The sequence below is a fragment of the Echiichthys vipera genome, assembly GCF_963691815.1.
Source record: "Echiichthys vipera genome assembly, chromosome: 2".
NCBI classification, from domain to species: domain Eukaryota; kingdom Metazoa; phylum Chordata; class Actinopteri; order Perciformes; family Trachinidae; genus Echiichthys; species Echiichthys vipera.
Window position 1 is genome coordinate 5,833,901 of NC_139827.1, and position 72,089 is coordinate 5,905,989.

The following is a 72,089-nucleotide window of genomic DNA, read 5'->3' on the forward strand; positions in this document are numbered from 1 at the left end:
TGGAGGGGCACTATAAGGCAAATCTTGTCCCGGATACAGGGAAGACACACGGCGGGCCTGGCTGTAACTAATCATGCAGTTGTCCCTACTAAGAAATACTAAGAAATGTGTCTGCGTATAGTCTGTTGGCAGTATTTTACCACTGTAACCTGGTGTTCTCTTTATTTATTCTAATGGGAATGGTAGCCTACTCTCCGTGTGACCTATGAATCACTTTTACAGGGTGGATGCATTGTTCAAATAAAACATATGAGCTTTAAATGACAACCGAAAAAACACCTCATTCGATCCCTTGCATAGTATTGCGATAAATCACCGACTCATCGCGATGACTGAGTGATGAGTAATCATGACCCACAGTGACTCTTAGATTTCTGTGGTTTTATGTTTTTAAATAATGGTCATTTACTTTCCTTGTGCATTTTAAAGAATCATCCGCGGGAAAGTGTAAGATGGTTAATTCAAATACTGTGTAATCATGTCTGTGGTTCTGGCTTTGCTGCACATTTGTTAAATAGCTCAGTATCACCGCTCTCATCGGCCTCAGGTCCAGCTGCGGAGGGCAGAAGTTTCCAGCACAAAAGCTCTGATAAACCTGCTGAACACTTCCCTTTCTCCTCAAGTATGAGAAGTAAACATGTTCACTGTAATGTGTGGCTACTCTTCCACTGTGCAGTCAGACCCAATTTCAACGTTTTGGTCTGCGGCATTGATTGAACACCCCTTCCAGACTAAATGTGTATTAGGTGGCGCTGAGGGAGATCGATAAAGCCTCATCTTATCACCTTATGTTATCTTATATTAATGAATGAATGAGGGACTTATTATAAGGGAATATATTCTAAATACCCCCCCCCCCCCTCAATAATTGATATACCACACACAAGATACTTTGAATTCCTTGCGGGTGAAAAAATATTATTTCACTCCCAGGACTACAATAAATCTAAACCCATTTCAATGTTGGACATTTCCTTGCTATCGATACGTTTTCTCAAATTCAGACGCATCTAGGTCGAATGTAATGTCCCTTTGTAAACAGTAGTGAGGAAAAAGAGGGGTGTTTTTCAGTTCTGAGGGATGAAAAGGCTCTAACCAAAACCTAATACAGCTTTATTTTTACTTTACTACTACTTACTGTGCACCACTCAGCTGCATTAAGACGTGCAAAACACGAATTATCACATGGAGCCTGGCTGCTGAGCTCGCCGCCTGTGATAGCAAATGCAAATTAAATGAAAAAATTGTAATTGTAAAGTAGAATTTCTCACACATACAGTACACACACAGAAACACACGTACTGATATCAAAACACAGTCAAATAATGTTTTTTTGGCGTGTGTTTATTGACATTGAGTCATTGTCATGATCGTGACAATGTGACGTCCTTGAAAAGTGTTGCAGTGGCCCCGATGTGCAAATCACATCTGTTGTCAAGTCATTCGATTTCAGTTTTCTAAAATGTAATGAAAAGTACATTTATACACTTTACATTCGTGTAAATATTCTCCATATATTGCGTGATATATTTTGGATGAAACACAAGGCACTTGGACACCTTTGAAATACTGAACAGGAATAATCAATGTGCAAACAAGAATACAGGATAAATCAACACGGATACTGGCCACAAGTGGCCATTGTCATACCCCCCCACCCTCCCCCTCCCCTTGTACCTTAAAGCAAACGTGTACTTCGTATTGCCTCATACACATCTTTGTCTACCTTGTTCCTATTTGAACGCTTTCCTCAGTCGGTCTCGGATAAAGGCAGGGCAGATCCGGTCCAGATCGTTGTCTTGGAATGATTAATAGAGTAAGGTATGAGCTTAAAAAACTGCAAGCCAAGGAGTTAACCTCCAACCTACATTCAGTTGCGTCAACACAGTTTATTTCCTTCGTCTTGCGACTCGTAAAAATGACATGGTCAAACAGATATCGTTGTGTTTATTCACGCATCGTGGTGTCGTAATTGTAATTGTCAAGGTCTCTCCGTGTTAAAACAAAACCCCAGAGCAGCTGACAGCCACGCTGGGATCCTTTTACGAGGAAATCAGTGAGATTAGAGCGTCTGGGAGGCTGCACTTCCTCCGGCGGGGGTGATTTACTTTGTTTGCTGTGGAGTTGAAAATGACGCAGGTAGAGAGTTGACTCCGGCGCGCGTGTTGCTCGTGAAGGCTAACCGCCAGTGCGAGATCAAATCCACAGAAACATTCTTTAAAAGACAAGACTGTGAGTTGGATAGCACATTTTAAATCGATTTTGTCACCAGACTACCACGTAAAAACACACCTTTGACACGTAAATATTTTGTAAACAGTCGTGTAAAATTAACCTCGAACGTGTTTTGAATGTCAGTCGTTTCATGCGAGCCCATGTTGAATTTTTCCAACGATTGGTTTCATTTTAAATCTATAAATTGTACAAACTCTTGACTACGGTGAATATAGATGGAGGTAACATTATTGAAGTCCACGACACGTATTCATTAATGTTATTAAATTATTGTGTATGGACCGTGTTTCTCTTTGCTCCCCACAATCCTGCTTTCCTCGTAGTTATGCGTTAGTGAAATAGGTCTGCAGTCAGTGAGGGTTGTCGGACATAACAAAAAACTACAAAATGGTTAGTGCATCTGCTTTTTCATGACCTGCTTTAGTGGATCTAAAACAGGCGATTGTCCACTGTAAACTGTTTTTTGACCGTGAAGTCAAGGTGTAGACCAGGGGTGTCAAACTGATCCAGTAAAGGGTCGTGTGGCTGCAGGTTTTAGTCCAACCAATCAAAAACACACACTGTCTTCACACAAATCAACTGAGTGAAGACAGTTCAGGTGATTGAATGAGTCGAGTCAGGTGTGTTCTTGCTTGGTTGGAATGAAAACCTGCAGCCACACGGCCCTTTACTGGATCAGTTTGACACCCCTGGTGTAGATGAACAGGAAGTGATGTGGAATCAAGGTCAGTTCACCTAAATCGTTTTCTCATGTATGTGGTATCAAGCCATATAGAAAGGTGGAGTTGTAGTAGTGTCCCGAGTTTTTGAAATATCCACCTCCAAAACATTTGATATACACAGAATTTGATTTGCAGGGTTCATAAGATTGCAACAAGACATTTCAATGTAGGCAAATATGTTCAGCTTTTCAACCATCTCAGTTTAGAAGGTGAGCATTTTAACTAAACACAAAGAATCGCTGAGGTTGATGTGATTTAGTTGCAGCTACGTGGTAATTTGCCAAAGTGTTGGACAAATTTAACTGTTGACCCAATGATGGCGCTTAACGAAAAGTCAAAGGATCGCAAAGGTCGGCAGGTTTCCTCTGGGGACCGTGAACGTCCGTGCAACATTTCATGTCGATCCATCAAACAGTTGTTGAAATACTTCAGTCTGTGAAGAGGTTTCAATTTCCCCTAACCAATCACAAGACGTCTCCGGTCTGAGCCGGCTAACTAACGTTTTAGCGCTAAGCTAACTTGAATGGGGGTAAAATAATTCACTTTCCAAAATAAAGGGTCATTTCACGTCAGGGTTGTGACGCTCTAAACTATTTTCCCACCGTTTTACAGCTTTCTCATTGGCTTGCATGGGAAAAGAGACGTCTGTAAACCCATGGATGCGTTTTTTTGAGCATCACATTTCCCATTAAAAAGAGTTGAGAATTTGATCTATTTGGTCAAAACATTTAAACATTAAAACAAGTATTGAAGGGCCGCATGATTAAATCATTAATCCCCATTCAAGTAAGCCGTAACGATAAACTGTAACGTCTCTAGCGCGCTTGCTCTATGAGCCACACAACGCGGAGGCAGAGCAGAAAGAGTGCCGATCATCTGGGTGTTTTTAGACACAGCAGTTGAACTTTTTCGGCTTCGTGTGCCACTGAGCAACTTTAACAGGAATGATCGGGGCTCAACCTCCGATGTCGAATCTGACGAATGAGTCACCTCTGTGGACTGGGCGGATTCTAAGGACTGGACCCAGACAACAGAGATCTGATAACATGTCAGCAAATGAAAATGGATCTGCATGACCTGATGACATGATACCATTAGCAGTACTTTGTTATTTGGGTGAACTGACCCTGTAAGAGTAAGACTTTTGCAACCCAACGTTCTCAGGTCTTGTTTAGGCTTCGTACAGTCAACACAAAGACTTTTGTCCTTTTCAGTCTTTCTGTCTATCTTTAGTTGTTTCTGGGCTGGAATGGCTGAAGTGCTTTTTATGGCTCCGCAGGTGACAGCTACCTTTGATCCCTCCAACACACACACACACACACACACACACACACTCTCACAATAATCATGCATGTATGCCTGTGGACACATACACCCAGACGTACATGCGTGCAAACATTGGCGCAGAAACAAACACACACTCCCTGGTTCTATGCATGGCTGTGTGCACATCCTAGCTGACAACAGCTGGTTTGAGGAGGAGTGCCCTCGGGGGAACAACCACCCAGGACAAAGGGTCACTTCGTCTGTGTCCCACCCCTGCAGACAGGTTCAACACCTCCCCCTCATCTCCTTCCTCCTCTTCCTCTTCCACTTCCGTCGCCTTTTCTGGCATCCGTCCCAGACCTCCGAGAGCTCCCAGCCCCAACATTGATGCAGCTGAGAGTCCGAAGTGTAACAGAGGAGAGTCCGAGAGGCAGAGGGGCCCCATTCCGCTTCCTCCACCCAGGGAGAAGAGTGGTGCCCCGTGGTGGCCCAGGGCTCTGGCGTGGCAGAAAGCAGACAGAGGCAAAGAGGTCTCTAGGCCCCCAAGAAGGGCTGCAGCAACCCCAGGGATGATGATGTGGGCCCCACCTATAGCGGGCAGTTCAGCGGCACTCTGGTGCCCGGGGAGGCCCAGCCCTGCCCCGACCCTGCTCGGAGCGCCTTGCTCCTGGGCCACAAAGTGCCCGTGGGCCTTGATGTGCTTGCGTAGCGAGCTGGGATCTGTGTAGCGCTTCAGGCAGCCTGTCATCTTGCAGTAGTAAGGCTTGTCGACATAGTGGGTGCGGGTGTGTTTGAAGCGGTCGCTGGAGTTGGAGTAACGTTTGCTGCAGCCTTCATAAGGGCAAATGTAGGGTTTTTCTCCTAGAGCATAAAAAAAGGGAGAGAGTAAATTACTTGGATGTAACGCAAAATACAATGCAAATACATTAATATAAATGCAGGCACAAGAGTCTATAAAGCAATATTTAGTTTTGTTGTTATAGCCGGGGCTACATGGTGGTGTAGTGGTTAGCACTGTCGCCTGCGAGGTTACAGGTTCGTATTGGCCTGGGCCTTTCTGTGTGGAGCTTGCATGTTCTCCCCGTGTCTGCGTGGGTTTTCTCCGGGTTCTCCGGCTTCCTCCCACAGTCCAAAGACGTGCAGGTGTTCGGTTCATTGATGACTCTAAAAATTGCCCTTAGGTGTGAATGGTTGTCTGTCTCTGTTCGTCTCTATGTGTCCTGTGATAGACTGGCGTCCTGTCCAGGGTGTACCCCGCCTCACGCCCGATGTCAGCTGGAATCGGCTCCAGCCCCCCCGCGACCCCGACCCCGGAATAAGCGGTTGAAGATGAATGAATGAATGAATGAATGAATGTTATAGCCGGGCATCATGAGAAATGAGAAATGATAAAAATGGTTGTGATTGGCCGGGAAATCTGTCAGTATGGGAGAGGGGCACGACCTAAACAAGCTTATGTTTCATTTGTTCTGGCAGATTCATCCGCACTAATGTCGTCATAAAACACTATGAAATTGTTGTGTGCGTGAATGCTTTGTTACTGTAATTGAGCTCTGTTCACACTGTGGTCAATAGCTCTGTTTGTTTTTCTTTTACTGAGACAAAGCGGATCTTACTAAAGTGTAACTATCAGTTTGTCAGTTTAAACCTTTATCATTGAGTTAGTTACTGATTCCTGAAGATGTGTCCTGTATCATTTATATACAGGGACAGCAATTTGGTATCGCACATCCAGAAAGTGAGTAAGATTTCTATTCTTTATGTTTTTAAACGGTCAAAATCGGTCGAGCAGAGGCTGAGAAGTGTTAGTGCCCATTGTGGGTCAGGCTCCTTTATCAACAACTGTGTGTGAAAAGTATATTTGCCTAAGCGTCTTCATGCATGGGTGTGGAAAGACTCTTATCAGGATCTTTGAATTGCATCAAGACTAGCAGATCCTGTTCAAGTTGCGACACAAGCCTCATTTAAGTCATTCTTATACAAACTGAATACACATACTGAACACGAAGAGTCAGAGAGTCCTGTTTTTTTCGGACACTATCTTCTGTTAATAACCTTTCCGTTGGTATCCAATGACACTCCCCGAAGGCTTGACATATGCTGTGACGTAAATAATCACCCAGTTCTGCTTTTCATTCTCTCTTTTTTCAAAGGAGACAAAACCAGCTCTAATTTCTCTGCTGTTGGTGAGAATCCCCCTACTCCACCCATGCAGGATGAAACCTCTTCTTCTGTGTGTTTGGTTTTAAAGCAGACGGTATCTGACTGACAGGGAGTGATTTAAAGCCATTTAAAGCTGAATCCTATTGAAAGATAATTATTATTAGTATTATTAAATAGGAAGTCAATATGGCAGAGATGGCCACTAATCACTTTTTGCAAGTCCGAGGCTAAAGTCCTCGAGGGAAGCATCGATCCTAGCCTTCTTACAGGCTAGAAGAAGAAGAAGAAGAATTCCTTTATTAGTCCCAACGGGGAAATTAAATTTTTTTTCACTCTATTATTGTTATTCATGTTACACAGGCCGGGCTACACGGTGGTGTATTGATTAGCCTTGTGAAGGTTCCAGGTTCGCATCCCAACTGGGGCCCTTCTGTGTGGAGTTTGCATGTTCTCCCCGTGTCTGCGTGGGTTTTCTCCGGGTTCTCCGGTTTCCTCCCACAGTCCAAAGACGTGCAGGTGTTCGGTTCATTGATGACTCTAAAATCACCCGTAGGTGTGAATGGTTGTCTGTCTCTGTTTGTCTCTATGTGCCCTGTGATAGACTGGCGTCCTGTCACGGGTGTACCCCGACAGGGACAAGCTGTTGAAGATGAATGAATGTTGCACAGGCCCGAAACACATGCACAGACAGGACCTATATACATGCAATTGATGGAGAGATGTCAGAGCGAGGGGGCTGTTAGTGACCGGCGCCCTGAGCAGTTAGGGGTTCGGTTCCTTGCTCAACAGCACCTTGGCAGTGCCCAGGGGATGAGCTGGCACCTCTCCAGCCACCAGTCCACGCTCCATTCATGGTCCACACAGGGACTCGAACTGGCGACCTGTCAGATCTGTTTTTTTTAAAGGGTCTTTCAGACCGGTTCCGAGACAAGTCACCTATGGACTGAGCTACTGCCGCCTCGGTAGACACTCAACCCGGTCCAAACATTGTTTTTTTTTTTTTGTGGTGTTTGTCACAGTTTAATATACACAAACTTCTGAAACTGTGGCTTTCTGTAGACACTAAATTTGTCTGAAAGACCCTTTAAAAAAAAACAGATCTGACAGGTTCACCAGAGCAGGATACCTCCCTGTTTAGCCTATAGTGATGACATTTAACAGCAACTTAAACAAGACACCACTGTCTCTGAAGAACACCTTTAACTGCTCCCAACACTAGCAGACATTTACAAAACAACCCTAAAGCTACGGTTAGGGTTGGAGCCATTATAGGTTAATGAGAACAGGATACACACACACATGCACACACACACGGACGTATATACAGTATGTATGTGAGAACTAGTGGTGATAACACTAATAACTTTTTGCAATAAACTAGACTACAGCCCATTTCACACATACACCACAAAACTGAAATGATCTAGACATTACCCAGGGTGGCTGTATGTGAGAACGTAAATGTCTGATTCATTCGGAGCGGGCACCAAACAGAGTTTATCCTCCCAAAGACCAGGTAATCTCAGAGTGGGCTTATGTGGGAATAAACCTAAACCAAACAGAGGATTTCCAATAAATGTGAACATATCTTACACACACAGTCTACGGCCTTTCTTCTCCTGACACTGTCTGAGGCTTATATGTAAAATGCCTTAACAGACTTTGGTTGGTCTGAAACACAGCCATCATGCTAACATGCTAATGTTTAAAGGTTGCAAGTTAGATGCTCTTAGTTTAGCGTTAACATTTACGAGTAGGGCTGACCGAAATGTCGATTTCGTATTCGGTGTTGGACGAAAATGAACTTTGACCTGACTCAATGGACGAAAGGTTGGATGATCAAAGTGAAAACAATTCATCACCGGGCCACCGTGAATGGCTGAACCGAATGTCTTTGTAACCCATCCAATAGTTGTGGGGATATTTCAGCGTGGGCCGAAGAGGGTGGACGGACCAACAGACAGGCCGACGTTGCCACGCATTGAACCATTCAGATAGTGTGGTTAAAAAAGCAGCGGTTCATTTGTGGAACTGAAAACTCCTACAACACTTCGACTCACCACAGAACAGTAATAACTTCAACTCCACGATCATAGGTTATTCTGCAGAGGACTTTAAACCGAATGTAGTAAAAGTGCTGAATCGAGTAAAAAGGTGATAAGCAGGAAGAGGGCAGGAAACTGTGAAGTGACCCCCTGGCAGCACCGGGGGGGAATTTAACACAAAACACAATATCCACTCAGCCTGCAGAATAGTCGGCTGTTCCCACTTCCAGGTTCAAGTCTCAGTCAAGACACGGCCTTTATTGTTACAGCAGCTTTCAGCGATGAGGCAATTCAAACTAAGTGCTCTACAAAAGACAGACGGGCATTATGTCTCATCTCTAACTGCTTATCCCGGGTTGGGTCGCATTGAGTAAATATGTAATGCATGTGTTTGACCTTAAAAAATAAAAGTTGTGTGTCGATGGAAGGCTGATGTACATTTAAAAGGGCAGTTTACCGACTTTACACCACTCGCCCTGTGGAAATATTTGTCTTGGGGCCTGAAACAAAGTAAATGTCAGGATATCTCTACCTCTTCTGCTTCAATTGAGACCATTTCTTTCTCTGTCCCTTAGAAGCCCCCGAGTTTGTGAAAGTGAAATAGTTATGGCTCAATCCTTTTGTCAAACAGAGCGGGTAAGAAATGAAGAGCTCTTTTCCAAAACCAGATAAAAGCCAAATTAAAAAAAAACGAGTTTGAGCCACTTTGCTGTGTACAGAACCTTTTCACTGCTTCATCAGTGTTTCTGCCAAATCTCTTTATTTCCTTGTTTAAAATGGTCTCAAGATGCAGTTCCTTTCCAAACCGCGACCAGCGCCAAACTTATTTTTAGCCTAAATGCGATACGTCCTCTGGACCAATCAGAATTCAGCGAGCGTTCTATGCGATCCAACATGGCGGCGCTCTGAAGCGGGAGAGTTCTTTGTTTCGTCCGTCCGTTCAACATGTTCAGACTGAACCATAAAAAACATTTTGACAAGATACATTAAATATTAACCAAATGTGTGGGTCTAGGTAAAAAATGTAATGGATTTATAGCGTTTTGGAAAAGATCTCCTCAAATACTACTCAAACATATTTAATAATCATTCATTCATCTTCAACCGCTTGTCCCTGTCGGGGTCGCGGGGGGCTGGAGCCGATCCCGGCTGACATCGGGCGTGAGGCATGAGACACCTGCACGTCTTTGGACTGTGGGAGGAAACCGGAGAACCCGGAGAAAACCCACGCAGACACGGGGAGAACATGCAAACTCCACACAGAAAGGCCAGGAACCCTCTCGCTGTAAGGCGACAGTGCAAACCACTACACCACCGTGTCGCCATATCTAATAATCTACACAGACAACAGGCAACTCTAAGAACATCTCACCAGCTTGAATGCATTTTGCCAGTGTAGTCTGTTTTCATTCATCATGAACTCACCTGTGTGTGAGCGGGTGTGTATCTTCAAGTTCTCCAGACGTGAGAAGCTCTTGTTACAGGTGGGACAATGGTGCGGCTTCTCATTGGTGTGTGTGCGGATGTGGATCAGCATCTTATACCTGTGAAACATCAAACACATTCTGTTCAAATAACGCACTTACACTACTTTGCTTATGAAATGTTCCTGCTGAACATGTGTGTTACCATACAAGGCTGCTGGAACTGCAATATCACATATACGGTGATGATGCAGTCCTGTCTACCTGAAGTCCGCTGCCTGGCTTAACACTGTGACTCATAAATCACAGGAACCAGGAAACTACTGTACATTTATTTTGCATTTCCATAGTTTGCATGCAGCCTGGGATGATTTACATGGGCTGGGTAAAAAACACGTTTGGTGTACGGTGGCCCTGAGAGCTCACAGCGCTGCAAGAAAGCATCTTCATCAATTTGACAACATGAGGAACCAAAAAGGGCTTTTGCTCAACACTGGAACGACAAACTCTCACCTGCAAAATCTGTAACCTCCTCTAAATCGTTTAAATGAAGCATTTATTTCATCACTTTTTTTAAACCTTATTAAATTTAACATCACACTGTGTGCATGAGTGTGTTTTCCTTTGCTGAGTTCAGTGTGTATACGGCAGGAGGAAGTTCCTTGAGGCCAGTATGAACATATACCTAGCATTGAAGCCCCTGCCGTTTCGAGCACAGCCCTCCCATTGGCAGCAGTACCCAGAGTCCTTTTCAGGCTTGACGTGGAAGTCGTTGATGTGATCCACCAAATCCTGCAGCGAGTCGAACAGCAGGTGGCACTGGAGGATAGAGAACAGGAGAGAGAGATTGAATTCAGGTGCTGCCGCAGCTTAAGTTGCTTAAATTCCACACGTCAAACATGTTTAATGTCACTTCACGTCCGACTTTTATGGGTTTTCTTTTGATTTTTCTGAGGTTCGATTCTGTTATGGCTGGAACTTTTCTGCTTTTCTCTCGACAGTTTAGTTTTAATCAAATCAAATGAATAACAGATTAGTCGTCATCACTTTAAGTTAGTTTCTTTTAAGTTTAAATGGTTTATTTCGAATATGTGAACAAACAAAATGATCATACATTAATGGGCAGTCATAAAGAAAAGGAAAAAAAACAGAGAGAAAAAACAAATGTACAATAACAAAGTTTAACAAAGTAAAAAATATATAAATTGTGTTTACATATCCGAACAGGAGTGGGAAGAAGTATAAACTTATTTTATTCCACCCCATCATTGAGTTTTATTACTAAAGATCACAAATGTACTGACCTGACTGTATGATTATGTGTTTTTTAATCTATTACAAACATGAGAATTTTTATCTTAAAGCACCTTTAATTAAGACCCTCGTTCAATGTTTCAGTTACTTTTTTTGTTCACTTAGTAATTTACATATTTGCAATTTATTTCAACTTTACTTACATATCATTCAATTACATAAGCATTTTGTACGAACGCATTGAGTCTTTGAAATTGGAGAATAAAACATAATATCACAAGTTCCCAGAGGCTGAGGCAACATAGAGTTTTAAAGGGTTTTTTATACAATAAACAATCCAAAACTCCCAAAGGTTACTCAGGTGTATCATTCAGGCACCATTATTTTTAAAGTTTTCATTCTCAATTTCTCTTTTTCTGTGACTGCCACTCATAATTACATTTTGTTCTTGGCGCCATCTAGTGGTCAAAGTAATAATTGCAGTACTTTCTCTCAGATATTCTTACTATAGAACAGGGGTGTCAGACTCCAATTCACAGTGGGCCAAATTTAAAAACTTGAACAAAGTTAAGGGCCAAAAAAAAAAAGGCTGCAAATGTGCATGTGTTCCCTTCTCTCCAGAAGTTTAACGTTGAACCTTTTCAGTGCAGGTCCTTGTTCTTGTCGTGGTCTTGTCCTGTTTTATTCTTTGGTTACAGCCACGGTGGCTCTGCACACGAGACAAACAGCTCTTTACCTTCAGACACAGATCATCTGCCTCCCACCGCTGCAGAAAGATCCTGTTCTCCATCTTTCTTTTGGTCGTTTTTGGGGAGGGGTGGATTAAATGTGTCTGCAGACACTGGTAGCATGGATGCTCATGATTGTCAACAGAAAAGTAGACGTGTATGTGCTTTATAGAACCTCATAGAACCTTGATATGATCTTGTGGGCCAGATTTGGCCCAGGGGCCTGAGTTTGACACCCCTGAAATTCAGAGCATGTGGTTGATGTGTTACTGTTATTGACTGATGAAGGTTGGACGCTCAACTGAGACTATTTATTGTATGTTGCATGAGATCATTGTAAATATCTGTGTGAATGGATGAATGTGTGAACACTGTGAACGCGCCTTGAGTAGTCAGAAGACTAGAAAGGCGCTATATAAGCACAAGTCCATTTACCATTTAGTGAAACAGGCCCAGATATAATTATATTCACCTTCATCCAACGGCAGGCCAGCTGACCATCCAATGAAGGCTCTGGAGATAGTTGCTTCTCTCTGTTCTGACCAATGAACATGGAGGAGGGGAAGCTGTATGCCCTCGGCGGGCTTCCTATTGGCAGATAAAACGGATAACCCTGCGGTGAAGCTCCGCCCTCCAGACCTCGATGACGAGCGGGCTCCTGAAAGAGAGGAGGATAGAGAGAAAGGTTACATCCAACGAGGAAGACAAACTTGTTTAAGCAGTGTACTGCTTGGCTGTATACCACCATCTTCGGTTGTGTATCTAGGGGGGGATCAAATCAAGGTGTATCTTTACAGATGCATCCGTACAATTTAATGGGAATTCATGCTGATCTGAAAAGTGACTTATTCCGGACGAAAAGCTGCTGACAACAGTTTGGTAGACTAAAGGTAGACTTGGTAGACTTCTTCTCACAGTCCACTTTTAATGACTTAGGTCGCACTCACGCTGTCCATCCGTACCGTGCCCAAACACGTTTTACGGGTAAAGTCTAGTTTGTTTGACCAGTGTGAGTGCAACCGTACCACGCCTAGCTGTGGCCACGGTCTGTTTGGGAGAGGTGGGCTTTTGTAAAGCACGTCTGCACATGTACGAGCACGAGCGTGCGCACGTGTTCGAGCACGAGGCCTACGGCGGCTCTGACGTTATTTTATGTACACCTGTTGGGACATAGAAAAAAGAAGGACGGACCATGCGCAGACAACAACAACAACAATGGCGGCGAAAGGTTCACGTCGGTGTGATGTGGAGGTGGAGTGTTTACTGCAGATTTGGTCGATGAAAAGATTCAAAAACAGTCGACAAGACGCACAAAAACTCAGAGGTCTATGGAAAGATTTGTAAACAAAGCCACGCATCGCGATGACGTCAATCAATGCGTGTGACGTGTTACGGCGTGATGACGTATGGGCAGCAAGGCGCAAACGGGCCTGGCCCGCGGGGGGAGAGGGAGGGGGCGACAAGTACCCTAAAGCCCGGGCACTGTACAGACGGACAGTGTGAGTGCGCCCTTAGACCATTTAAAATCAGTGCTTTCTGAGGAGAGATGAATCTGGGCCATGTGCGGAGATTGGACGCTCTAATAAAGAAGCGGTGTGTTTCATGTTTTACCACTCAAGCGCTGCTAGAATTGGATTACGGCAGAGTCACTGGGCGACTGTGTGCTGTGTGCAGACACTGCACCAGCAAATTAGATTCACTCCCAGGGTCCCAATTCAATTCAATTCTGTTAAAGAAGAGTGGAGCACATTCAGCCCCAATCAGAGGGCTGGATTATTCCGAGGAGACTGTGGTCATGCCTGTTAACTGCTGACATGCAGACACACACACACACCTTCACACTTGAAGTGAGGTTCGGCTCACTGTTTAACCCTGTGGCTGCATCTTTACACTTTAATCTGGACTTTTGTTCAATGAAACAGTGCTTTTATATTTACTTTTATATATATACATCAATTCAATTTTATTTACAGTGCCAAATCATAACAAAAGTTACCTCAAGACACTTTACATATAGAGTAGGTCTAGACCACACTCTATATGCAACGCTCAAATGTTAATATCTACCCATCTTCATTTCATTATCATTGTTTTTGAGCTGTATTTCTATTTTTGCGTATGCATATTGTGAGCAACGTCAGTACTCACCCGTGAGAAGAGATGCGGCTGAGGGCTGCTGCTGCTGTGAGGGGACTCCAGGGGTGAGGAAGGGAACGGGGAGGAGGGGGAGGAAGGAGACGGGGAGAGGGAGGAGGCATGGCGGGAGGATGGTGACAGGCTGAGGTCCATGGCTGGAGGACTGAAGCAGGACCCGGGTCGTTCATGGGGGGAAGACTGGGACTCTAGATTGGAGATTGAATGGGATGATATTACATTTGCCCCACTGAAGTAAAAAAATAGGTGCAGCATGACTAAAAGTAGACTATTGGAGAGTCTTTGGGTTTGAGTGACTTGTTTCCTGGTAGACAAGAAGAGAGTGGGCGGGGCCTCTTACATGTTTGTGCCCATTGTCTCATAATCTGTCCATGGAGAAACCAGACAATTGGGTGAAAAACTTGGTCAAGTCTACATCATTCTAGTCTAATCTTGCTGTTGGGAATCTCAAACGTTCTTGAAGGACCGATGGAGTCCTTGAGCCTCCATTTGGGAAGATTTAGCAACTCAGAACCAAAGAGGACACGCAAATATGAGGGAAAATGTCATTAATAAACAAGTATAAAGAGCAGACGATAACAGTCATCAATTCTGCACTTTATTGGGCTGTAACGTATGACGTTATACGACCCTTCCTGACTGTCACAGGGGCCATGTTGTGGTTATCTTTGTGGTGACTTTGTCAGTGTCACACTCTTCTTGTTAAGAGCCACACTGACAAATCTGGGGACAATGTACGTCTATTTGAGGACAGCTGCCATTCATTACAATATTAAGTTAGTGGGAAAGTGAGAACACAGAATCTACTTACTGTTCAATTGCATTATCACAGTCTTAATCACTGCAACATGTGGCATCGGCAAAAGCATGAGGTGTGTGCGTGTGTGTGTGCATGCGTGAGTGTGTTGTGCTTCAGTTTACCTGGGGAGGAGGGTGGAGACGGAAAGGTTGTGCACAGCAGGCGTGGCCGTGTGGTGTTGAGAGGGGCGCAGATGGAGGAAGAATAAGCCCTCTTTCCTAACCGGACCGGACCATCTGCGCGTCCTGAGGGAAGCTTCAAGTCCAGCGGCTCGTCCAATGACAGCATGGCTGCTGGTCGCTCTGCCGTCAACTGTACAGAAATAACACCTACGTTCAGTTTGATGTTCACCGTATCACCAATGAAATGCGTTGATTAGTTTCTGTTTCGTAAGACATTTTGTTTTCCCATTTATGCACGATTTTATACGCATAAATCGACATTCATTCGTCTTTGATCCTCAACCATTGACATACTGTGGCCTTATAACGTTGATATGGAGAATGTGTTGCCTTCAACAGACAATAAGCAACATAAGTAATTCATTTGAGGTCACTATTCACTTTTTTCACTCTGTCTTTGGTCTCAGACGACGTAAGTTGAAGGATACCAGTCGAGTGATAGTTGTCTGTGGGTTATCACTCCAAATGGCACCTTTCATATTACATTTCTTTGAAACAGGAGTAAAACAAAGGTTGCTGATATTAAAAAATGTCTCTTTGAAGACTGACATGTAGGCCTGTCAACTTCCCAAATTGTTAATATACAAAAAATGTTAATTAAAACAAACTTTGTGCTTCAAAATATCTCATCATATGTTTTTTTAAGCCTATAGTGTTTAACCTAGAACATGCTTCGTTCCCCTTTTACTATTTTTAAAGCACACATCTAGTTATATGCAAAAAGCCCATGCTAAGCTAATGTTTGTTAACTTTGATAATTACACTAGTTGGTTATATACAGTGGAATATGATCAAATAAAACATATATTTAGGACAAAAGTTCTTAGTCACTTGGGATTTCTAGCTCCAAAAACCTCCAAAATTCACAAATATGACATTTAATCATTCAGCGATTCAATCTATTTTTATAGACTTTACATCTTGATTCACGTTTTTGCTCCATGCCTTCCATCACCTTCAGACGCTCCGTCTCTGACACAGATCCACAGGTGTGGTGTGAGTGATAACTGTGACAGGAAGTCCCTCCCTGCCCTCACAGCGAAGTGAGACCAGCGTGATCAACCAGTCAAAAAACATGCCTACATTAAGTGCAATCAGTGACTGTGTGAGGACACTGACTAACTTACAGCTGCATTTAAATCTTCTCTCTACAACAAATCTCTCTGTCTTCCTTTTGTAGACAGCTGGATCATTTGAGTTGTTTTGCTGTTCTGAAAAATCAATTTGTCTTTTGACTTGTTGTGAACTAATTCCAGCAACATGAGTCACAGCTACAGACCGATCATATTAAATCAGTGATGTGGCTGATGGACTAAATGAGCACAGGAAGTTGTAGTTGCAGTGTAGTTTCTGTGGTAAACGCAGCATAAGTGACTACAGGGACAGTTCGACACACACATTTAAAATGATCTTGCTACAGCAGGTAGGAACTCAAATGACCTTGAGGCAAGGGGGCACGGATAAGCAATTGTTAACCAACGCTGTTTGATGGTAATGTAATGGCAGTGTGCAGATGAGCGGTGTTTGGCTTCCATCCATGATCAGCACACAGAGCATCGGCGGTCCGCTGAGATCCATCGCTGCTACGCTCTTGAAGGGGAGCCAAACCGCCACCACCGTTCATCTGCACACACTGCCCACGTTGCCATGACACAGAGCTGGTTTAAAATCAGAAAAAATATCCTTTTAAACTCTGACTTATTTTGAATGTTTATGACGTTTTATCCATAATTTGTTCTACATGTCTTAAGCCATTGGCCTGCTGTCTGTCTTGGCCAGGAGACTCTTGAAAAGTATATATTTTATCTCAGTAGCCTTCTTTCCACTACTGCGCCAACAGCAGGTGAGGTCCTGTGAGCCAAGCCTAGTCGATTTTCAACTGACACTTCTGGTTTAAAATTGCGCCACGGTGAGGCCGTGTTGGGGCAGTTTCACGGTGAACATGACCCACCGTCTGCCCATGGGCCAAGCAGGTTCACCGTGGCCTGAGGAGGAGATGATAAGGCGAGCCATGTGCAACAGCTTTCTTATTAACGCTGAAGAACCCGAAGAAACCAAAAATGGATAGCAACCAACAGTAACGGTCAAACAAGTGCATGACGGCTCTGCTCACTATCTGCAGAGGAATAATAAATCAGCAGCGATTAAAAATGTGCAAACTACATGAAGGTAGACACGCATTAGAGCCATCACATTTATTCACATGGACATAGGGTTAAAAATAACACCGAATTACGTTAAATCACGTTAAATACAAGTATCAGCTGCGTAACAGTAGGCTTATATGTTAACGGAGAATTCCCGACAACCCCAGTGTGATATTTGGAGCGCCTCTGAGGTCTTGTCTTTCTTTCTGGACTATCTGTGGTTCATATCTATGCCATCAGAGAGACCGCCCCGACTGGGACACCACTGGGCCACCGGGGCTGGTTAGTAGCTCAGTCCATAGGTGACTTGGCTTGAAACTGTAGGGTCGATGGTTCAAGTCCCTGTGTGCACCATGAATGGAGCGTGGATTGGTGGCTGGAGAGGTGCCAGTCATCTCCTGGGCACTGCTGAGGTGCTTTTGGGCAAGGCACTGAACCCCCAACTGCTCGGGGCGCCGGTCACTGGCAGCCCCATCGCTCTAACATCTCTCCTTAATTGCATGTATATAGGTCCTGTCTGTGCATGTGTGTATTTCGGGCCTGTGTGTGTGTAACATGATTAATAATAAGAGTGAAAAAATTAAATTTCCCCGTTGCGGGATAAATAAAGTAATTCTACTTCTAGTTTTATTTATTTTGTTAGCTAAATAGTAAAAAGTAATTCACCTCAACACATCCTAATATTAGCCTAACTTTACCTGTGTTGTGGGTCGCTGGATGGCGTTAACTATATACAGGAGGTTGAGTCTGTTTGTGTGTCACGTTTACACGCTGGCTGCATGTTACGGGCTCGTTTGAGAGAAACACTGCGTGGCTCTTGGCTCGATAATCGAAAGGCAAATGTTTTTCGTTCTCCCAGCTGCCGACCCAAGGCCATCGATACCTGCTGGGTCCAAGACACGTCTCACTTATGAGGCGATAGTGGAAAGATGGCTAATGAGTCTTTACACTGGCGTTATAGGCCTGTTTAACTCCTGATATCATATTTAGCTGTTGTCCCGTCCTGGTCCACGTATTCTGAGGCATTCAGTTAATTCAAGAATGATAGCAGGGTCCAATTCTGTGTTGTGAGTTTTAGTTGGTGCTCAGTTCCTGATTGGAAAAAACCTCGGGGAAGCATTATGATGTGGGTTTGTTACTGCGATCCTCTACATTTCTGCGGTCGAGCTTCACTGAGGGGCTTAACAAGATTCTGCAGTAGTTTTCCACCCATCGTGGTTTCATACTCTGGGTGAAGCATGAGACAAAAAGCCACCCCGGTCCATGACTCAACTCGTAAGTTCTTGTTAGACCGAATGACTCAAGACCCAAATATCTGCTTCAAAGGAATTAAGTCTCACAGGAGGAAACCAAAGGGGGGGGGGGGGGGGGGGGGGGACTGTGCACTGAAGTGGACCAAACCTGCGAACAATTGCTTGACAGCTGCTGTGAAAGTTGACACAACACACACACACACTGAGACACTGCCTCTCACTCACGCTGTTACACAACATTCACACCTGGGAGCAGCCTGGAACTTCCTCCATCATCTGTTTGTTTTAAGATAATCCCTGCCAGTCTGATATCACCACCACTCTCCATCTTTATCTGTGTCTGAGTTCAATTCCAGCTCATGAAGTCAGTCGACTGATGAGTAACAAGAAACAAAGGGTACAGAAATGTGAAAAATATATGTTTGTTGCTGTAGGTATTGTACCGTAGTCTGAGAACGGTACTGTACTGTACTGAACGCTATGCTTTGGAGGAGACAATTAAAGAATTAGTTTGACATTTTCTGTTTGTATACACATTAAACAAATATGATCGCTCAGCTTTGCACCGAAAACTCTAAATGTGCCATGCATTTACGGGAAACTGCTGCAGCCGTTTGATTCTGCATCAAAGTGGAGCCAAACTAAAAGTTGTGGATAGTTTAACTATTGGTGGAAAAGTGTGGCCAGAGAATACGTGCAGCATAACAGTCAGTAAACAGAGTCCTGTGACGTGTTGGCCCATGTTACAAAGAAACACATGAACACAGCTCCCGGCTGTATAAACCAGGACTTCCAGGAAGTGCGCCGGACCATCATGGACCATCGTGGACCATCTGAAATCGTGGCCAAACGGTGGAATTACAACTTCTGTCTCGGTCACATGATGTCATGGGACCTAAAAGGGCTTTTTCCCATTCCCGCAGAATTACTAGTGTGAATATCTGAATTTGAAGTCCGTCCAATAACATTTAGCAAACGTAGAAGAGCTACACAATTACGCCATTTAATCCCCATCCAAGCTAGCAAAGGTGCTAAAGAAGGTGACAAGAACGGTTGTAATGCACCTGCTCTATGGGTCCCATAATGCGTAAGTAGTGCTGATCATCTGTATTTTTAGCCATAGATGTTTAACTGTATGTCTTCATGTACCCCTGCTTTCACAGATATCAATGGGGCTCCACCTTTAACACTGTATCCAGTTTTCTTTATTCATCCGTGGTAGAAACCTGTAATTATTTGCTGCTTGTTTTTGTTTTTTCAGTGTTGGTATTAGGTGTATTTAAAAGAAACTTTGGACGGAGCTAATTTTTACCAGTCTTTATGCTAAGCTAAGCTAAGCTAATCACCTCTTCTTGGCTGTAGCTCTGTACGCCAACACACAGTCATAAGAGCGTTGTCAATTTCTCTAACTCTCAGCAAGGAAGCACATAATCACATCCTGTGGACAATCAGTCCCTGCACAGCTAAACACTTTACTTTTGCACTGTTTATTGTTACGCACAGAGTCAGATTTCGTATGCAAACCGGCAATAAACCGATTCAGCTTCGATCCAAATTTACCTTTCAGACTTTTCACTTTCACTTGAAACGTTACGCCCGCAGCACACACATGTTTTCAGATGTCTGTTATTCCAGCCAGTTGTTATATATGCAGCTTGTATTTCCCTCCAGAGGAACTCCGCAATGGCGCCAGACGTGGGCTGCAAGTAGAGTTGTGACATAACTGCAAAACCCCTGTTGGGTGTCTCGCTATATGGCTCTTTAATGATAGCTGGCAGTAAGAGCATTCTTAATTTACTTTCACTGGCCGGTTTTCCGAACACTATCTTGGATTCGAACCGGCATCTTTCCAGCTACATGTACACCTCTTTAACTTCTAAACTTGCTGTCACCACAAATTCTTCCACAATCACCGACAGGATCCCCCGACATAATATGAGGCAGAGGCTAAACCACAATGAAGTCAGTGTTTAGGTCCTTGTGCCGGCCTGCCAGCTACCTCACCACACTGGATTCACATTCCACAGCAACCTCACTGACTTCTCTCATACACACACACACACACACGCTGCTATTTGGAGGTATTGTGATGGCACGCACATACAGGACCATATGTATCCATGCACGCATGCAGACTGAAGTCGCACCAGCAGGCATGCGCAAAACTTCATAACCACACGTGAGCCCCCCACCTCCAGCAGCTCCTCCCCCTCTTTTCCCTCAATGACCTGCGTTTGGGCAGCATGCCCGGACCCTCTTATGGATCCCTACTGCCTAGCAAAACACATACTTTGACTGTTCACACACACGCACACACACACACACACACACACACACACACACACACACACACACACAGTCGCATATAATGTATATACTAAACACATGTAAGGAATAGCACTTTTTTACACACGCACACACACACACACACACACACACAAGTCTGTGTTTCTGTTCTTGTGAGGACCATCGTTGATATAATGCATTCCCTAGCCCCTAACCCTAGCCTTAACCATCAAAACGAAATGCCTAACCCAAGCCCTCTTTTAACCTTAATCTAATTCTAACCTTCACTCTAAGTTTCAAATGGGACAAATCATGAAAAACTCACTTTTTCCAGTGCTTCTGCACATGCATCCACGTATCTGGAGTGCCTACCGACCCGTAAACTGTGAAATAAGAACCCAGCAAGTTTTTTTTTATCTACCTTGATCTTACATGCCAGAGACTGTTCACCTTGGAGATTATTGCTTGAGAACTTCCTTTGCAAAGATGCGCCATATTTTTCTCGCAATCAGAGCAGATCGAGGTTTTCTGGCGCTAAAACTGAGCTTTTCAAACCGAGATAATGTGTTTTTTGAACAGTAACGCATGCAAACTGTTCTAGTAGAGACCCAAAAGTATAGAAAACGAGCACAACATTTCTCCACTTAGTATATGTGCATTTACGTTTGGTCACAGCCAGACTGCAGCTTGCACGTGCACATAAACATCAATTCATTCTTAGGATTTCAAACATGAGCAGAAACTGAACCTTTTCTACGCAGGTGCAAAAGAGTTCACACGTGCAAACCCAGTGTTGCCGATGCCCCCGTGTCTTCAGGGAAGCCCACAGTAAATACAATAGCAGAATGCACGTGCACACCCAATCTCACTTATGAATGATAATGTTAAATCCCTTTTCACACAGTTAAATGTGAAACTGTACATACAGACATGCATAAAGAGTGGACGCCCCCCCTTGGGTGTAACATGTACTAACACACACGTGAGAGAGGCTTTCCCCCTCTCACAGGAAACTTTTCCTTCCACGGCGCCCTGATCTGGCCTCTCCCTGCCCGTTTTTATACTCCTCTCTCTCTCTCTTTCTCTCTCTCTCTCTCTACTTCCCTCCCTCTCACTCCTTCCTGTGGTTTTCCTCTCCCAGTCCTCCAGCAGAGCATACCTCTCCTGTTCTCCTCCCCTCTCCTCTGCCCTCTGCACCTCCCACTCCTTTTTTCTTCTCTCCCATTTGTTTTTTCATTCTCTGGAGCATTTTTTCGAGCTCCCCTTTTTCCCATTATATTCAATTTCTTGTCATTCTGTCGCAGCAGAACCGCATCTCGTCATTCTTTAATTGTCATCTGTCGTTCATCATCACTCGACCTCCTCATCCTCTTCTTTCTCTCCTTCTTCTAGACAGAGAATAAATCTGATAAGTTAAAAAATTGGAGGATGAACTCTGTTTTAAAATGTTGAGAGGAGCATCTGAAGATGTTTCATCACTCCAGGAATGGTGCCCTTGTTTTTAGGGGGTTACATCCCTTGATCTTTCCATCCCACGTCCTTATAAGGTATTTCACAATGTTGCTGCAACAGCGAGCACGACAGGAGGCTTTGTTTTTGTGACTTTGAGACAGAAGGGGAGCAACTGGACTGTTGCTGATTGCATCAGTGAGAACTTGCTGGAATTGGCTGAAACTGACACTAGTTTGAACAGAAAATACAAGGGACCACAAAGATGGTGGTTTGAGTTGAGGGGAATAAGGACAAAGTGAGGGGTCCAGAAGCACGGAGAGAGCAGCAGGGGTTTCTCTTACCACACAGACTGTGCTGAGACGGAGACAAGCAAAACAAACTGAGGTTCTTGGAAGCAAAAGTCTCTCTCAAAGAAGGAAGACAAGCGAGACATTCAAGTCTTTTTTTTCAAATTACACTACAGTGTGTTTTTGACTGTTTTTAAGGGCTGCACTTGAGCCGCCCAAGCTTACGTAGCTCATCCAGAGCGGTAATGGCCATATCACGTTTCAAACCCAAGTCACAAAAACAAAACCACCGCCAAGACAGTCCGCTGGTGACTGCCGCCACGGCAGCGAGAGGGAAATTTACTGTCAGTGTTCACAGCCTTTGAATGTGATGAACTACTGTTTTATATTGTGTCAGTTGTGATTCACAGCACCCCCTTGGTGCCAGCTTTCTGGATTTCTGGAGGGAGAATTTCTCTCGTGACGAGAAAAATGGCAACGTAGTCGGAGACAGAGGCGAGGCGGTGAAAACGAAAAGTAGAAAAACTGAGAGGGAAGAAGGGAGGGAGGGAGGGAAAGACAGAAACTGTGGGAGTCAGACGTGGGCTCCCACCCTCTCCAATCCTCACACTTTTACCATTATTTGTCTCAGTATTATCCTCCCTCTCTCCCTCTCTCTCTCTCTCTCTCTCTCTCTCTCTCTCTCTCCTTCTCTCTGCTCTCTCTCTCTCTCGTCTCAGCAGGGCTAAGTGATGCAACTCTGCAGAGCGAGTCTGCAATAGCCACCATTAGAGCCTCCAGTGTCTCTCGCACTGACACTGGCGTCTTTACCGCTTAGGAGGGGCGTGGTGGAGGCCGTCAGGGGAGGAGGAGCAGGGGAGTAATCTCTCAAGACATTATTAAGTTCAAGAAAAAGGCTCTTTTAAGACTTTCCGTACACCTCTAAATGTATCACTATAAGACTCTTTAAGGTGGTTTCAGCAGACACTTGGATTTTCTAGGAAAAACAACAAAAAAACGTGTTAAATGGATTTTATTAACATTTATAATATGCTCCAAAATGTCAGAAAGGTCACCAGACTTTCTTTCATACTTATATCATGAGTCATAAATTATTCACAGTTAAGCAGAAGGAAGCTTTTCTCTGTCGAGTTACTTATCGTGTCCTTGTTGACCGTTCTGAAATATTTTAACACGACACAGATGGTTTGTATTTTCGTAATGACCAAATTCCCAAACGTCCAGATTGCAACGCGGCGATGGCACATGTTGCGTTCTCAGGAAGAGGCACGCTTAGAGAGTGAAACACGCTCAGTCCCGACCTCAGCGTTGTCAAACAATATTGAGGCAAATGTATAAACTGCAGCGCAGTCGGCAGGACGACGGACGTTGGTGAATTACACATTGTTATTACAAAATACAGCGACAGAGAGTTAGACTCGTAGACAAACAGGAGACAGAAGGAGCCGTGCAAATGGAGAGGAGATCAGCGGAGGTCGGTGGAGTGATGCAGGAGGGCTGTAATAAAAGATAAACCCACCTCATCCCACTTAAGTCCTTTCTAGCTCAGAGAACCATGTATAGTCATGATATGCAAACTTCAAGCCGGTACTGTTTTGGAGCAAGTTTGTATCTTACTCCCGTGCAGGTGGTGGCTGCTTCCTTCGCGGAGGACAACAAAGTTCACTCGTTTTAATCGACCGGGCTGTTTAACTGAGCTCTCTTCTTCAGAAACACTCTACATCAGGGGTCTGCAACCTTTACTATCAAAAGAGCCATTTTGCCCCCTCTTCCACCAATTAGAATTTGTCTGGAGCCGCAAAACAAATATTATATTATATAAAAAAATATTTGATGTCACAGCTTAGCTTTATATCTAGTTACTGTTGACATTTTATTCCTGTTATTACCCGTCATAAAAAATGTTGTTGTTCGCTAATTGCTCACCACATATCAAGCATATAGGTAAGCGAACATCCGATAAGTTTTTTTTTTTTTGGGGGGGGGGGGGTTATCTGCGGCTAGCATACCAGTGCGGGTCACCAACTCAAGATTAGCCACCTGAAGGGAAAGGCGCTGGGCTGTAGACCAAGGATGTGACACATATTTTAGTTTCACGTCATATTTTTTAAAAAATCACCTTGAACTCAGACCCCTGCTCTACATTCTCGGGAGTCATACTTATCGTCATATCTTAACGCTGCACTTATCAATTGTATATTAACGATGGATCCAATTACTGCATGTGCTGTGAAATAGGTCACTCCTAGTACACATGACCCAACTCTGAGCTTTTCAGAATCAGCTGTGTTTTGATTTTACTTTGCTGTTTTGGTTCGCTCCTCACTGCTCACAACCGGTTAGCAAGCTCGATACAGCCCACCGGACGGCAGGCAGACAAAGTTAGTGACAACCTGGTGAACATAGTGGAGCATTTGGCTTCAATAGAGCAAGAGGTTTTCTCAGGAGTTGGAGAGCAAAACTGAGCTACGGAGGGTGAAAATTGGGCTGAAATTAGCCATTAGTCTTAGCCAGACACTTGACTTTAAAGGAATGTTAATGATGCTTCCTGTTTGTTGAATGTGTAAATGGCCACAAAAACAGGAGGATGGAGCGTACGCGGATGTCTTGAGAAAAGAGCGCTCCGCCTTTTTTGTGCGGCCACTCAGAGAGCTTCTATTGGAAAATCGCTGGTGTCGTCTCGGGGGATCCCGTCACAACAAAGACAGAAAAGCCCATCTGTGGGAGGCGATTGATCGGACACTGATTCTTGATGGTGAGTGTTTAGTGCTTTTATCACGGTACGCGTTGGTATCTTGTTGCTAGCTTGGTGTTAGCCGTGTAGCCACCATAGCTAACACAAAACCCAGGGGTAACACTTACAGGCACTGGGATGAAGCGTTCCTCAGTGTCCTGCCAGAAAAAAAACGCTACATACTGTGCATTCACTCCAAAAGAGATGGAGGCGATGACGCTTCGGGCATCCACCGCCTCATCGCGTACTTTTCAAGCGGCATTGCGTGAAGCTGTGCCGTGACAGCCAATCAGCGTTGAGATTGCGGTTAGCATCATCGAAGTTCTCCGTGAAACATCCAGGGGCTCACCTGGCTCACCAATTGGCCTCCATTGTTGCAGTCCTTGTGGGAAACCAGACTGTTCCTATGGATATAATATAATGATTATAACTATGGACTGTGGGTGGCAGCAACGTGCCTTTGGGCATCTAGTCTGCGGAAATCCAGAAGAAGAAGAATAAATCTGTAACTGCAGAGTGAAGCGTATCCCGGTCTGATCTACCAGAGACCGGGCAGCACCCTGTAGGGCTTCGGAGGTTAAATCACTGATGGCCTGATCTCACTACAACAAAACGGCTCCTTTAAGAGCCACAAACTTCATCTGAGAGCTCATTTCTGTTCTTCTAAAAGCATTCAGAGCCCTGGTTAGCACTAGCATAACTCCCCATTTAGCACAACAGCAAAGTAGGCTGTTCTGCTGCTGTGCTGTTGTGCAGGTAGCAGCCGAGGGCCTCGGCTATGAAGCGATGATCAAAATGCGATTAAGTGACACAATACTCGCATCCACGCAATTTAATCTCCTCTATCACTTTTGGAGTGAATGCACGGTTAGGCTGGTTGTGTGTCAGTGGAAGTGGCACCCAGATTGGCCCATTTGTGTGACGCCCTGTTGTGTTCTTTAACCCCCTAAAGCAGACTCAATACTTCATAATTATTGTTTTCCATCAGATCGTTGGTATAATCTTGACATTTCCAAACTGAAGGCAGCTTCAAGTCATGGAGAAAGACAGAAAAATGATGCAGGGAGTGAGCTTTCTGCTAGAGCTGGTTGCAGGAACCAATCCACTGTTAGACAAACTCCCGGGCAGTTAAGTGCGTCTGTGAAGTTTGCGCTTAGTTTAGTTTTTTTAACCTCTTAGTTTTTTAAAATGTCCTTGTGGCAGCGATTGAGGCAGCAATGCTTACAGTTTACTACAGGACCACTGCACTCTCACAGCGCCTCAAAATGGACCGACAAGTCTGATCACATCGGCCGTCGCAGCGTGACCTCGGGCTGAGTTTCTCCAAGAGTTCAATCTGTCTCAGCTTTTAATCTCGTCTTTTACTGCCCACCATTCAAAATGAATGGAAAGACTTGTGTTTTGCATTGATGCACGCTTACTTTAAAGTGTCATTTCAACACATGGTTAGGTCTCTATGTGTAGTAACATCACGCTGCTTACTGTGTTGGCCTGCAGTTCACATGTTGCACTGATTTGGAACAATTAAGCTGTTGACAGATGTGTTTGAGGTGTCCCCTGTTGTGATTTTAACAGACGCCTGCTTGTCAATCATACATTACTTCTGGTCCTGGGATGGATTTACGAGGGTGGGGATGACACCATCTTGCACCTTTTAATCCTTAAAGTGATATCATTTTATTTTCATTTGAGCCGAATTATGACTGTTGTTTGTCTCATTCTCTGAACCACAGCTTTCTTTCCACTCTTTCCTTCCACAGAGGTAGATTTTCTATCTCTTCATTTATTTCTCACTCTATCCCTCCTCCTCCTCCTCCTCCCTCATAACCCCCACCCATAATTCCTTGCAGTTGCACCACCACGATACCACCATCTGAAGTTTGGCAGCAGGTCAAGGTCAACACAGAAACCTCTCCACTTCTCCTCTCTGCTTTCCCTCCCTTTAATTCCTGGCCATCAGCGGAGCGACAGATCCATCCCCCCTCCCCGAATCATTTCATCCACCACCACCCTTTGAGGAGCGAGGGAAAGAGGGACTAAAGACGGAGAGGAGGGCGAAGGAGAGGTCCGGGGAACGAGTGCAGATTCTAAGAAGATTCTAGGTTAGTGCTGGAAATACGAAGACGGGGTTGATGAAAGAGGGAAGGGACGTTAGGAAATGAAAGGCAGAGGAAGGAAGGAGGGGCGTTGGTGGAGAGAGACAGAATGACTGAGGGAGAAAAGTGTTTTTAACCTTCGTTGTCAGGCGAGACAGACAAGGCCAAGAGCACTCTGCATCCCAGAAATCAGTCTGTCTTTCTCTATCTCTTATTCTCCTCCTCTGTTTTGTCTTTCTCCTTAATTTCTCTCTGTCTTTCTCTCCATCCTTCTTTCATTCCCTCAGCTCTGTCATCCAGACCTAAAACACACAAACACATGCGCCTCACATTCCTATGTGCAGAGCAGATTCACCCAATTTGTTTCCAGTGTGTGTGTGTGTGTGTGCGTGTGGGTGCGTGTGTGCGTGCGTGTGTGCGTGTGTGTGACTGGCTGTGCCAAGCCAGTAAATAATAACCAATCCCAGCTGTACTGTAGGCCGTTCCTCTGATTCTCGGTGGGGAAACAAAGAGGGAGAGAGGGGAAAAAGGGCTCCATTAAATAACTGAGTAATGAGCTGGAAAAAAGTCAGCGGAGAGTTGAGCAGGAAGAATTAATAATGTTTGAATGCTAAGTGACATTATGAGTCTGTGGTCTCCATGTATAGGAGTCGCAGGCCCTTTGGAATAGGGGAGCTTTAGAGCCATACCACCGTAATGCGTTTCCGTCCTGCGAGAAAGCAAGTTTAGGAAGACCTAAATAAATAATAAATAAACCCCACACTTAACTTCTAAATACCTCAAAATACTAACTTATTAAGTTGGCTTCATCACAGTGGAATAAATAACGGATACCGATTTCACTCTGGATTATGTCTGAAGGGGCTTTAACCAAACATAGTGGTGTTTTTCCACCTTAAAGCCTCTAAAAACATGGCTTTAAAAAGTGAAAATGTATATATGATATGAAAGTTGAGTGTCTCATTAAGCATCTACAAAAATCTGAGAGAAAATAAATGTTCATAACTATTAGAAAACATGTTCCAAAGCACCACATCACACATTTGCACTCAGTGTTCGTGTGTTTCCCGATTTCCCCAATCCATCCTTAACCCAGTGTGTCCGTCCCTTAACCGTAGTTGACTTGACGTAACAATATTCAGAACCATGTCGCCAATATTGTTTAGAGATATTTAAAAACACGCTGTAGGCATTGGACGTATAAAAAAACAAGACTGTCACTGAATGTAATCCTTGGATTTCCAGAATTGTCTAACATCGACGTTCTCGTCTGGCAGTATAGTTGCAACTAACTCAACAAGTGGTCAAGCCACCAACAGTAGGGGCGGCAGTAGCTCAGTCCATAGGTGACTCGGCTGGGAACCAGAGGGTCACCGGTTTAAGTCCCTGTGTGGACCATGAATGGAGCGTAGACTGGTGGCTGGAGAGGTGCCAGTTCATCTCCTGGGCACTGCCGAGGTGATGTTGAGCAGGGCACTGAACCCCCAACTGCTCAGGGCGCTGGTCACTGGCAGCCCCCTCGCTCTAACATCTCTCCATTAATTGCATGTATATAGGTCCTGTGTGTGCATGTGTGTGTATTTCGGGCCTGTGTGTGTGTAGCATGAATAATAATGGAGTGAAAAAAACGAATTTCCCGTTGCGGGATAAATAAAGTTCTTCTTCTTAGTGTCACTATTGTGTCCGGTCCCCCATAATTGAAAAGAATGCAGTCATGTGCGTCAAACAGTGCAAGTTTATCCATTCACTCACCATGTGGAAAAAGCGCTGGTGCCACTGATGCCATTTTTCACTGTTTTCCTACATGTTTTAGCCTGAGAACCAGACGAATCTGCAGGCTCATGTTACATTTTCTCTGGCAGATACTTCTGGCCCCTTCCTCCCATTCAGACAAATTTCCACCCAACCTGGCCTTGAGTGGACCAATCATAACCGTTTGTCTCACATGGTATGGCTTTGACAAACGACCGTCTGAGCGTCACTGTCCTGTAGGTCCATCCAGCGCAACGCACCGTGCAGACTCAAGAAACTCCGATCAAACTGTCAAACTAGGCAGTGCTGATCAAATATAAAACAAGATCCTGTTACAATTTCTCACCTCAGATGCTTTCAAACATTCTAGCGCGCTGATCCGCTGTAATTCGATCAATTCCGGTTTAAACGCGGAACGCGATCCACCCCAACTGGCATGCGTCGCTCAGTGCTACAACCCTTCATGCCACTGATTGTGTGTAGGTTTATTGCGTCCAGAGGCATTTTGGGTCTTTGCTAAGAGGTTCCTGAGTAATACAGTTTGTGTATTAGTCAGGGTAATATTTACTTTATCAAGCCCGTCCAATTTGGGGCCCGCAGGCCAAACGTCTCCATTTCTTCTGGCCCGCCAACAGTTGGAACCGGGAAAATGTTAACAGCGAGAAAGGCAGGGTTTTTCGTACATGAGGTTGTCTTTTATGGCCGGCTGCAGTTCCCTATCCGACCACAGGTGGCAACTAGGGCAACTAGGGGCCTGTGGAGTTCTTAAGCGCCGCGATGACTCACGAATCAGAAGGGCAAGATTGAGCGTGTCGCCGCCTTTTGAACTCAATTTTCCAAAGCACCTTGAGTTGCATGCACTTTCTGTCATAAAGGTGTCTTTCAAATATGTTTATGCCCTCAAAAAGAAGCATATGGGTGTTTTTTTTTATTATCTCTATAAAATACAAAAGCAGATTTACAAGTTAAGCAGATTAATTAGTTTTATTTAGATGTTTGTCTTAGAATGGTCATTTTCTATAAATTACAGTGTTGTTTATAAGACCAACATTTATTTTTAGGCCACAGCCCTCCACCCTGATTCCTTTTTGGACCGTCATAGGAGAGAAATCGGGCACCCATGGACCAGATAATGAATAAATGATTCGTTAACGCAAACATCGGATCACAAACCATCAAAGTATTCTGTAGTCGCAGCCCCGCTGGAGCTTAAGACTTGTTGAGTCTGACACAAAAGCACTCGGTCCACATCATCAAAGAAGCCATGAAGAAAAAGAGAGTGATGAAGAAAAAAGAAGAGGAATAAGCTCAACAGTCTTTCCATTGTAGGACACATCTATGGGCCACTGGGACACAGAAGAAGTCCATTTCTGATTATACGCCCATCTGCCATGGCACTTGATCCCTCTTTACCATCATAATTCCCTTCCTGGCCAAGACACCTCTTTCTCCCTCTTTATCTATTTTCCCTTCTTTTCAGGCTCTTTTTAGTGGAGGCCAACATTTCATTTGCCTCCTTCCTCCAAACAGAGAGCAAAAAAGAAAGCGAGCGAGAGGCAGCGTGTGGGAGGGAGGGGAGAGGAGAATGAGAAGGGGGGAGTCGGGGAAGTGATGGAGGGAGAGGGGGTGTCGGGGTGGGGTTTGCGGAATTTGGTCTATGTTTGGTTTGGAAGTAAAGGCCCCGGCGCTTGGCTCTCAGGAGGATAATGGAAAAGAGAGGGAGAAGAAAGGGAGGTTTATGGATGTGTGTGTACCCTCACAGGTGGTCGGCACATACTGATGGGGGGGACGGGGGGGAGGGAGGAGGGTTGTGTGTCAAAATGTGTGTGCACGTCTTTTTGTTTACCCTACTGTGTCAGCATGTTGGCGAAGCTTTGTGTGCGTGTACATTTGTCTCTTAATTTGCAGATGTTGGCACGGGTGCATGTCAGCTTTTAGCACGTAAGAATCGAGAGAAGGAAGAGGAGAGAGAGGAGGTGAATAAGACATTCCTAAGATGGAGGAGGAGGAGGAGGAGGAGGAGGAGGAGGAGGGGGGGATGCAGGGAGCCAGTGGTTAGTTAGCGGTTAGAAACTAAGAGGAGAAAAATGAATGTCTGGTCCAGGGCCGGGCCCAAAAACGATTCCACAACCAAAACCGAGGAGAGGAGAGTCAGAAAGAGTTATGTGACAGAGGAGAACCAGGGGAGGCACCACCACCGCCACCTCCTGCCCTCCTCCGTGTACGAGGCCCGTTAACTCCTGCCTCTGGCGCAGGGGAGAAAAATGGGGGAGTGGTGCTTTTATAGAGCTGAGCTGAACCCTCTGAACCCATCGTGTGCAAACAGCACAGTGTGGAGACAGGGCCAGCAGCCGCGCAGGGGGCTTCAGTGGGGGGGGGTTCTCAGGTTGGGGAGCACAGGAGGGTTGAAGGTACGAGGAGGAGGAGAGTGATGGATGGGGAAGAGGAGACTCAACGCAGGTCTCCCTCTCTGTTTTCACCTGTATACCATCAGCTGGGGTTGGTGTCTTACTCTCCGTCACTTGTTACTTGTGTCATTTACCTTTCTTTACTTCACCTTTTTTACGTTGAAGGTAAAAAAGGTGAAGGTGTCTCAACCCTGGGATGATGCCATAAACCCCTAGGTGTTTGGTTTCTTTTGCTTGCTTCACTTCTTGCTCTCCTACTCTCACTTTCTTCTGCCTCCTTTGCTTTCTTTGGCTACCTCCCCTTGCTTCCTTTGCCCGTTTCTTTTCCTCCTTAAAAAGTTCCTTTCTATCTCCCTTTTTCGTTCCTTGACTTTCTCCTTTCAGTTTCTTCTCAATTCAATTCAATTCAATTCAATTTTATTTATAGTGTCGAATCATAACAAAAGTTATCTCAGGACACTTTACAGAGTAGGTAAAGACCACACTCTATGACTTATTTATGATTTACAGAGACCCAACAATTCCCCCGTAGAGTACGGTGGCAACAAAAACCTTCCCTATAACAGACAGGAACGTCAGACAGACCCAGCTCTGTGGAGGACGGACATCTGTCTGCACCGGAGAGAGGAAGAGAAGGAGAGAGAGAGAGAAAAGACACACAGATGGACAGAGAGAGACAGACAGACACACTTCCAGAGATGCAAGCAAGCAAAGCCTAACAGTAACTATAATAATATTTATAGTAATGTGAATATAACGTATGTGTTAAGACAGTTAATACAACAGAATAGTAGAAACAAGCACAGCTCTCACTCTCTTTATCCCTTTCTTATTCCTCTTAGCTTTTTTTTTTAATCATTCTTTGCTACCTCCCTCTTCTCCCTCCTTCCTTTCTCATTAATACACAGACTCATATATGTGTGAGTAACACTCCCACCCCGCAGCAGACAGTGTGGGTGGAAGTGGGCCGTAAGACAGACGCACCCAGCAACAACAGGAAAAGGAGTTTGCTTGGCTCTGGACCTTTTTTTAAAAAAGAAATTCATCCACAAGCGACTGCCCGACCTTTAGAGAACAGCATGATGCAACGAGCCTGCAACCTGCACATCGCTGCCGTCACACACAAAAAAAACCACATTCTCAGAAACTCTTCGCCCTGAACACCCTCATGAATCTCGGAAAACTAATGAAGGGGGTTCAAGTGGAGGTGACACACCCAATGGGTCACTCCTTGAACTTCCCCTGCCTCCCGGGACCCTGTAGAGTATCGGTTTTAAGTAAAAGGCATGAAAATCAGCGCAGCTGGAGCCGTATCGTATCGTTTAGGGAGGATGAGGAGCCACGATCAGCGATGGGGAGTCGTGTCATTGGGGTGGAGGACTTGAGAGATTAGATAAAGCGAACTGGGAGGAAAGCATTGGAAGTAAAGGTCTTGTCTCCACCCTGTCTCACTGGGAGTCTGTACAGTAGCCTTCTACGTGTCATCGTAAGGGTTTCAAATTTACAAATTACGGTGCTTTTACAGGCACACCAGTTAGTAGCTTAGCAGCCTTGTGGTCAGAATGACCAGAATCTCATTCACTTAGGTCCCACTTTGGATGATCCTACAAAAAATGACATATACTGTGCATTAATGAGTACATCTTAATGCCTAAACATTCAAATAGGTTGCTTGTCAGTGTGAAATGTCCCAATACGGTTGTTCTGTTGATATGAAACACACACTGACAGGATGAAGACGCATGTTTCAGGTTGAGGTAAATAAAGGCACTTGGTTGAGTTTAGGGGAAGACTGTAGTTAAAGTGGGAGAATTGGTTGGGGGACGAAACCGGCAATCTGACAAACACACCTCACATAGCATGTGGCTTGTCACTTTAACTTCTCTCTCAGGCTCACTTTTTTTTTTAGCTCTTCACAACTAATTATATTACTTTTCTTAACTGAGTGCAGCACCATGAGTGCCTCTGCGTGCACCGTGATCCCTTCTCTTTAACAACAGGCTTTTCACTCACCCTTGAGTGTGGCCATTCACAACAGCTACAAACACTTTTCCAGCTTTAGACGCGGTCAGATGACTTCATACAAACTCTCTCTCTTTGAAGCTCATTGAACCCTTAAGAGTGTCACACTACAGCCTGCTTTGTAACATTGTATATATACTGTATATATATATAGAGAGAGAGAGAGACAGAGAGAGAGAGAGAGGAAGAAGAATGTATAGGGGACAGAGCAGTTATTTCCGTTATTGATCGATTAATGATCCGTAAGTTTGTCCACATATCCGAAAAATGCATTTCTCAAATAAAGTGACATCTTTAATTGTCTTGTTTTGTCTGAAAAAGACTCAAGGATATCCATTTCCTATCTATAAGCCAAAGAAAATACATAATATTGTATCCCCGGTATAGAAGTAGAATAAGTGAGGACCCAGGATAGGCCCTTGGGGAACTCCATAGATGAGGAGGAGCATGTAACTCTTGATAGCTTTAAAAATGAAGAAAATATAAACTGTATAAGAGTGGAAAATATATTTCTACAGTTGACACGTGCCAACTTCACATCACTGATAAAACAGGTTAAAAATAAACATATAAAGTGTCAGATGGTGTAGAGAATAGGTCTGTCTAAGCAAAACTAACTGGATGTGGACTTGTCGACTTTTTACAGATCACACACACACACACACACACACACACACACACACACACACATACACACACATGAATAATGCATGCTAAACTCACTTTAAAAAGAGGAAGTCCGTACATGATTATTAATTATGGAGTATATTAAATAAATACTTCTTACTGCTTCTTTTCAGACGTTAAACTGGTCACATATTTTTACTTGGTTTATTCATTTTTGATTTATTTATCCATACAAAAATGTTATCTCTCTATTCTCTTTCTTTTCTTTTTCTCACATGTTCGGCAAAAACACAATAGAAGCCTATAAACAGTTGTTTTACGTCCATAATGCATGTTGTGCTTCATATATCTATCTATGCAGGACATGCAATTGCATCTAAAGTCAAAATATTATAATAACATTAGTCTGGTGATGTCACAACCTCCTCACACACTCGTGACTGAGCAGCACAAGCATTTTAAAACACTTTAAAACAACAGATCGGGAGGTTTTGTCATATTAATAGACAGGTTTTACCTTCCAACAGCCTGTAGACGCAGAAACAGCCTCCTGCGCTCCTGTAGTCCGTCTGAAGATGCTCTCCAGCCTCCAATAGACACACACCGAGACACCAAATCACTCAAATCAAGCGAGTTTGCCCGGTGCTTCCCGTATCATCTTCGATTAACTTATCAGTTGTCTTTGGCTCCTCTCTGAAAGCAAATCCTCCCACGGGGGGTCGTTAAAGACGCGCAAACGACGCCTGTTGCGAGCGAGTCAGTTTTCAGATGATGTCGCAGAAAACCTTGTCCTGGGAATAGTTTCGTTTTTTTCTACCTGTGTCAAAATTACACTGAGGCAAGCTGAGGAAATCACTGTCGAGAGCATGCAACTAATAATACATGTCATTCAGATGTGAGGACGCAGGCTGCGGCGTGAATGTCAAATCCGTCTCTCTGCTCGAGGCGCATCGCTCAGTTGCGACGCTGGTCAACTGAGGCTCCAGCGGCGGAGAGGAGGGAAGAGGCTGAGGGGAGGGAGGGGGAGAGAGAGAGAGAGAGAGAGAGAGGGAGGGGGGGAGAGAGGGGGAGGGAGGAGAAAGAGATAGAGAAAGAGAGGGAGGGGGAGAGGTGGAGACTCCAGACATTGGAAGAGTGGAAGAAAGAAATGCCAGAGTAGAAATCCAACTTCCTCTGCCAGCTGTTGACTCTCACGACAGTCTGAAGTGTGTGTGTGTGTGTGTGTGTGTGTGTGTGTGTGTGTGTGTGTGTGTGTGTGTGTGTGTGTGTGTGTGTGTGTGTGTGTGTGTGTGTTTTTCCTCCTGTCATCTCTGCTTTCTCTGCACAGAGAGAACTAGAGCATGGCTCCAGCAATTAAAGAAACATGTAGGCCTACAATTTTGCATTGTATGTAGTGGTAAGGACCGTACGACTCTGTTTCCAGTGAGAGGGAATTTTATACTAAATATCAGTCACGTGGCAAGAGACAATAGTGTATATAGAGGCAATTGTGCACAAATACATCAGCCATAACACTTCACAGCCAACACACTATCATCATCTCATCTCATCTTCAGCCTCTTATCCGGGGTCGGGTCGCGGGGGCAGCAGCTTTAGCAGGGGACCCCAAACTTCCCTTTCCCGGGCCACATTAACCAGCTCTACAAGTCCATATATGTCAGGACTTAGGGTTTGTAATTTTGTTGCTGAGCCTGTCTGGCCCCAAAGGTAGAAAATAAAACATGTAGCTTTAAGGTGTGACAATATGTTTTGGTTGTATCTGCTTGGTTACTTTTTGCAAATATGTAACTTTCAAAAACCCCTTTTTTGCGACACCAGTGGCTCATTCCCACGTGTTCGCACACTTCATAGCTGCGGTCAAAACAGTGAGACTGAACATAATGGACCGGCATCATTTAGGTATAAAGCTGCAAAATGAATTAGAAAAAAACAATATTTACAATAATGCTAGCACCTGATGTCAGATTCATGCCGCGCAGCCGAGCTACAGCGAGCTTAGGTTTAGATGAGCAAGCTAACGTTAGCTAGCTGTAACTGGTCTGGATGAAATAGCTGACTTTTTTCTTAAACTTGAATTTTCTGATGTTAACAAGGCTCTCAAGGCGATATTTCCTTACGTCAGCTAGCTAGCAATTCAGCCACAGTAGCACATTAGCAAGCAAGCGAACATTAGCCACCGAAACCCACAATACATTTCAATATATTCAGTGTTTCCTTTAGGATTTTTGTCAGCACCGTGGGAAAAGTGTTTCACACATGCTGGGCCCGCGGACCCTCAGCCAGCCTAAACCCCAGCACTGCCGGTCTTATCCTGGCCCGCCCCTGACCCGCCCCTAGCCCGCCCTTAGTCCACCCTTCGGTTTGCCGCCGTTACAGGACCGCCGCCAACCTTAGGTATATGTCGGTATATCTAGGTCATTATGTTCTCATTAGCATGTTTGTAGCAAGTCCTTTGAAAAAGTTACGAACAGAAATTCGTTCAAACTGGTACGGATAAACACATAGCCAGACCGCAGGGCCGACCCCGAAGGTAAAACAAGCAGAACAGGAAGTGCAACAGCGCACACAAAATACAGATTTTTGCAAACAAAACAACTTTTTTAGCCAACAAAAGGTGACGGTTAGGGTTAGCCATGAAAAACAAAAAGTGCCATGGATTAGTTTAGTAAAGCCAAGAATTGAACCCTGCATCTTATACTATGTCACATGCTTTCACATTAGGGAACAGACACAATAAATACGTGGAATACACACAATTTACTGAACATTACTTTTTCGTTATATGCATGAATGCTCCATGAGACCAGCCTGCTCAGGGCCGCCGCTACAGAACAGCATGCGTGGACTCTACCGGTTCATTTGTTGACGTTAGCGGACTGACCCCATTTGGCTAGCCCTCGGGAGTTTGCACAATATTGCATCCTTTTCACGGAAAATTCGTCTCGAAACCCCTTTTTTTTAGTTAAGTAACAACCCTTTCTTTCTTTGGGGGCGGCAGTAGCTCAGTCCATTGGTGACTCGGCTGGGAACCGGAGGGTCGCCTGTGTGGACCATGAATGGAGCGTGCACTGGTGGCTGGAGAGGTGCCAGTTCATCTCCTGGGCACTGCCGAGGTGCTGTTGAGCAAGGCACCAAACCCCCAACTGCTCGGGGCGCCGGTCCACTGGCAGCCCCCTCGCTCTGACATCTCTCCATTAATTGCATGTATATAGGTCCTGTTTGTGCATGTGTGTGTGTTTTGGAGTGAAAACGTCGAAATTCATGTTGTGGGATTAATAAAGTTCTTCTTCTTCTTCTTCTTCTTCTTCTTCTTCTTCTTCTTCTTCTTCTTCTTCACCCATTGGCATGCATGTCAAATGTTACACACAGGACCTTTTAGATGATTTCCTGAAACAAAACAGAACTCCTGAGTCAAAGGTGAGGAAAGTGTGTAAGGCATGAACATCAATTCAGCACCAATACTACTATTATTATTATAAATGTGCTGAAAATGGATTTAATGGATTGGGAGTGGGTTGTTTTAATGTTAGTGTGGTGACATCTGCTGACCGGTGCTGGGTATTGAACAGGAATGGAGGGATAAAAAAGACCTCATGAAGACACACTGACATTTTTGACAGAGAATATCAAACAAACTTTTATGAGAGAAATGTGGTGCACCCAGGGAAGGATTAACAAAACATAATCTGTTCAAATAATAATGACATAATAATCTCAGACAAAATCAACTGGCATCAAATACAAAATACGGAATCCTTTAAAAGGGTGAAAACTGAACTATTTTATGTTATGACTGCAGCCATTTCTTAGCCAATGTGCTGTGTGTGTGCCCTGTGTTTTTTCTGCTTCCAATCCTTTATGCAAATAGGTGTGTGCCATGCCGTGGTGAAGTGGTTCCTGGTCCAAATCCCGGCTGGGGCCCTTCTGTATGGAGTTTGCATGTTCTCCCCGTGTCTGCGTGGGTTTTCTCCGGGTTCTCCGGTTTCCTCCCACAGTCCAAAGACGTGCAGGTGTTCGGTTCATTGATGACTCTATATTGCCCGTAGGTGTCTCTGTTCGTCTCTATGTGCCCTGTGATAGACTGGCGTCCTGTCCAGGGTGTACCCCACCTCACGCCCGATGTCAATTAGGACCGGCTCCAGCTTTTTAAAAAAAATGTATAACCAAAATTTAAAAAATAATAACGAATATAAGTGTTCGTTTTTCAGTGAGAGTTCGTTTAGATTGTTTTGCATTTCATGGAGATTGTTTCGTTCTGTTCTCTGCTAAAAATTGTGTGAATATGAAGAAATCTAAGAAATGGATCGGAAAAAAGAAATTGCAGTGTATTCATTTGTTTTTACATCCTTCGCTGTCTGGCTGTGATGTCTTGTTTCAACTTCACACTAGAGTCAGAACGTGTTATTGAAGATAGAGCATGAAGGTATAAATGTACGAGCTTCCTGCAGATAGAGTCAAAAGGTTCGATACAAAACTTACATCAGTTCATCAGAGGAAGGAAGTGATGTTCTTTTTATATACATCCACCTCCTGCACACTGATGAACAGTCCACTCTGTCCTCTTCAGCCTTTACATTGAAAGACTGGTGAGTTATATTTTTATTTTTTGGGGGGGGGATTTGAGTGAATTCAGTCCTTGTGAAGACATCAATACAAGATTCTCTATGTTTTCTGATTACAAGTTCAGGGACTAACAACAGCCATGTTGTTGGCAGAAGCTGGGTGTTTGTTGACCTTGTTCATCCTGCACACATCAGGTATAGTTTATCCCTTTATATACCATGCTAAACAACATTAACATGACACTCTATGTACAACAGTTGGGACGTATGATTCTTAAAGGGAGATTTCACACATAAGAGGATACTCAGCCTGTGAATCGTCGTATGCTCTACCAGCAGGTCTGTTATTGACACATTGAACTCACTTGGTGCTCGACTAAATATAGACTTGATGCCAAAACGATCCAGTAAAGGTCCGCTGTGGCTGCAGGTTTTCATTCCAACCAATCAAAAACACACCTGGTCCAACAAGTCAACTGTGTGAAGACAGTTCAGGTGAGTGAGTAAGTCGAGTCAGGTGTGTTCTTGCTTGGTTGGAATGAAAACCTGCAGCCACACGGCCCTTTACTGGATCAGTTTGACACCCATGAAATATAGACTTGATGCCAAAACGATAGCTGCAAGTGTCTTTGGCCTTTATCCAAAGTATTTTGAACACGTGTTGGGGCTGAATGAAAAGTTAAATAAGGATTAAAGAGATGACAGTTCAGGAAATGTCCAGTTAAGCATTTTTGGAGCTTGGACGATTCTATGTAGAGACTCAAGTCAGGACAGGGTTTGCACCTGACCCTTGTTCCTAAAAATACAGGACAGCACTGCTTCACCAACGGTCGTATGCTCTACCAGCAGGTCTGTTATTGACACATTTAACTCACTTGGGACTCGAGTAAATATAGACTTGATACCAAAACAATAGCTGCAAGTCCGTTCTGCCCCACGGATTGACTCATATGGAAGCCAAAATGAAATTTACGTCTGGAACACCTGCTTAAAAGTGTCACACTGTGCAACTTCTCATCCCAACAAGTCGTGTATTAAACATTTCCAGGTGTTTCCATGACTGGAAATCTAGTCTCGGAATTTCCTGGTTTTCCAGGAATCTTCCTTTTGGTCTGTCTCTTGTGAGTCTCCCATGAAAGTTCAACTCTTAATCGCTGTATACCTCTTTAACTGTGATCTATCAAGTGTAAGAGTTCAGCTGTGAAAAAATAATGCGTGTTAAGTTCAATGTTAGTGATCTGCAGATTAGGTGATACAAAAGTAATAAGGAAAAAATGCATGTCAGCTCTTTCTCTGTAGTCACACAAATTGTTTGCAATATATCACACAATCATTTTTACAGGAGGTGATTAGTATGAACAACTATGATTTAAGAAATATAAATCTGTCAATATGTTTGCTAATCAAATCTTCTGCTAAAGGTGTTCAGGGACAGGCAAACCAGATCTGTGCTTTGAAAGGTTCATCAGTGGACCTGCCCTGCTCAGCTCAACATCCCACTTCAAACATGACATGGTACACTGTTTACATGAATGGATCTGTTCAGGATGACCTCTTCGATGGAAATTTTACACGGTACAACGTGTCTGCAGAGCGTAACTTCACTCTAACAATCAAAGACCTTAGAGAGAGTGACACAAATGTTTACTGCTGCGGAAACATAATTGACAACCCGAGACGGTGTTCTTTCCATAGGACTAAGCTCCGTGTTGCAGGTACAGTAGCTGCCAGTACTCACTTTAAGAGCTACATCAGTATATGAATTCTTATTTTACACATTATCATCATCATCATCATCACCTCAGACCTGCAGGTAAAGGTGATTCCTGCCACAGAGGGACAGACAGTAACACTGGTGTGTAGCACCAGCTGGCCTCTGACTGAACCCCCTGCAGCCTACATCTGGTACAAGAACAGAGAGTTCCTCTATCAGGACTGGTCTCCCTGGTACCAACAGCTGGTCAGCAGTGAGGAAGCAGTCAGGTACTCCTGTGCTATCGAAGGCTACGAGGATCTCAGAGCCCCTGAAGTCTCAGTGGGTGAGTGACAACAATGAGCTTCTTATTAAATGGTGAAACATCTGATAAAATATGTTCTGTTGGTAATGCTTTCACATAAATGTTAAAGGATGCATCTCTACAGGCGACCTGATGTCATTCCCAACTCATCAAATAGGGCAGCTTGCATGAGAGAGAAAGAGAGAGAGAGACAGGGAGAGGGAGACAGACGCAGAGTTGCAAAGACAGGAGACACAAAGCTGGACGCAAAGACTGACGCAAAGACAGACACAGAGATGCAAAATTGGACACAGAGATGCAGAGATGCAAAGACAATCACAGAGATGCAAAGACAGGCGCAAATATGCAAAGACAGACACAGTGATGCAAAGACAGGCGCAAATATGCAAAGACAGGCGCAAATATGCAAAGACAGGAGCAAATATGTAAAGACAGACACAAAGATGCAAAGACAGACGCAATGACAGATGCATGGACGCAAAGACAGATGCATGGACGCAAAGACAGACACAAATATGCAAAGGCCGACAGGGAGATGTAAAGACAGACACAAAGATGCAAAGACAGACACGGAGATGTAAAGAAAGACACAAAGATGCAAAGACAGATGCAATGACAAATGCATGGACGCAAAGAAAGACACAAAGATGCAAAGACAGAAGCATGGACACAAAGACAGACGCAAAGATGCAAAGACAGACAGACCCAGGGTTGCAAGGGACCATCTAATTAACATGAACTATAATAAATATATATAGTGATAAAATCAATGTGACCAACAATAGTTAGGGCAGTGAATATACAAGAATGATATAAATAGTAAATATAATGACAGTCATATAAATATGAATAATAATAATTATGGTGATGAAAATGACAGCATATTATGAATGGTAGTAATAATAGCTGTAATGGTGGTCAGCAGGTCTTATGTTAACTTAAGTTACGTACACAATCTTTTCCTTAACCGTAGCAAGTAGTGTTGTTGCCTTAACCTAACCATTCCCTGCACATTGAAAAATAACACAAATGACAGGGGTACCCAGATTGTTAAAAACCTGACACCAACGGGTCCTGACCATGCTGCCATATGTGACACGTTAGAAGTGAAGTTACTCTTCGTTTGTTTTCTGTCCAGATTCTGTCACACCGAGCTGCTTCAATGTGACGTATGCTAAAGGGAGGATGTGTTCTTTCTACCAGATGTCCTTGGATGAGCCTTGCTCCATCACATATCCAAAAGGTTATGTTTCCCCAAACCATTTTATATGATTATGTTTGCAGTGCAGAAAAATAATAATTTAGTGTGGAAATCCATGAAGATGAATAAGCATTTCATTTCTATGTTCACTTTTTCATAAAAAGGACGCATTTGTTTCCTCAGAGTCAGTTGCAACGATCAAATCATTCATGTGTAAAGCATAGACTGTATAGAAAATAGAGACATAAAAAATAAGACGTAGCGTACCCGTCGGGGTCTGTTCTCTCAACTTGATCCAACCGTACTCGCCTACGGGAATCGCCATTTTGTCAGACTTTGACTCATTTCCTCTTACCAAAAAAAGGGAAGTGACAATGGGGGGAGGGAAATACGTCCATCCGACTGACATAAACCTCCGAGGCAGAGCGATTGCAAAGGCATAACTGTCACTCAAGAGGCCACGCCCCTAATTATTCATACATTTTAACCTCGAAAAAAATAAAAACTAGCCTGGTACAAAAAACTTCACAGACCTCAGTGTTGTCATGGAGATATGACCTAAACATACAGACTAGAATGTTTTTTTGTACCAGGTCTTAAACAGGTTTAATGATGCTGTGTAAACGGCCTGTTTAACATGGGGGTCAATGAGAAACTGCTCTATTATGAAACCCCTAGTGGACACTCAGAGAACTGCAGTTTTTGGCACTTCCTTATTGGATCAACCAGGAAGTGGCTGTGGTGGGGGCTTGTTTTAAAGTCATAATCTGTAAGATTTGAAATATCTTGTTTCTAGCGGCCTCTTTGGCCGGAAGATGTAACTGCGGGTGAACCTGTTCTTTCAGAGCCTCCATCTTGTCACGTTCACGGTCGCTATGTGAACGCTATGTGTGTTATTTTTGCTCTTTTGTAAACTTTATTGAAACACATTCACTTCTCTACTTCCGGTCCCCCTCTTTAATCCACACACACACACACACACACACATGTTCCTATTGCACTTCTGCCCTTACCACAAGCCTGACTCAGAAATTGAGGTTCCCGATTTCTGATTACAAGTGAACGCAGCATAACCATAAGTGACGATCTGGGCCGACAGACTAATCGTTGTCAGCAGCGTCACTAACATGGCGGCCTAAATACAGCTACAGAGGGAATGTCTCCACAGACACACAGATGTGAATACACAGCAGAGAGGCAACAAGTGCTTTCATTAGTGGGTCACATGATCAGTCACCATTGTTTTAACTCACTATTTGATGGATAGGAACTTAGCAGACAATTTTTATGGATTATCTCTTTAATGTATTAACTTACATGTAACATGGCACAATTTTCTTCTTCCTAAAAGAGCTACATGTTCAAAGGACTCTTTTACACAGCGGAGTGAGACTGACCTGTACCTCCAGCTGTCCTCTGGCTGACGCTCAGACTGCCTATAGATGGTACAGGCAAAACTTGCTTTACAAATATTCTGAGAAACAAAACTTGACGGTTCCCGACTTCTCCAGTCACACCTACTACTGTGCTGTAAAAGGCCACGAGGACCTGCACGCTGATTCAGTCTGTGAGTATGTCTGTTATAACGTTTGTGTCGTTAAAGTGCTTTAAAAGTAACAATAGATATAATTAAAATAGTTGAGCATTACAATGAAACTACAACAAAAAACAGTAACACTTTCTAACAAGGCAACCTTTGTTTAAAGGGTTTATAAAAGGTGTTTACTGGTCATGAATCATCACTTTATCCTCATCGACAGGTTTGTAGGATATCACACGAAAGGTTCTGCACAAAAATTCATACTTACGAAACTGGTAACGAACGTCGACCGTGAGACGCGTCGGACCACAAGTGTCCAGCGGACTTTGCTTTTGTTTTCTGTTAGGGCACAGAACTACAGTTATCTCTGCATCTCTGTGTCCGATTTTGCATCTCTGCATCTTTGTGTCTGTCTTTGTGTCTGTCTTTGCATCCTTGCATCTCTCTTTGTATCTTTTCATCTGTCTTTGCATCCAGCTTTGTGTCTCTTCGCCTGTCTTTGCAACTCTGCGTCTGTCTTAGCCAGAAAAAGGTGATGGTTGGGGTTAGGCATCAAAACCACTTGGTCATAACTTTTTAGAAATGGCGTTGTTTGGTGTCGTACGTCCTGGACATGACCATCAGCGACAAACAAACCCTGCTGGCCCGAGCTAAAGTCCTGTGTTGCTTTCTGTCTTTTGATCATATCATATTTTCTTTCTAATTGTTGGATGCGTATATAAGTAACTGTTTGCTAACATGTTCATCACTATATCAAGTTAAAAAGGTCGCTGTTGTGTTCACAGCTTGTTTACACTGCCCGCAAGAGGCCAAAAATATGCATTATTGCATGTTAAAGCCCTCATTTAAAGTACAAATATATATACACATGGTGGTGTAGTGGTTAGCACTGTCGCCTCACAGCAAGAAGGTTCAAGGTTCGCATCCCGGCCTGTTCTGCATGTTCTCCCCGTGTCTGCGTGGGTTTTTTCCGGGTACTCCGGTTTCCTCCTACAATCCAAAGACATGCACGTGTTAGGGTTAGGTTGTCTGTCTCTGTTCGTCTCTATGTGCCCTGCGATAGACTGGCGTCCTGTCCAGGGTGTACCCCGCCTCGCGCCCGATGTCGGCTGGGATCGGCTCCAGCACCCCCGCGACCCCGACCCCGGGATAAGCGGTTGAAGATGAATGAATGAACTGTATCATTTTAACACACTGTTATCTGATCGGTACTCGGTATCGACCGTTATGCAAGTTTAGGTATCAGGAAGGAAAACGTGGTATGTAAATGTGACATCTCATTTAAAGTGAAACATGTGTCTGTCTGAAAGTGTGTGTGACTTTGGTTGTTTCAGGCCCTGTACATAATTCCTGTTGGATCGTGAATTGTGTCAGAAGGAGAATCTGTGCACTGCGAGGTTCTTCAGTGAACATTTCATGTGAATATGCGTATGCTAAGGAAAGTGTGGCCAAATCCAAATCATGGCATGCAACTAGGAGAAGGAGTGAGGAGGAAGTTGAAAATCTGGCAGTGCATGAAGATCGCCTGGAGTACCACGACAACATGAAAAACAAGCACGTCCTACAAATTAAAGATCTGAGGAAGAATGACTCGGCAGAATACACATTCAGAATGGTCAAAGCTGAAGGATGGGGACCTTCACCTGACTTTTCTGGAGTGACTTTGGTTGTCACAGGTAATTCTTTTGGTTAAACACCTGAATATCTTCCTGTTTACAAGAGACCTTTTTAGTTTGTTGTAGTAACTTTCATGTGTACATGACTGTAAATCAGTTAACCCATTATCATGGATGGATTACTGAAGGGGCCTTTGTTCAGGGACCCTGACTCATAAAATGTTGTTGATAAAAAAAACGCAAAATGATCATAAAGAGATGCTTACTGACTGAAAAGAGACACAAAACGACCACCAAGAGACAAACATGACGACAAAGACACACGAAACAACTAAAAATGGACGTTAAATGACCACAAAGAGACAAAAGTGACCACAAAGAGAAGACAAAGATACACGAAACAACTAAAAATGGATATAAAATGACCACAAAGAGACAAAAGTGACCACAAAGAGACAACAAAGACACACGAAACAACTAAAAATGGACGTAAAATGACCACAAAGAGACAAAGGTGACCACAAACAGACACAAAACAACTAAAAAAGGACGTAAAATGACCACAAAGAGACAAAAGTGACCACAAAGAGACGACAAAGACACACGAAACAACTAAAAATGGATATAAAATGACCACAAAGAGACAAAAGTGACCACAAAGAGATGACAAAGACACAGAAAACAACTAAAAATGGACGTAAAATGACCACAAAGAGACAAAAGTGACCACAAAGAGACGACAAAGACACACGAAACAACTAAAAATGGACGTAAAATGACCACAAAGAGACAAACATGACGACAAAGACACACAAAACAACTAAAAATGGACGTAAAAATGACCACAAAGAGACAAAAGTGACCACAAAGAGACGACAAAGACACACGAAACAACTAAAAATGGACGTAAAATTACCACAAAGAGACAAAAGGGACCACAAAGAGACGTCAAAGACACACGAAACAACTAAAAATGGACGTAAAATTACCACAAAGAGACAAAAGTGACCACAAAGAGACGACAAAGACACACGAAACAACTAAAAATGGACGTAAAATTACCACAAAGAGACAAAAGTGACCACAAAGAGACGACAAAGACACACGAAACAACTAAAAATGGACGTAAAATGACCACAAAGAGACAAACATGATGACAAAGACACACAAAACAACTAAAAATGGACGTAAAAATGACCACAAAGACTACAAAACCACTAACAGTAGACACTTTGAATTTGGGTGTCTTGTTCCTATGTAGACAGAGTGGGGGGGCTCTTACATGTCTGTGCCCAGGGGCCCATTGTCTCAGAATCCGTCCATGCCAATAGGTACAGTTATGTTTCAAAGATAACACATCTCTTCTACAGTACGTTGACTGACCGCTCTGACCGTCCTTCAGGTCTGAGAGTGAGGTGTTCTCCTTCTGCAGTGGTGACCGAGGGTCAGAGAGTCACTCTGACCTGCAGTACCAGCTGTCCTCTGACTGACAGCACGACCTTCATTTGGTTCTTGAATAATCGACCTGTGACCCTGAGAGAGAACGGAAACAAACACCTGGTTCTGGACCCAGTCAGCAGACACCATGCAGGGAACTACTCCTGTGCCGTTGACACCCACATCAACATCCGGTCCGATGAAATAACTCTCTCCGTCAAAGGTGGGCATACCTTTTCATTTTATTCATTTGACCTGAAAGCGTTGTAGACATTAGAAGCTTTGTCTTTATGTACGTGATCTCACATCCATGTTTCTCCTGCTCTAGTGAAGTCAATGGCAATAATTAATGCCGTGAGACTGGCAGTTGCTTTACTGATCCCCTTTCCTCTTCTTCTCTTCCACCTGTGGCTGCGGTAAGACTTCACATTTTTACACGTTTTACTTCCTGCGATCAACGTCTTTTACTGACTTTTGTTTTGGACGAAAGTAAATTGAATTGTTGGAACAATAAAACGGCGTCAGGTGAGTGAAAATAGGAAAGCTAGAATTGCGTGTGTGTGTGTGTGTGTGTGTGTTACCGTCCGTCATCCTCTCTGTTGTAACTGACCTGCAGATGGAGAACATCTCAGTCAAGGCCATGAATCCTGCCGCACCAAGAGAACCAGCAGCAAGACACTGTGTACTATGTGCCTGCACATCAACACAGGACGCCTCACACAAAGCGCAAACAACTGCTTTACTGTCTATATCAATCTAGATATACCGTACAGTAAGTTGTTGTTGTTTTGAAGTCCGTCAAGGCACGGACTTTGATTCTGCATGTTGTTGTTGTTATTGTGCAGTCGCTCTTTACCAAACCAATGAATGCAGCTTGAATATCTCATTGTACGGTGTGTTGTAGTTTTCCTTTTAACAGCTTCTTTAATATTAACCGGGCTGTTTATGTAATGAAGATGCAGTTGGCTGACGTTTTATGTGAAACAGCTACAAAGAGAAATGATATTGTTGAATAGCTGTAAAGTTGCCTTGCTACTTTTCTCCCTCTGGTGCAGATAGTCATCCTGTTTTTTGCTGTTATTGACTAATAAAGCATGTAATAGCTCTTAGTTCCATGATATGTATATATTTATCATGTCTTCCTAACTTACACCTGCTTTTGAACTCATGTCCATGAACATTATTATTTCTTGGGAGGAATTTGGTTTGATTTTTATTCTTTTATTTTGCTTATAAAATTGAAAATTCACCCACAATATTGTTGTTTTGTCTGGTTAATTCACCCGTTAAATAAAAACACATGCGCAGAACCACTCACTGGTATCTATTTATCTATAAATCCATTATCAGACCGCTCCCATCTTATTTGTCAACGTATCTGGTACAGAAACAGTCCGATCGCAGCCTCCGGTCCCTGGTCTCCATCTCGTTTACCGTCCCGTCAGTTCGTACTGAACTTGGCAAGAAGGCATTTTCCTACGCTGCGCCTGCGACCTGGAACAAGCTCCGGCAGAGGCTGAAGCGGTCCAGCTTTAGTTCTTTAGGGGACTTCAAACTGCTCGTAGGAAGGCTGTTGAGACAGTCTGTGGGGGTCTGCACCTGTACATAACTTAACTTGTACATAACTTACTAACTTGTACTGTATTTTTTACTGTTTGTGTTGTGTGTTGTGTCTCCTGTGTGTTCAGTTAGTCTGTTACTTTGTGTTTTGCTGCTGCCTACCAGAACAGGTCTCTCTTGCAAATGACACCCTGGGTCTAAATGAGAACACTGAGACATTGCTGTGTTGCAATAATATGAACCAATGTTAACTAAACCAAACCAAGTGCTGTTGCGTGGAAAAAGCTGATAGACCATGAAAAAAATGTCAGAAAGCGTTATTAGAGATAAAGCATGAAGAAATACATGTACCAGCTGCCTGCAGATAAAATCAAAAGGTTCAATGTAAAAAAAAGTCAATCAGTTAATCACTGAAAGAGGAAGGATGTTGAGTTTTGATGTTTTTTATATACATCCACCTCCTGCACACCGATGAACAGTCCGCTCTGTCCTCTTCAGCCTTTACATTGTAGAAAGACTGGTGAGTTATATTTTTATTTTTTTGGGGGGGGGGGGGGGTTTGAGTGAATTCAGTCCTTGTGAAGACATCAATACAAATGATTCAATTTGTTTTCTGATTACAAGTTCAGGGACTAACAACAGCCATGTTGTTGGCAGAAGCTGGGTGTTTGTTGACCTGTTTCATCCTGTTCACATCAGGTATAGTTTGTCCCTTTATATACCATGACACTCTATGTACAACAGTTGTGACGTATGATTCTTAAAGGGAGATTTCACACATAAGAGGATACTCAGCCTGTGAATCGTCGTATGCTCTACCAGCAGGTCTGTTATTGACACATTGAACTCACTTGGTGCTCGACTAAATATAGACTTGATGCCAAAAAGATAGCTGCAAGTCCGTTCTGCCCCACAGATTGACTCATATGGAAGCCAAAATGAAATTTGCATCTGGAAAACCTGCTTAAAAGTGTCACATTGTGCAACTTCTCCTCCCAACAAGTCGTGTATTAAACATTTCCAGGTGTTTCCATGACTGGAAATCTCATCTCTTCTTCACCCGCTTATCCGGGGTTGGGTCGTGGGGGCAGCAGCTTTAGCAGGGAACCCCAAACTTCCCTTTCCTGGGCCACATTAACCAGCTCTAACTGGGGGATCCTGAGGCGTTCCCAGGCAAGTGTGGAGATACAATCTCTCGCCCTAGTCCAGGGTCTTCCCCGAGGCCTCCTCCCAGCAGGACGCGCCTGGAACACCTCCCTAGGGAGGCGCCCAGGACGCATCCTTACTAGATGCCCGAACCACCTTGACTGGCTCCTTTCAACGCAAAGGAGCAGTGGCTCTACTCCGAGTTCCTCACGGATGGCTGAAATTCTCATCCTCCAGCCACCCTCCGGAGGAAACCCATTTCAGACGCTTGTACCCGCGACCTCGTTCTTTCGGTCATGACCCAGCTTCCATGACCACAGGTGAGGGTAGGAACGAAGATTGACCGGTAGATCGAGAGCTTTGCCTTCCGGCGCAGCTCTCTTTTTGACACAACCGTGCGGTAGAGCGACTGCAACACCGCCCCCGCTGCACCGATTCGCCAAACTCATGCTCCATTGTCCCCTCACTCGTGAACAAGATCCCGAGGTACTTGAACTCCTTCACTTGGGGTAAGGACTCACTCCCTACCTGGAGAAAGCAATCCACCGGTTTACTGCTGAGAGCCATGGCCTCAGATTTAGAGGTGCTGATCCTCATCCCAGCAGTTTCACACCGATCCGCGAACCGATCCAGTGAGTGCTGAAGGTCACTGACAGACGATGCCATCAGGTCCACATCATCTGCAAAAAGCAGGGAGGAGATCCTCAGCCCACCAAACTGCAACCCCTCCCCACCAAGACTACGCCTTGATATCCTGTCCATGAAAATCACGAACAGGATTGGTGACAAAGCACACCCATGGCGGAGGCCAACCCCCACCGGGAACAAATCCGACTTACTTACAGAAGTGACCCCCTCAGACCATAGTCCTGCAGCACCTCCCACAGTATCTCCTGAGGGACCCGATCATATGCCTTCTCCAGATCCACAAAACACATGTAGACTGGATGGGCATACTCTCAGGCCCCCTCCAGGATCCTTGCGAGAGTGAAGAGCTGGTCCGTTGTTCCACGTCCAGGACGGAATCCACATTGTTCCTCTTCAATCTGAGGTTCCACTTTAGGACGAACCCTCCTTTCCAGCTTTGGAGTAGACTTTACCAGGGAGGCTGAGTAGTGTGATACCCTTGTAATTGGCACACATCCTCTGGTCCCCCTTTTTGAACAGAGGAACCACCACCTCGGTCTGCCACTCCCTTGGCACTGTCCCAGACTTCCACGCAATGTTAAAGAGACGTGTCAACCAAGACAGCCCCTCCAAACCCAAAGCTTTCAGCATTTCTGGACAAATCTCATCAATCCCTGGGGTTTTGCCACTGTGGAGTTGTTTGACTACCTCAGTGACTACCACCAGGGATATTTGCAATGATTCCCCATCAGCCTCCAGCTCTGCCTCTACAAAAGGAGTCTTCTTCTGGGATAACATATCCCGGAAGGCCTCGTTCTTCAGTCGGACAGCTTCCCTGACCACTGGTGTCCACCACGGTGTTTGAGGGTTACCGCCCCTTGAAGCACCTAAGACCTCGAGGCCACAGCTCACCGCTGCAGCTTTAGCAATGGAAGCTCTGAACATTGCCCACTCCGGTTCAATGCCCCCAACCTCCACAGGGATGCCAGAAAAGCTCAGCCGGAGGTGTGAGTTCAAGATCTCTCGGACAGGGGCCCCCTGACTGGAAATCTAGTCTCTGAATTTTCTGGTTTTCCGGGAATCTTCCTTTTGGTCTGTCTCCTGTGAGTCTCCCATGAAAGTTCAACTCTTAATCGCTGTATACCTCTTTAACTGTGATCTATCAAGTGTAAGAGTTCAGCTGTGAAAAAATAATGCGTGTTAAGTTCAATGTTAGTCATCTGCAGATTAGATAATACAAAAGTAATAAGGAAAAAATACATGTAAGCTCTTTCTCTGTAGTCACACAAATTGTTTGCAATATATCACACAATCATTATTACAGGAGGTGATTAGTATGAACAACTATGATTTAAGAAATATAAATCTGTCCAGATGTTTGCTAATCAAATCTTCTGTTAAAGGTGTTCAGGGAGGAGCAAACAAGATCTGTGCTTTGAAAGGTTCATCAGTGGACCTGCCCTGCTCAGCTCAACATCCCACTTCAAACATGACATGGTACACTGTAAACATGGACGGCCCTAAGTATGTCCTGCAGGAGCTCTCTGCAGATGGAAATCATGTGACGTACAACGTGTCTGCAGAGCGAAACTTCACTCTAACAATCAAAGATCTCAGAGAGAGTGACGCAAATGTTTACTGCTGCAAAGAAACTTCTGACAAGCCAGAGCTCTGCAGGCAAAGTGTAATTCAGCTCCGTGTTGCAGGTACAGTAGCTGTCAGTTACTTTTAGAGCTACATCAGTATATGAATTCTTATTTTACACATCATCATCATCATCACCTCAGACCTGCAGGTAAAGGTGATTCCTGCCACAGAGGGACAGACAGTAACACTGATGTGTAGCACCAGCTGTCCTCTGACTGAACCCCCTGCAGCCTACATCTGGTACAAGAACAGAGAGTTCCTCTATCAGGACTGGTCTCCCTGGTACCAACAGCTGGTCAGCAGTGAGGAAGCAGTCAGATACTCCTGTGCTATCAAAGGCTACGAGGATCTCAGAGCCCCTGAAGTCTCAGTGGGTGAGTGACAACAATTAGCATCTCTAATAAGACACAAATAAGACAGAGGTGAGAATAAACAGTGTATTCCTACAGTTTTAACTACTGTTGACTCTGGGCGTTGCCATGTTGGATTTTAAGGTCAGGGCTCACCATTACTTATGGAAAACAATAACAACAAAGACTGTATTATTGTTGCTTTAGTAAAAACGTAATGACAACCCCCCTGAAAATTTGTCTTTTTTTTTTAACATTTCAACAAATTCACATCCATTTGCGTCTTTGCATTGACTTTGTATGTAATCGTCATAAATCTCTTTTATTTTAAATGACGTCACATGTCCCTGTCCTGGAGTACACATAAACATCTCTACAGCAGGGTGAAACGTTAACCAATGGAGGTCAAAATTTTCAGGGCAATGTTTCATTACTCTTCAATTATTCACTGTGACCTTAAACTGTAAAACCTTTCACCACTGAAAACATTGAATATTATTTCTTTTGTTTCAGATTCTGTCACATCCACCTGCTTTACTGTGACCTATGCTAAAGGAAGGATGTGTTCTTATAAGCAGACATCAGTGGATGAGCCCTGCTCCAACACATATCCCACAGGTTAAATATCCCCGACACTCCAAACACACAAACATTAAATCATATTTGCACACATGCACAGTGGAATTGGAGTTGCTCTGTTCTCTTTCTATGATAGTGCTCCACCTATTGAGCATCATTGCAATTAAAGACCAGATTTCTGGGCATCTTTGATTGGTGATTTAGCCTCTTTTTACTCGTCTGGGTCCAATCCGACACTCTGAAAATGTCCGAGCGGAGACTAACTAGGTTGCCAAAATAATTTTGGGTTGGCTGATGTGTGTAAAATAAATTACAATATTGATGTGTATATTTTTCTATGTGGCAAATGGATACAACAAATCCATATAACATATAATCAAACTAATGAACTGGGATCAACCGTTATGCATAGGTATAAAAATCAAATCTTCACAAAGTAATTTTGCTCATTTTGAACTACAAGTTGCTTAAAATAGATAGAAATGAGTTGTACAATAACATGATGTGATGATCATGATACAATTCTTAGTGGTTGAACTTACACGTTGACAGGAGTATATGTCCAGAGGACACCTGCAGGGAGCCATGTCCGACTGACCTGTAACACCAGCTGTCCTCTGACTGCCCGTCAAACTGCTTATCAGTGGTACAAGAACAGACACGCTGTTGAAAGCTTCTCTTGTGCTATAAAGGACCTCGAGGATCTGCGCTCTGCTGAAGTCTGTGAGTACCAGCCCACTTCTGGTCCTTGAATTACACTTGCACTGGCATGATAGACTTTTGTCCATCAGGGTAACTTATTGCTATACTGTGCGTACTCGTTCACACTTAAATTAGCTTTGATTTTTGAGGGTTTTTTTGCCATTAAAAGAAAACTGCCTAACCCAACTTTAAGAAATGTGGTTTAAAGATATTTCAATGTGGCAGTTCAATGCATAGTCGTCCAAACTGTTTGAGACCGTTACCTCTAAAATACATCAATTTATAAAGTTAAAGGTTGAATATGTAGAATTTTAATTAAAAACTATATTTGAAAAAAAATGGGGCATTTTGAGGGGTACAGAATGAAAGTACTGCTTTTCCATAAAGTCTGAATTAATAATAAATAATTTTTGACTGGTTTGACAATGACTTTCTGTCACGTTCTGTTCACATTGTACCAGCCAACAGCTATAGCCATTGCGGGTTGCCAGGGTTGTCTGTTGTTAGGCTACAGAAACAAGGAATCATTCTGAGTTGAGAGCTAGCTACTGGATTACACACCAAAGAAAGACTTCCAGTTAAAGACTGAAGGTTAACGTTCAATACTGTTGTAAAATTATTGATTAGTGTAAATTAGTCGTTACCCTGTGTAATTCATCACTTTACATGATGCAGGCTGATCACTTGACACACTCGGCAACGAACCTGGCAACCTGACTGCTGGAACTATTTTCTGTTGTTGCAACTACGATCTTGATACACTAGATGGCGGTGTTCTGCTCATTCTCCATATTCAGCCTTTAACCTCGTCAACCCCAGAACACTTGTGCTTTTTTCAGGTATCAATGGAACCAACTGCTGGCGTGTGAATTATGCCAACAGAAGAATCTGTGCACTGGAAGGTTCTTCAGTGAACATTTCAAGTGAATACTCATATCCTGACAAGCAGCAGCCTAAGACTAAATGTTGGTATAAGATAAAGAGAATGGGCAAGAAAGCTGGTGAGAGGCTGACCGAGGCTGCAGGTCGGGTGGAGTATCATGAAACCAAAAAGAACCACCACATCCTGAGAATGAAAAACCTGAAGAAAAACGACTCTGCAGAATACACATTCAGACTCATAACCAATGAAGGGGGATGGAAACAATCAGGGTTTTCTGTCGTTACGTTGATCGTCACAGGTAACTCATGCATCACGATTTAACACATGATCACAATAACGCTGCTAGGGTTGCACATATAATGATAACGCATACAGTATTTCATGCATTTTTAAGGTATTCTCTCAAATTGTGCACAAAAGTGACCGCTCTGAACATCCTTCAGGTCTGAGAGTGAGGTGTTCTCCTTCTGCAGTGGTGACAGAGGGTCAGAGAGTCACTCTGACCTGCAGTACCAGCTGTCCTCTGACTGACAACACGACCTTCATTTGGTTCTTGAATAATCGACCTCTGACCCTGAGAGAGAACCGAAACAAACACCTGGTTCTGGACCCAGTCAGCAGACGCCATGCAGGAAACTACTCCTGTGCCGTCGAAACCCACATCACCATCAGCTCTAATGAGGAGACTCTCACTGTTCATGGTAAAGCAAATGTTTCATCATTCACACACGCTTTAACCTGACTTTGATTAAACGTTAAGCGACAAAACTGATTGCAAAAGACCTCTTCAAGGGCACTGCAAGGTTAGCAGAAGGAAAACGAAGACTCAGTAAAAGCAAGAGGTGGACACTTCAGTCTCGAGGATCAGGGAGAGTTAAGTAACATGATATAGGAGCCTTATATCTCCACACTGGCCTGGGAACGCCTCAGGATCCCCCAGTTAGAGCTGGTTAATGTGGCCCGGGAAAGGGAAGTTTGGGGTCCCCTGCTAAAGCTGCTGCCCCCGCGACCCGACCCCGGATAAGAGGCTGAAGATGAGATGAGATGAGATATAGGAGCCGCAGAATACCATTCAGCATTTAGTTTTGTTAAATTTGTAAAACGATACTAACAACCTTCTCTCTCCGCTCCAGGGAAACCAGCGGCATTAATGAACGCAGCAAGACTGACTGTTGTTTTACTGGTCACATTTGTGTTCTACCTGTGGATGAGGTAAAAGACCTTTTTTTTATTTTTCTACGCTTCCTTCCAGTGTTCAATAACTTCTTACTGACTTAAAGATACAAATAGTCCGCTTGGATCAGTAATGTGTGTCTGAAAAAAAGGATCTTTTCCACATTGAATATCATTAATGCCTCGTCCACACGAACACGGGTATTTTTAAAATCGAACGCTTATGGCACCCGGTTAAAAAAAATCCTATCCACACCAAATATGTGTAGAAAGTACATTTAAGAAAAGTGGAAACCTAACATTGCAAAAATATTTAGAATAATTTCCTTGGCATTAAATAAACAGTTAAACACAGAGTGCTTTGTCTCCATGTTTTTAAAAACACAGAAACAAAAGTGATCCATCAACTAATGACAGTCCCTCCAGGAGCGTTGCCTGTGCTAACGTTAGCTGCAGCGTGTTCAGCGTTGTCTTTGCTAACGTTAGCTGCAGCATGTTTGGCGTTGTCTGTGCTAATGATAGCTGCAGCATTTGTGGCGTTGTCTGTGCTAACGTTAGCTGCAGCATGTGTGATGTTGTCTGTGCTAACGCAGCATGTGTGGCGTTGTCTGTGCTAAAGTTAGCATGTGTGCAGCATGTTCAGCGTTGTCTGTGCTAAAGTTAGCATGTGTGCAGCATGTGTGGCGTATGGGTGGAGCGGAGGCTGAAGAGCTCTGGTGGGAGACTAATTCTTTCTTGCACAACTTGAACACAACCGTGATTTTTATCCCCGTTTTCACTTGGTTGTTTTTTTAGAACTGAAATGTCCGCCCACTGAATGCAGCAACAACTCATCATCTTGCTTCTCATCGGTTTCATTTCTCTCGTGTTGTGTCCTGTGCGTCAGTATTACCGGCCGGGCAGGAACTCGTCCCGCACTAAGTGCAAAAATAAATTGCGATAAATTGTGTTATCTTTTTCTGTAATTAATTAATTGTAATTAACACGTTAAAGTCCCAGCCCTAATTTGTATAAATTACAAATTAGACCGAGATTGTCTTTTTTAGAACAGTTGTGATGTCACAAATTATGCTTGTAGGCCCGGCCCTTCAAAGTGGATTTTCATTGAACACTGAAAAACTTTCCACTTTCTTCAGTTGAATGTGAAAACGTGGCAAACTCTGCACATCATTCTGCACAGTGAAGCTTCAACAATAAAGAAGACAGATGTTTTTGTGAATGGGGCGGGACTTTAATGGCTTTGTTTGTTACATTAACATTCCCAAACAAAAACAGGAAGAAGAAAATTCTGACCTCTGGGAATTCGGACGTTGACACATTACAGACTGGACGGGGGACTGCAGCCCAGAGAGACCCAGCAGAGCAGCAGGAAGACACTGTGTAGTATCTGCTGAGGTTTGATGTATCTGTGCATGTTTGTTTGTTGGTTTGTTTGTTTGTTTGTTTTTCTTTGCACTCTCTGTCTGGTTCATTCAGGTCCCAGTTGGTGAAGAATGAGTTTATGGGCTGCAGAGGCACCTTTTCAGTTCAGAGCTGATGCAATGTGCAGTTTGTGGTACAGCAGAATCTAGAGATCACAAAAAGGTGTATTGTCTGATTTTAGTCAGGTTTCCTACAAAATGCACACAGCGTTTAACCCTAAAGCAATTTCAGTCAAAAGCAACTGGACGTGGTTATTTGTCAGGGAAGACGTTTCACCTCTCATCCAAGAGGCTTCATCAGTTCATGTACGCATCTGACCAGGCTGGGACCAGGACCAGGACCAGGACCAGGCTGGGACTGGACCAGGACCAGGCTGGGACTAATGAGTACATGAACTGATGAAGCCTCTTGGATGAGAGGTGAAACGTCTTCCCTGACAAATAACCAAGTCTGGACGCTAGCAGCAACTGGACTTACATAAGTCATAGAGTGTGGTCTTTACCTACTCTGTAAAGTGTCCTGAGATAACTTTTGCTATGATCTGGCACTATAAATAAAATTGAATTGAATTGAATTGCATTACATCGTTAGGACAAACAACACATTTGACCGTCTTACTGCATTTTGGATACTCTTGTAAAGGTTGTGTAGTTCTGAACTGTGCCGGTCAGAGTGTGACCCTTTGACCTCGGCCTCACCTCGTCTCTGTGAGCTGCTCCTGCAAAGCATCATGGGTTCTGACCACAGGTGGTGATAAGTCTGTTTAAGGCATGTCGCTGATATGTGAGTGAACATGAAGCAACAAGGAAATGAGATGTGTCCATAATCGGCTTCTGGAGCTGTGGAGATGTACTAGAGATCAGATAATATTTCCTTTTGTAGAAATGGAGTCAGAACATGTGGTCCAGATATATTTGGATTTGGCAACACATTAAAAACAGTAAATTCTGAAGTTTTCTCTGACACTCGTTGTCCTCTTTTCTGTCTGTGCTTAACTTGCTCTTGTACTTTATTTTTATTGCAAAACTTGTCTTTTTATATGGGCGACCTGGTGGAGTGGTGGATAGCACTGTCGCCTCACAGCGAGAGGGTTACTGGCTCAAATCCCGGCTGGGGCCCTTCTGTGTGGAGTTTGCATGTTCTCCCCGTGTCTGCGTGGGTTTTCTCCGGGTTCTCCGGTTTCCTCCCAAAGACATGCATGTGTTTGGTTCATTGATGACTCTAAAATTGCCCGTAGGTGTGAAAGGTTGTCTGTCTCTGTTCGTCTCTATGAGCCCTGCGATAGACTGGCGTCCTGTCAAGGATGGACCCTGCCTCGCGACCCCGACAGGGACAAGCGGTTGATGATGAAACTTGTCTTTTTATGATGCATCTAAACCATTTCTATCCTGCGTAACATGTATATGAGTAGTAAGTACTGGAGTAAAATGATTGATCCTGTCTCTTTCATTTGTCTTTGTCATTTACATTTTGAACATTTGTTCATTCATTCGTCATCATATTAAAGAATTAAAGAATTTATAAAGAATTTCCCCGTCTGCGGGACATTAAAGGTTTTCTGATTCTGATTCTTATTTCCAAACTCATATTGTATTATTTTATCTACGCTTCCTTCCTGTGTTCAGTACGTACTTACTGACCTAAAGATAGAAATAGTCTGCTTGGATCAGTGTGTCTGAGAAAAAGGAAAGGAATGATATTATTGAGCATGATTATTTCCTATGACAGATTAAACCTACTGATATTATTGTGTTGTTATCTCAAAGTTTATTGTGACATTTTAGCTCCTTAGAGATCATGGTTCTATTTTCTGTAGGGATTAAAAAGCATTAGTATTCCCCAAATATTTGTGTTCATCCTGGATTATTTCTCCATCAAGTATTATTCACTGACATTATGCTGCGATGCATCAACATGGTGTAGAACCAACAGGACAGGAAACAAAGGCTCCATATGAACACGTCTTCACGTATTAAAACGTCTGCGAGGTCACATCCACAGCTTCCTCCTTTCAGTCCATTTTTTCTGCACAAACCAACTGCAGATAACACTTTCTTCAGCCGATAACTATGACAACAAGCACAGTTAAACACTTCCGTAATACCCAAAAGGATCCGAAGACAAGTGTGATTAGATGTAATCAGGATTTTCTCTGTAAAAATGTGACATTAAACACTGACAGTGGAAGGAGCTGCATGCGGTTTGTCCTCCACACTTGCCCCGAGCGACAGTCCGATCCGTCCTCTTCAGCCTTCACTTTGCTACAAGACTGTCGTCCGTTTTAAAGGGAGAGTTAAACTTCAGGATTAGGCAGATACAAATACTGTTAGTGCATCAAATTTCTGATTAGCGGGGACGACACCATGCTGCTGGCAGAAGCTGGATGTGCGGTCATGGGTTTCATCCTGTGCATCTCAGGTAAGATTTAATGTGTATCCCTTCTTGTACAACGCTAAACTATAAACATGATTAAATGCATGATTACTGGCTGTAATGCATTCTCTCAAGATCGAAGAAACTACTTCAATTTCCATAAATGTCACTATATCACACCACACATTTGGAAGTGCTACTTTAACTCCCCAGGAGTTCAATTCAACACTTTCAAAGTGTCTATATTGGTCCACTCTAGATTGGGTTAAAACAACACTTTTGAAAGCGTGAAACTGTTCACACTGTGACGGAGTTGGAACAACACTCTTAAAAGTTGAATTTCAACGCACATCACTGTTGAATTTACCTAACACTAGTGTGTAGTGTCAAAAGTTAAGTTAATACTGTCACTGTGTTTCTTTAACACTGAATAAGGTTCAAATTATATTAACACTGTGGAGAGAATTATAAAGAACTCAGCATAGAAATCTCTCAAAGGTGATTTCATTTAAAAAAATACTACTGTTATCCCAATGTGTATACTTACATAGATGGATGGATGGATGGATGGATGGATGGATGGATGGATGGATGGAGGGAGGGATAGATAGATAGATAGATAGATAGATAGATAGATACTTTATTCATCCCCTCAGGGAAATTCAATGTGTCCCATAGCTCACAGTACACAGTGCACATAATACGTACACCATAAAAAAGACAGTCATTCAACAATGAATGAATATGAATAAATAACAATATGAATAAAGAATAATACAGTGATAAAAGAAGTGAGGAGGTGGAGGGTGGATTGGGTTGGGCCTGGCAAGCAAATTATATATATCCATCGACACTTTTGTGTAAAGGAACATTAATGCACCCATCGAAACCTAGCTCATGCTAACCTTCACATGGGACTCTGTCATGATCACAGTTTGTGGTCACGGTGCAGACAGGACTCTGTGACACTTTAGATCCACACATATAAAATACCACTGCATAGAAAGTATGATTAAATAGGCATGCGGTGTTTCATTTACTTACATAAAGACACACGGTTGAGTCAAATGAAGCGGAGAGAAAGTTACGTCACAGATCCGTCCGAATGCTGGGAGCAACTCTGTTGTTTTAAAACCAACACTTAACAGACTTACTTTGATGTAACTCACTGGATTAACACCAACTCACCAACAACTAACTCTCACATAGTGAATTAGACCGAACAAGTGTTGAATTAACTGTATTTTTAACACACAACCCCAACACCGGAAATCTAACAATTTTGATTTTGCTGTGCACCGTCACGATTAATAAACATCCGATAATTAAAAGGTGTTAATCTGCGCGGATGTTTGCTAATCAAATCTTCTGTTAAAGGTGTTCAGGGAGGAGCAAACCAGATCTGTGCTCTGAAAGGTTCATCAGTGGACCTGCCCTGCTCAGCTCAACATCCCACTTCAAACATGACATGGTACACTGTGTACATGAATGGCTCCAGGTATGTCCTGCAGGAGCTCTCTGCAGATGGAAATCATGTGACGTACAACGTGTCTGCAGAGCGCAACTTCCCTCTAACAATCAAAGACCTTAGAGAGAGTGACGCAAATGTTTACTGCTGCAAAGAAACTTCTGACAAGCCAGAGCTCTGCAGGCAAAGTGTAATTCAGCTCCGTGTTGCAGGTACAGTAGCTGTCAGTCACTTTAAGAGCTACATCAGTAAATTAATTCTTATTATACACATTATCATGATCACCTCAGACCTGCAGGTAAAGGTGATTCCTGCCACAGAGGGACAGACAGTAACACTGATGTGTAGCACCAGCTGTCCTCTGACTGAACCCCCTGCAGCCTACATCTGGTACAAGAACAGAGAGTTCCTCTATCAGGACTGGTCTCCCTGGTACCAACAGCTGGTCAGCAGTGAGGAAGCAGTCAGATACTCCTGTGCTATCAAAGGCTACGAGGATCTCAGAGCCCCCGAAGTCTCAGTGGGTGAGTGACATTACTGTGTGAAGGTTTTGCTCTGTTTTTTATTGTGTCCTTTCACCATCAAGGGCTACAGACTGCCGAGAAGCTAACTCTGGTACAAAGCGTGTCTTCTCTATTTTAGACTAGTGTTGTTTTTATGATGCATAGTCCATGATGTCAACAAACTTCATAAACTAAACTCCTAAGACATTCTTTTATCAGTTATACAAAATACCAAAAGGAATTTCTTTTGTCCAGATTCTGTCACATCGAGCTGCTTTAGTGTGACTTATGCTAAAGGAAGAATGTGTTCCTACACGCAGACGTCGGAGCATGAGCCCTGCTCCATCACATATCCGACAGGTGAACTTTCCACAAACATTTACAAACACCTGACACATCCCCCACCCCCCACCCCACATATTGGGACTAAGGTGACTGATGGAAAGTGTTTCTGTCACTTCGCAGCAGGAATACACGTTGAAATGACTCCTGGAACGGACTCCGTCGTACTGACCTGTAACACCAGCTGTCCGATGGCTGGCCCTCAAACGTCCTACAGGTGGTACTGGGACAGAGAGTTGTACAGCCACTGTGAGAGTCAAGACATGACACTTTTCAACCCTGCCTTTGACACCTTCTCCTGTGCTGTGAAGGGCCATGAAGATCTGCGCTCCCAGGAAGTCTGTGAGTACAAAATGACCTATGGTGTCTTTAACTTATGGAATATAACATTTGGATCATTATGCGTAAATTGCAATTAGAAACAACTCTGGTTACAATCCAGAGGCATGGATGAATTACTGAACGGGCCTATCGGGCACAGGCCCAGGGGCCCAGGGGCCCGTAAAGTCCTAATTTCCTATTACCAAAAAAGAGCATTGATGTGATGTTTGTGTGATGAGAATTAGCCACATTAGCTCACATTAGCTCCACCGCCCAAAACAGCCTATTTAACATGGGGGTCAATGAGAAACTGCTCTATTGTGCAAACTACTCCTAATGGACACTCTGAGAACTGCAGTTTTTGGCACGTCTGTATTGAATCAACCAGGAAGTCGCTGTGACTTGGCCCTAATTCATAAAATGTTGCTGAAAAAAACCCAAAATGGTCACAAAAAGATGCTAAATGACCACAAGTATACATGCAATAACCAGAAATAGACAAAAAATGGATATAGGGACCACAAAGAGATGCTAAATGTATACAAATTGATATGAAATGACCACAGAGAGAGGGCTCTTAGTTGTCTGAGCCCAGGGGCCCATTGTCTCATCATCCATCCATGTCCACAAGTATTTTTACTTAAGTAAATGAATTGATAAAGTCTTGAATCTGAATTTCAGGTCTTCATAAGGAAAACTGCCAAAGTGTGAATTATGTCAGCAGGAGACTCTGTGCTCTGGAAGGTTCCTCAGTGAACATTTCCAGTACATACTCACACCCCACGTGGTATCAAATGAAACATTTATGGTATAAAGTGAAGAGACGTGATGAGGAATACGCTGAAAATATGACCGAACATGCCGGTCATGTGGAGTTACATGACGACAAGAACAACAGCCACATCCTCCTGAGAATCATGAACCTGAAGAAGAACGACTCGGCAGAATACACGTTCACACTCAGAAGAAAGTTTGTGAGAGACGAACGATGGGATCGGTCTTATTTACCTGGAGTCACTTTGGTTGTCACAGGTAATACTTCTGCTTAAATAACCGAACACCTTTCTACGGGGACTCTGATGCTTCCTCATTATGGGATGGATATCTGTTCGTTAATGTCTTACAATTTAAAGCCTGGTTCATGCTTAATGTGACTGCACTTGTGATAGTACACACACATTATATGAAGGTGGCATGACTCCAAAAAAATGTTAAACATGCATCTCATCTCATCTCATCTTCAACCGCTTATCCGGGGTCGGGTCGCGGGGGCAGCAGCTTTAGCAGGGGACCCCAAACTTCCCTTTCCCGGGCCACATTAACCAGCTCTAACTGGGGGATCCCGAGGCGTTCCCAGGCCAGTGTGGAGATCTAATCTCTCCACCTGGTCCTAGGTCTTCCCCGAGGCCTCCTCCCAGCTGGACGTGCCTGGAACACCTCCCTAGGGAGGCGCCCAGGGGGTATCCTTACTAGATGCTCGAACCACCTCTTGTACATATTACATATTGTAAAAAGTGAGTTTTCCATGTCTTTTTTTTTTTTATTATAAAGCAAATTGAAGTGCTATATAAATACTGTGAAAGTTTCAATCAGAGCCCACACACAGCCCAAAACTGTCTTTAAACGAGCTGAGAGGACTTCTGTACCGTTGTGATGTCACATCTGTACAATATATAGACAGGAAGTGACGCTACATTGCCATTAAATACATAGTCTGGCAATAGACCAAGTTCGATCATAGATTGCATGTTGGTCTGGGAATGCTGCTGTAATTTTCTTTTGCACGAGAGGTGGGTGTAATTCAAATGGCTACACGCAATTGGACAGTCCTTCAACCAATCAGACCAACAATACGGACGACGTACTCTATTTGTTTGGCCACCACTCAAACCTGCTGTTTTGAGGTTGGAAGTGGTCGGTGTGCTGCATTTATCCGGTCACGCACTCAGAAACGGCCAATCCATTGAGTGTGAATCGATTGGACACTCAACGCCCTCAATCGCCGCCATTTTGTCTATGTAGCGGAAGAGGCGGGTCTTAATTCAAACTGGAGCAGCAACAACTACCGTGAATACTGATTTACTTTATAACTGTAAAACGAGGATCACGCAGAGTTTTGTGCGGTTTGCCGAGTTAGAAGAGTTGTTAAAGCTTTTGGAAAATAAACAGAAGAAGAAATACGATGTTCATTTCCGATAAGTGGGGGGCGGCAGTGAGTGATTCGAGGCAGCACTTACCGGGGGAATTGAGTGTATTTTGGGACACAGCAACAGTCATTCCCACGACCGGAGATAAGGAAGACCCGGAAGCACTGACCAATCAGAGCAGACTGGGCTTTTTTCGGGAGGGGGTGGGGGGTTAAAGAGACAGGCGGTAAAACTGGTTGTTTCAGAGAGAGGGTGGGCAGAGCACCTTTAATAGATCTATCAAACCATTTTTTTTCAGGTCTGAGAGTGAGGTTTACTCCTTCTGCAGTGGTGACCGAGGGTCAGAGAGTCACTCTGACCTGCAGTACCAGCTGTCCTCTGACTGACAACACGACCTTCACTTGGTTCTTCAACAGTCGTCCTCTGACCCTGAGAGAGAACGGAAACAAACACCTGGTTCTGGACCCAGTCCGCAGACACCATGCAGGAAACTACTCCTGTGCCGTCGATACCCCCCAAAACATCAGCTCACCTGAGGAGACACTCACTGTCAAAGGTCCGCGTGGCTTTAAATGTTAATTGAATAATGTAAATAGTGAAGCACTCTACAGTTTATTGGAAGTAAATGTCTCTTTTTTAAGCACTCTGTGACAGGCTATTTTTGAAATATGTTGCACTAGTAGCTCACGTCGCACATTAATCTCTCCCCAGTTTTGAAAACCGTTGCGATACTGAATGCCGTAAAACTGGCGATTTTATGTCTCATCATGCCTGCTGGATTTCTCCTCTACCTGATGATGAGGTAAAATACTTGAAAATATTTCCATTCATGTACTTTAATTTCCTTTGTTTGGAGTCTTCTTGTTGGCTCAAATATATATATATATATATATATATATATATATATATATATATATATATCTGTTATTAACCTTTAATTTGCTTGATGTGACCAATAAGATCCAGGAAGAAGAGAGCTCTGACAGCCCGCGCTGAGATAAGTGACAAAGTACGACCTGGACGGGTGAGCACAAGACCTGAGAACTGCCAGTTTATTTGTGTGTGTGTGTGTGTGTGTGTGTGTGTGTGTGTGTGTGTGTGTGTGGGTGCGCTTCCTGGGGGTGGCAGTAGCTCAGTCCGGTGACTTGGCTGGGAACCGGAGGGTCGCCAGTTCATCTCCTGGGCACTGCAGAGGTGCTGTTGAGCAAGGCACCGAACTCCCAACTGCTCGGGGCGCTGGTCACTGGCAGCCCCCTCGCTCTAACATCTCTCATCTCATTAATTGCATGTATATAGATCCTGTTTGTGCATGTGTGTGTATTTCGGGCCTGTGTGTGTGTAACATGAAAAATAATAACAGAGTGAAAAAATCAAATTTCCCTGTTGCAGGACTAATAAAGGAATTCTTCTTCTTCTTCTTTCGTCTTCTCTGCCCTTTAGATGGATTCGCTGTATGAAAGCCTCCCACTCACGACCATGAATCCCGCTGCACGGACAAAAACAGCAGAGCGGCAGGGAGACTCTGTGTAATATCTGCAGGAGTGCCGATAAAATGTCTTGTTAGATTGATTTGAGCACTGCAAGGGCATGTGGTGCAGCCAGACCTGAGGGTCATAACAAGGTGCAGACATTTATCCTTTAAGATAACTTCTGCCGTAGCCGTAGCAACCACGAGCGTCTTATCACACACATCCGGTCATGGGTGTTTATTTGTCAGATTGTTGTCTCATTGACTTCCTGTGAAAAGTAGTGAATGGCTGCACACTGCTGCCACAATCAGACAACAAATCTGCAGCAGTATAACAATTTTCATGTGATGATTCAATATATTTCTTGTTTTATTTTATACAATTTACATGATGACATATACAGTACATCTCTGAATTGCTAATTCTTTGTCTGATAATAACGCCACAGTTTCATTGTATGGGCTACTGGGGGCTTAGTTTGTACGAGCCTCTTTACTTCCTTCTTGCTCTGCACACATCCATTAACTCTTATTATTGTATTTTACCATGATGTTTTATTCCATTCAATTCAATTTTATTTAAAGTGCCAAATCATAACAAAAGTTATATCAGGACACTTTACAGAGTAGGTAAAGACCACACTCTATGACCTATTTATGATTTACATAGACCCAACAATTCCCCCGTAGAGTACGGTGGCAACGAACACCTTCACTATAACAGACAGGAACGTCAGACAGACCCAGGTCTGAGGAGGAAAAGGCGAGAGAAAGAGAGAAAAGACAGACAGATAGACAGAGATGCCAGCAACCACAGAAGTAACAGTAACTATAAAAACATCTATAGTAATGTGAGTATGACTTATATGTTATGGCAGTTAATACAGTAGAATAGGGCCCCTGCAAATGCAAAATGGACTGAAGAGAAACCGAATACAACAATTTAAAATATCATGTGTACATTATATTCAAACATTACACAGACTTAACAAAAGTAAAGCAATGAAAACAACTGGAATTTGTAAACTTACATATTGTTTTATGTTTTTATTTTTGTGTTACGATACCATCTATGTGAATAATTGTGTCTTGTTCTGTACTTGTTTTGTTAAATAAGTGTAAGGTGATGAAATAAAGAATTAAAACAACTAAATAATGATAAGAAGGAGAATATGCTGTACTAGAAGTTGACAAGCGGGGGTCACCGTTTGACTGTATCGGTAGAAACGGATATGAATATATTAATATATGGTAGCCAACTGTTTGCTTCAGAAGTGATTTAGTGTTATGAATCATTCTCCTCATTTGAATCTTCTACTATATGTATATAGCGGAACTGTGTCACCAGTCGGACAGTTGTTGGCTAAATTGTATCAATCTTCCTGTTTAACCAACACATATAAATGATGGTGTAATTTTAAGAGTTAATTTAATGGTGTAAAACTAAAGTCTAACTTATTATCTTAGTAACCAAACATTGTTTTAAGGGCCTTATTTAGCTTTGTGTTTACAAGAGTGGTCAAAAAGATGCTAACACCGGTGAATTAGCCGTGTGCTCCTCTCGGCCCTAGTCGGACACCCCGGTCTCCTCTCCGTAAACACTGGGAGCTGCTGATCGTCCACATTAACAACAATGTTGTCAAAACATCCAGGAACATACTTCAGTCCTTCACAACGGCTGGGATAAGGATCAGCACCTCTAAATCTGAGGCCATGGCTCTTAGCAGGAAACCGGTGGATTGCTTACTCCAGGTAGGGAATAAGTCCTGACCCCAAGTGAAGGAGTTCAAGTACCTCGGGATCATGTTCACAAGTGAGGGGACGATGGAGCGTGAGTTTGGCCCGAGAATCGGAGCAGCGGGGGCGGAGCTGCAGTCGCTCTACCGCACCGTTGTGACGAAAAGAGAGCTGAGCCAGAAGGCAAAGCTCTCGATCTACCGGTCAATCTTGGTTCCTACCCTCACCTGTGGCCATGAAAGCTGGGTCATGACCGAAAGAACGAGGTTGCGGGTACAAGCCTAAATGGGTTTTCTCAGGAGGGGGGCTGGAGTCTCCCTTAGAGAGAGGGGGAGAAGTTCAGCATCCGTGAGGAACTCGGAGTAGAGCCGCTACTCCTTTGTGTTGAAAAGAGCCAGTTGAGATGGTTCAGGATCATCTAGTAAGGACGCCCCCTGGGCGCTTCCCTAGGGAGGTGTTCCAGGCACGTCCAGCTGGGAGGAGGCCTCGGGAAGACCCAGGACTAGGTGGAGAGATTTTATCTCCACACTGGCCTGGGAACGCCTCAGGATCCCCCAGTTAGAGCTGGTTAATGTGGCCCGGGAAAGGGAAGTTTGGGGTCCCCTGCTAAAGCTGCTGCCCCATGACCCGACGCCGGATAAGATGAGATGAGATGAGTTGCTCCAAAATATACCGTAAAATCCTCTTAATTTCCATTTCTTATGTAAACCACCACCTGAAGGCGTTGCCCTCACGTTCTTCCTGTTTTCTCTCATCAACATCACTTTATTTTACTAATTTAACATATAAATGTTTATGTACGAATATGAAACTTCACTTGTAAAATATAAGAAGTGTTAAAAAAATAATTCTACTTGCACTTCGGTGGCTTTACCAAGTAAAAGCGACACAAAAAGACCCGGAAACTGCGTCAGACCAGATCCGTCCGGATATGGATAACACCAGCGAACGGCGTCCGACTGGTGACACTTCCGCTTTATATATTCGCAGCAGCGTTTCTGCGGCCTCGGTGGTCACGTGATCTCTGTGCGTATCGGTCAGAGTCGGTACATCTTGTCTCTTTGAGAGCGCCACCATAACTCACCCTACAGCCGGAGCTCTCGCTGCTTGTGTCGACCGGATTTGTCGCTTGAACAATAAAACACCATGGACGGCAGGAGCTACGGATCAGGTACCTACACCCGCACACTGGCGTTAAACACCACCGACCGTGTGGCGCAGGTGCATTCACCGTGGCTCCGTTTATTAATCCGGGTTTTCCCCCCAGTTAGCCGTGTGCTTTGTTACCGAGCCCTGGCGTGCTAGCTGTTAGCCGGCGGAAACAACCAAACCCGTCAGTAACCGGGCGTTAACTTGAGACAAAGAACCGTTAGCGAAGTAGCTGGTTGTGTTCCCTTAGCTGTTGTTATAGTAACCGGTTTAATACGTGCGTTCTAGAATGCTCGAACATTCCAAAAGTAGCCGTTTAACCGTCAGGGTTTTTGCTAGCTAACGTTGAGATGTAGCATAGTGGAGCTTGTGGCCTATTGTTGTGTTGATGTCGGGCGTGTTACGGGATTTTAATAAAGTTAGCTGGCTGTTAAAATGGAGTCAGTGTGTTAGGGGGGAAATACTGTTTTTTTTTAAAGGCTAGTTAATAAAATGGCCGCCACAACCGAAACCCTTCCAACGGTTAGGTTGTTATGCTAAATTCATTTGAAATACACACAGTCCTTTAAAATGAGTAAATAGAAGAAAAGCACACAAAATATATGATATTCTGACTCACTGAAATTAAAGTGTTTTCCCCTCGGTGTGTACATTTATTCATTTATTTTCTTTTTCTCCTTTTCTGTTGATAATTCAGTTCAGAAAATGATTAAAAGTAAACCCGTTGCAATCCAGTCTTAATCCTGTAAAACAAAATGTCTGTCTTTGATTACAATGCTGCTGTGCCATTTTGCGAAGGCTTTGTGCACTTTATGCAATGTATGAATATGACATTTATAATTATTTTAAATAAAGTCAAAAAATAATTAGGTTGCTTTGACTTTGTCGTCATTGACAAGTACTGTTGACATTGAACATTAACATGTTCCCGAAGATCTGCATTTCCGGTTTGCACTAACCTACAAATCTGGTTGATTCTGCTTTTATATATGCTTTTTGAAAAGTTGTATGACTGTGTATAGCACCTGTCGTCAACAACAAGGTAATTTATGTGAAACACACATAAAATAACATTTACATTTAATTTATTTAAAATGACTCTGATAAAATTATTTTAAAAATGAAAAACAGGCAAATCAAATATAAGAATATCACAGAAGGAATAAAAGTTACAGTGCAAAAGCAATTAATACTGTTTTTATTTACTGAAAGGCAGCGGCAAACAAAAGTCTTCAGCCTTGATTTAAAGGAGCTGAGAGTTGCAGCAGACCTGCAGTTTTCTGGAAGTTTGTTTCAGATATGTGGTGCCCAAAAACTGAACGCTACCTCTCCATGTTTCGTCCTGACTCTGGGGACACGGAGCAGACCGGTCCCATGTTTAGTCCTGACTCTGGGGACACAGAGCAGACCTGTCCCATGTTTAGACCTGACTCTGGGGACACAGAGCAGACCTGTCCCATGTTTAGTCCTGACTCTGGGGACACAGAGCAGACCTGTCCCATGTTTAGTCCTGACTCTGGGGACACAGAGCAGACCTGTCCCATGTTTAGTCCTGACTCTGGGGACACAGAGCAGACCTGTCCCATGTTTAGTCCTGACTCTGGGGACACAGAGCAGACCTGTCCCATGTTTAGTCCTGACTCTGGGGACACAGAGCAGACCTGTCCCATGTTTAGTCCTGACTCTCGGGACACGGAGCACCCAGAGGGTCTGAGAGGTCTGGAGGGTTCATAGCAAAGCAGAAGATCAGAAATGTATTTTAGCCCCAAACCGTACAGTGCTTTGTAAACAAACAGAAGCATTTTGAAATCAGTCATGCGTGTGTGTTTTTGATAACCAAATATCTTGGCTTTTTAAGTTTCTATAACAGCTTCTATCACCCTTTTCAGGTTGCTTGTACCAATGAGTTGTCTTCATCTGTTTTGTAGGTTACTCCAGTTGGGGCGGAGGCGGGTCAGGAAGCAGAGGTGATGAAATTACTACATATATTCTAGCACTGCATAATGACACATGGATATCCGGACTTTTTGCTTGATTAATGATTATTAATGATGATTATTAACACCTTATTTGATTCCTCACTTTGTTAGGTTCTGGTGGCTTTGACCTGTATGGCGGAGGTTATAAAGATTCAATGTCTGGGCTCGGAGGCTACGGTGGGGGTGGAGGAGGAGGAGGAGGCGGCGGCGGAGGAGGAGGACACATGAAGAGGGGTCTCTCTGGAGCATCCTTGCTCTCATCCACAGGCACACACGCAGATGACGTCATTGCCAAGATTAACCAGCGCCTGGACATGCTCACTCAGTTGGAGGGGGGGTTGAAAGGGACCCGGAGTGACAGGTAACGGCTTTTCCCCCCTTTTTCAGCTTAGTGGTATCTGACTGTTGAAGACGACACAACCACACATCCATGTCAGTGAGAGTAGTGCATTTCCCAGTAGCAACTTTCATGTTAAAAAGTAAAATAACGTGGCATCTGGTTGGTTTAGAACATTGTCTCTGAATGTTGCTGCATGCCTGGACAATATACACCCAAATTAATATTGTTTTTAGATTAATCTGAAAGAGGATCTCGGTAAATGTGTTCATATTTTGATGTGATCTAGCTGAAAAAGATGCGCAGGCCCTCAAATAACATTGGTAATTTAAAAGTCAAACAGTTTGTTGTAGTTTGGGACTCTGAAGTCACCTTGTAGTTCTATAAGAGACTAAAGGGGCCTTTACATTATCAGCTTTTTGCGCTTGGCTTACCGCGAGGTTGTTCACAGAGACCCAGTAAACGGCTAAATTAACGTTAGGGTTTGTGAAGAGGCAGTTTAGGAGCTAACGGTTGTTTTAATACTGTGTGACTGCTTATAAACCTCCAATCATTATGTTTTCTTCATAGATCGTGATACGACTTTAATGTAACGTTAAATAGTTTGTAATAACACACTAGGTTTAGCTTGATGTCGCTCTCCGGTTGCCTAGGAAACGTAAACGTCACACTCGGCGTCTATCTCATTGGTTGTGCTTTTGAAAGGTCAGAGGCAACGCGGTCAAAGTTCAGCTGATTTTAACTTTGAGCGCAGCGTCAGATAGGCAAATCCGAGCGGTGTGGGCTGCTACCATGGGTGTACGACTCCACAATAGGAAATGAACGTAACGGCCGGCGCAAAGTGCCTTTACCATGTATCATGTGTAGGGGCCTTACGGTCAGTAAATCTTGCCTTTTTGCCTGCTAAAGAATGTACTTGTACTTTACAATAGGCCTTGGTGGGGAAAAAATGTGTGCCTCAATTCCTGTTTGAGATGAAAGGGGTTTGAGTTGCTCACATGCTGCATTTGAACGCTCCAGCGTATGCAGAAGCTCTGATTGCTCTCCATTTGCTATGTTGTGGTTTGTCTGATTGCTGGGAAAACCTTAGATGTCATGAAAATGCATGGCCCCACATTGGAGGTGCAACCGTAGACCAACTTCTCCATCAGTAAGATATTGACGTTCTCGCACATGAAGCCAGTCCATCTTAAACCGAGCACTCCTTGAACATTGCCTTTGTTTTCATTTGTTCCCACACTTTGTTTCTCTCATCATCCATGTGACCTAACCCTGTGTTCTGGCTTTAGGTTATCCAAGAGAGATGAGTTTACAGATGTATTATTGTTAAGCTCAATTGTTAATTGAAAGCTGCTTGCTGTATCAACAAAATCCACTCTTGCCCACTGAAAAAAAAAAGGACCCGGTTTTTTGTTTCCTCCCCTTTCTTGAGTATTTACCATAACCGAGTCACTTTCCGGGATATTTCATGTCTTACACCTGTCTCAAGACATCACTGGTTCTGATGGACCATGGTTATGGCTGTCCACGGTCACAGTCTAAGAAACTACATTTCACCTAATCTGCAGCATACTGCCAGAGAATGTGGTTGGATGAGTTTCTGTAAACCTAATGATGCAAGAATAATCATAACTGTGTTATATAAAAGACCACAAGCAGAGTGTTAACTTGTTCTGGATCATCAATTTCTGATCTAATGTGGTTTCTGAATATAAGCTGGGAGTGACAAGAAAACAAATGAAGAAAGCGAGAACATGGAGGAGAAG

The 72,089-nt window shown here is 43.7% G+C and overlaps 2 protein-coding genes across 3 annotated transcripts in view; one reads left to right on the forward strand and one right to left on the reverse strand.

Moving 5' to 3' along the window:
- Positions 1–1,352: 1,352 nt before the first annotated feature.
- On the reverse strand, positions 1,353–34,991 carry LOC310962494 (zinc finger protein GLIS2-like). Its single transcript, XM_083934972.1, has 7 exons — positions 34,554–34,991; positions 14,913–15,102; positions 13,986–14,179; positions 12,310–12,495; positions 10,541–10,674; positions 9,857–9,975; positions 1,353–5,084 (listed from the first exon to the last, which is right to left on the reverse strand). Exons 2-7 carry the CDS (start codon positions 15,076–15,078, stop codon positions 4,411–4,413), a joined length of 1,473 nt encoding a protein of 490 aa, XP_083791098.1. The 5' UTR covers positions 15,079–15,102; positions 34,554–34,991; the 3' UTR covers positions 1,353–4,410.
- Positions 34,992–67,846: 32,855 nt separating this feature from the next.
- akap8l (A kinase (PRKA) anchor protein 8-like) overlaps positions 67,847–72,089 on the forward strand; it is a 9,935-nt gene continuing 5,692 nt past the window's right edge. For both annotated transcript variants that reach the window (XM_083937587.1, XM_083937588.1), the window contains exons 1-3: positions 67,847–68,029; positions 69,936–69,974; positions 70,098–70,347. In XM_083937587.1, the coding sequence (XP_083793713.1) occupies positions 68,005–68,029; positions 69,936–69,974; positions 70,098–70,347 (314 nt within the window). In that variant the 5' untranslated portion in view covers positions 67,847–68,004. The remainder of the gene's footprint in view (positions 68,030–69,935; positions 69,975–70,097; positions 70,348–72,089) is intronic.

Excerpts from the sequence above, each read along its gene's own strand:
- LOC310962494 (XM_083934972.1), bottom strand. The coding sequence starts at position 15,078 with ATGCTGTCATTGGACGAGCCGCTGGACTTGAAGCTTCCCTCAGGACGC. Across the intron at positions 9,976-10,540 it reads GGCAGGGGCTTCAATGCTAG|GTATAAGATGCTGATCCACA; the intron begins GTATATGTTCAT and ends GATGTTTCACAG. Across the intron at positions 5,085-9,856 it reads ACACACCCGCTCACACACAG|GAGAAAAACCCTACATTTGC; the intron begins GTGAGTTCATGA and ends TTTATGCTCTAG.